This window comes from Thalassophryne amazonica, chromosome 3 (assembly GCF_902500255.1).
Source record: "Thalassophryne amazonica chromosome 3, fThaAma1.1, whole genome shotgun sequence".
Taxonomy (NCBI): Eukaryota; Metazoa; Chordata; class Actinopteri; order Batrachoidiformes; family Batrachoididae; genus Thalassophryne; species Thalassophryne amazonica.
The window spans coordinates 112,268,520-112,340,608 of NC_047105.1; the positions used below are offsets into that span (position 1 = coordinate 112,268,520).

The 72,089-nt window shown below is 39.8% G+C and overlaps 1 protein-coding gene across 1 annotated transcript; it reads left to right on the forward strand.

Annotated features, from left to right (window-relative positions):
- Positions 1–1,507: 1,507 nt before the first annotated feature.
- Positions 1,508–36,684, forward strand: LOC117507445 (serine/threonine-protein kinase 35-like). Its single transcript, XM_034167316.1, is given in 6 exon segments — positions 1,508–1,719; positions 1,750–2,216; positions 3,736–3,749; positions 17,327–17,710; positions 17,713–18,046; positions 33,831–36,684. Coding segments are annotated over 5 exon segments (1,212 nt in total). The 5' UTR covers positions 1,508–1,674; the 3' UTR covers positions 18,015–18,046; positions 33,831–36,684.
- The last annotated feature ends 35,405 nt before the right edge of the window (positions 36,685–72,089 follow it).

Sequence of the window (72,089 nt, forward strand, 5' to 3'; positions counted from 1 at the left end):
TTAGTATGTAGACTAGTAGTAAAATTGAATATAGTTAGTAAGCTAAGCTATAAATCTGGTATTTTATTATAGAAACAGAAGCTATGGGTGTTTGAGTGTATTGGTGTCTATCTAAAGTAACTCTGCTACCATACTATAGGAAAATAAAAAGTATAATCATGCTATCAAATGGAAACCTAACAACTTAGGTACTATATGTTGATATCTTTTTAATATAACACATAAACTGATGAATCATTAAAAATCTACACCATGTAAAATAAAATTGTAAATAACAAAAATAAGCTAGTTATAGTAGAAGAGCTAAATTAGCCGTTAATAACCCAACTGAACCCAGCAAGCTAACACGATAAACAAAACAGTAATTAGTGTATAAAGTATAATAGCGTAGTTAAACCTACAATAACAGTATTAACAAATACATATAAAATTAATGTGGACAAAAGTATGGTATCGTGAGTATCATCTCATCAGCTTCATAACTCATAATTAATTTTATTGTGTAAAATATTTGTATACATGATTGTATATAAAGACACATCATAACATAACAATGAAAACAGCTATTAACAATTTTAAAATCTGGTGGCATTCATTATACTGTAGTACAAACCATAATTTGCTTTAAAAATATCTATAATTCATAATTAATTTTATTGTGTAAAATATTTGTATACATAATTGCATATAACTACACATCATAACAAAGCATAACATTCAATAAAAACAGCTATTAACAATTAAAATCTGGAGGCATTCATTATACTATAATACAGATCATAATTTGCTTTAAAAATATCTGTACTTGAGGATAAGACCACTTCAGGTGGCAAACTATTCCAGATCTTTACTGCTTGATTACTAAAGAATTCTTTCCTCACATTTAATCTAGATCTATTAACTTACAAACCCAATTCATGACCTCTAAGGCCAGTATACCTTCTCATTTCAAAAAATACTCGAGGATAAGACCACATCAGGTGGCAAACCTTTCCAAATCTTTACTGCTCGGTTCCTAAAGAACTTTTTTCTCACATTCAATCAAGATCTGTTAAATTCCAAGCACAATTCATGGCTTCTAAAGCCAGTATACCTCCTCATTTCGAAAAATACAGTGGGGTCAACATTCTTAAAGCCATGCAAAATTTTATATATTTCAATCAAATCACCTCGGGTTTGTCTGTCTTCAAGACTTGTGAGACCCAGTTGCAAGAGCCTATCCTCATAAGGCAATTTTTTTTTTGTATTCTGGAACCAACTTAGTGCCCCTTCTCTGTACTTTCTCTAAAATATTTTTGTCTTTCTGCAAATATGGTGACCATGCCTGCACACAATATTCAAGGTGAGGACGAACGAACGTTTTATACACACCTGTAGATTGTGGGCTTTATATAATTTTTGTTCCAGTTAATAATTGTTTAAGGGGTCGGGGGAGACTAAAGTCTTTAGTGTAATTTTGAAAATATCTCCCGGAAATGCTCTCATATGTTGTAGTTGCCTTGACGTTTGCTTACTCAGAGGCACCTCCCCCCTCAGTGTAAGCAGCATAGAGGAAGTTTGATCCAATCCATGCTTTCTGGTCAGGTAAATAATGGAGGTTCTACTGCTGTAAACTGACAACATGCGGACAGCCTTCTATTTAACGCTCGAGTCGTGACGTCTGTACGGGGACGTATGGAGACAGTCGGTGTGGACAACTGGAGAAGACGCACGAGGAGCGCGCGAGCCTGCAGAAGACAGCAAACCGGAGCGCGAGCCGAGGAGCGCCGCGTGCTGCGGAGTGTGAGCGTGGGAAACACGGAAGGAGACCATGACATGGAGGAGCAGGAGCTCAACGGCCTCTTCAAACGGGACGGTGCGGAGGAGCGGAGGGCCGCGGCGGCGCCCCGCTACAGCCTGCTGCGGGAGGTGGGCCGAGGCACGTACGGCGTGGTGTACGAAGCGGTGGCCCGGAGGTCCGGCGCTAAAGTGGCCGTGAAGAAGCTGCGCTGCGACGCGCCTGAGAACGTGGAGCTGGCCCTGCAGGAGTTCTGGGCGCTGACCAGCCTGGAGAAACGGCACCAGAACGTGGTTCAGCTGGAGGAGTGCGTGCTGCAGAGGAACGGAATGGCCCAGAAAATGAGCCACGGCAACAAGCTGTCCAAACAGTACCTTCGCCTGGTCGAGACCTCGCTCAAAGGTAAGCTAACGGCTCCTGAGCTAACCGCTTTCACTTTGTCACTGCGGGCCGCAGCTGCCTGACAAATAACCAGTTTGTTTTAGATATGTGAGAAAATACCTGTGAAAGTAGTATGTTTGTTGTAGTTGTACGACACAGTATTAAAGAAAACTGCTCCTTAAATCAAAGTGTGTCCGAGCACTAATTAGTATTTCAACATTTATGAAAACACTTCCTTTAAAGGCGAGGCAGACGTACGTGTGGATTAGAAAATGAACTTAAGCAGTCGGCGAAACTCAAATATCCAAAGGGAACAAGCACCTGGGTCGATTGATTGATTGATTGATTGAGTTTATTTAGTAAAATCAGTATAACACACAAAGGGTGAATATATCAATGATACACGGATGACACAGTAAAGCATAAACACTTATTTCCATTGTGGCCCTACTCAATTATGACACAACAAACTTTAAATCATAGATTACTCACATAATAAAATATGTTAAATGAAAAATTGATGCCTCAATTTTTCAATTTATTTTCACTTATATAGCGCCAAATCACAACAGAGTTGCCTCAAGGCGCTTCGCACAAGTAAGGTCTAACCTTACTAACCCTCAGAGCAGCAGTGGTAAGGGGAAAAACTCCCTCTGAGGAAGAAAGCTCAAGCAGGCCAGACTGAAAGGGGTGACCCTCTTCTTGGGCCATGCTACAGACACAAATTATAAACAAATATACAGGAAATGTTGCTGGTGCACAGGACAGGAGGGTCTCCAGCACAACTGCCACACCTGTCTCTGGATGGAGCTGCACCTTAAACGGAGAGAAAAAACATAATCAGGCATCAGAAATACAAGAAATACAGTATAATTTGTCAGCATTAAGCAACAGGAAATACTAAGGTGATCATCGGCCACTAGCCCTAAGCTTCACTAAAAGACTCAGAATTTAGGTAAAGTTGAGGCCGTGGTACACTCCGTTTCCTAATAAAATGAATTAAGGGAATACAAAGCGTAGAACTATACTATGCCAGTATGCTAGCCATACGAAATGTCTTATGTCTGGACTTGAAAGTCTACATAGAATCTTACTGTTTTATTGACGCAGGGAGATCATTCCACAGAACAGGAAATCCATCTCAGAAGCCAATACCAACAACATTTCATCCTATTTCACAATTTTTGTGCATTTATAAGGAAATTGTATCCATGAGATATCACATTTATCAGGGAACATTGCTTTAAGCAGATTTAGCTGTTACTTATGTCAGGTGGTAGCACTTTTCTTGTGTCCTTAAAGGAGTATTATAGTGTGATATGGCCTTGCGTGGGTTCAGGTATTCTATTAAGGTATGCATTTCATGAAATTAATGTTTATTGTCTCCATTTCGTATTTTAGTGTAGCCGATGGAACATGTACAAGTTGCAAGTCAGACACTAGAATCACGCTAATTAATGTAAATAGCAATAAATATATTGGAACTAGTGATGGGATGATGGTACCTCAAGGAGTGTATTGACACACTACACAAACTGTGTCGGCACTGTGTTGACACTGTGTTGGTCGCTCAGTAGTGACCCCTGCAGTAGTTATAAAATCATTGCAGGTAGATAAGATGGAAAAGTTACCGTGCTGCAAACGCAACGTCAGCCTGTGAAATAGTTAATCGCCAGTCCTCTATTTAAAATATGATCTCATCATTGCATAATTTCATGTGCGCAATTTGTGTGTCGAGTTAAGGTGTTCATGAGAAGAGTTTAAAATTTGCTTAAAACCTTGTTTGTGTAAATGCTAAACTGAGTTGGTTTGTAAAATATAGCAAATTTGTCTGTAATAAAATTCAGAGTTAAAATTTGGAACTTGTGTATGGAAATTTGTTAACTTAAGTGTTAAAGCATACGAAATAAAAGACTGAAAATAGATTCATTTATGCATTTTTATTGAGGAACAAAGGTTACTGAAGTGTCTTTGCTCCAAGGCGATTTCTCCTCTTACACACCAGTTCCCCTGCCTTAGAAAAAACTCTTTCACAGGGTACAGATGAAGATGGTGAGCATAAAAAAATTTCAGTGCGAGTTGATAAAGGTGTCTATATGTTTTCTGGTTATTCTTCCAGTACTGTAAAGGAGTACAAACATATCTAATTGGAAAAATAACAGTAAACAATGCCGAAAGGAGAAAAAGATTTATCTTATTTGGCATCAAAAGATCAAAATTATTCCAGACTGGGGAAACATCTTTGAACGTGCCATGAAGTCAGTGGAGCAAGGTGAGGGCAAGCAAAAATCCACCAGCAAAACTCCATCCAACAAATCCGCAACATGTCGATACAGTTTGTTTCCTTATAAACACAATTTGGTGCGGCGCAGCCGAACGACACAGTTCCTGTATCGGTCACGTGATTTTCTCTTAAAGCGATACGCGCACCGATACGGGGTTTCACTCTTGTGTGCTCGGCACAGTGTTGACGCACCAGTGTTGTTCATCCCATCACTAATTGCAACCCCAATTCCAATGAAGTTGGGACGTTATGTGAAATGTCAAAACAGAATCCAGTGAGTTGCAAATCCTCTTCAACCTATATTCAATTGAATACACCACAAAGACAAGATATTTAATGTTCAAACTGATAGACTTTTTTTGTTTTTGTGCAAATATTTGCTCATTTTGAAATGGATGCCTGCAACACATTTCAAAAAAGTTGGGACAGTGGCAACAAAAGACTGGGAAAGTTGATAAATGCTCAAAGAACACCTGTTTAGAACATTCTACAGGTGAACAGGTTAATTGTAAACAGGTGAGTGTCATGATTGGGTATAAAAGGAGCATCCCCAAAAGGCTCAGCCGTTCACAAGCAAAGATGGTGCAAGGATCACCACTTTGTGAACAGCTGCGTGAAAAATAGTTCAGCAGTTTAAGAACAATGTTTCTCAATGTTCAGTTGCAAGGAATTTAGGGATTCCATCATCTACAGACCATAATACAATCAGAAGATTCAGAGAATCTGGAGAACTTTCTACATGTAAGCGGCAAGGTCGAAAACCAACATTGAATGCGGCACTGCATTAAAAAACGACATCATTATGTTATGCATAGGTGTCAAACTGATTCCAGAAAGGGCCAACAGGGTGCAGGTTTTCTTTGTAACCACCCACTGCACCAGGTGATCTCACTGATTAACTGATTCCATCTGCTCAAAGTGATGTTAATCAGTGAAATCACCTGGTGCAGTGGGTGGTTACAAAGAAAACCTGCACCCTCTTGGCCCTTTCTGGAATTAGTTTGACATCTATGGTGTAAAGGATCTTACTGTGGGCTCAGGAACACTTCAGAAAACCATTGTCAGTTAACACAGTTCGTCGCTACATCTACAAGTACAAGTTAAAACTCTACCATGCAAAGTGAAAGCCATACATCAACAACATCCAGAAACGCCACCGCCTTCTCTGGGCCCGAGCTCATTTGAAATGGACAGACGCAAAGTGGAAAAGTGTGCTGTGGTCTGATGACTCCACATTTCAAATTGTTTTCGGAAATCATGGATGTCGTGTCCTCCGGACAAACCAGGAAAAACACTATCCGTATTGTTACCAGCGCAAACTTCAAAAGCCAGCATCTGTGATGGTATGGGGGTGTGTTAGTGCCCATGGCATGGGCAACTTACACATCTGTGATGGCACCATCAATGCTGAAAGGTACATCCAGGTTTTGGAACAACACATGCTGCCATCACAGCAACATCTTTTTCAGAGATGTCTCTGTTTAATTCAGCAAGACAATGCCAAGCCACATTCTACACGTCACAACAGCGTGGCGTCGTAGTGAAAGAATGCGGGTACTCGACTGGCCTGCCTGCAGTCCAGATCTGTTGGCCATTGAAAATGTGTGGCGCATTATGAAGCGCAAAATACGAAAAGGGAGACCCCGGACTGTTGGACAACTGAAGCTGTACATCAAGCAAGAATGGGAAAGAATTCCACCAACAAAGCTTCAACAATTAGTGTCCTCAGTTCCCAAACGCTTATTGAGTGTTGTTAGAAGGAAAGCAGCCAGATCGCAATCAAGGGGCACCAGTGGGGTACACTAAGGGTAGAAATTTGATGTTCCTATATTAAATTATTTACAATCAGAAAAAAGAAATTATTAAAGGTGTTGTCTAATAAATGACAAAATATTTTTATTAACTTCACTTCCTGAAAAGCTAGAGTTGATTTCGAAATGCATGTTTTTTGTGCCAAAGTGTAGTGTACGGACACTACAATTTCATCATTTGTTAAATGATAAGGTGATGTTATTTAAATATGTGACGCATGTATCAACCCAGAACCAACCTGAAATGATCTTTAGTGTGTGTGTTTGTGTGTGTGTGTGTGGCGTTTCTTTATTAGGGAAAATATAACATGTTTTCTCATACATAATTGAATGTTACATACATTACAGCATGGAAGTGAACTTTGCATTATTTATTGTAACTCTAATACAACCGGTTTCTTATGTTTGTAGACCAGACTTGCAGCACAAAATATCTTGGTGTACGGACACTACATTTTGCAAACCTGAATTCCAAATCAGCCTTGCTGATTTACACTAAATATCAGTTGTTGCGTGTTGTTGCGTGTAAATATAATTTTAGTTGTTACTAAAGAAATTTGTACTTTTCAATGAAATAATATCGCTAAACTAGATCAATCTGAACCATTTAAATAGTGGTGTACAGACACTACACTGATTTTTGTGAAATACTAAGGGTCATATTTCTTGAGACATAAATCCAGAATTTATCGACAACGATCACAAAATCTAATTTGATCAATCAAAGTGTCATTGTGTATCAAATAACACAGTGTTATGGTCACTCAGAAATATGCATATTTACTTTAAAACAGAACATTTTCTGTCGATGTGAAAAAGATTGATTTCATAACGTCAACCATGAATACAACAATCGGCCATATCAGCGTTGCTTCTCAGTATTAAGTAAAATACAAATCGCACATTACCAATCCAACAACCAAATTTAACTTGCAGAAGTATTAAACATTGTTTGCCGAAGGTTTTCTGCATATAAGATACATTCTTCATAGTACTTTGATGAAATCAGCACCACAATAACATCAAAACAATGGATTCTAGTTGTTTAATAATACACCATAGTCTTAAAAAGAACATTGAAAATTTCACCAAACTGTGCATTGTGGTTCATTTCAGTACCAACAACTAATGAACACATGCAAATCATTCACTGGCAAGACATTAAATTGTAAATCACATATAACAAAGATTTGCTTAACCTGTACCCCTTGATTGTGATGTAACACAGTGGTAAACATACCACTGTCCCAGCTTTTTTGAAACATGTTGCAGGCATTCATTTCAAAATGAGCAAATATTTGCACAAAAACAATAGTTTGCAAATTATTGTATTCTGTTTTTATTTACATTTTTCACAATGTCCCACCTTCATTGGAATCGGGGTTGTGTGTGTGTGTGTGTATATATATGTATGTATATGTATGTATATGTATGTGTGTATATGTATATGTATGTATATACACACACACAGAGAGAGTTTACACTGGAATACAAATAAAATAAGTACAAATTGTACAGAGAACAATAAGATCTTAATAAATTGAAATAAATAGCTTGATATGTAAAGGACAACACATTTTGCACCAAGATTTGGACTACAAAAACAACAAATTTAGCTCTGAGATTTGGACTAGAAAACAATGGACTAGAAGATAAGCTAGTCTTTTGGACTAAAAATCACATTAAAAACAAAAGGATTAAGTTCCTCTTCCCTTAGCTGACTGAATAAAAATTTCTTTAACTGTCTTTTAAAACTTGCCTTCTTGCTAATCAGCTGCAACTAAGTAGGGATACCATTCCAGGCTGTGGCACCAGTATGTTTGAATGAAGAATGTCCAAAAAATGTTACAGGATAAATAAGGAGAGAATAAGGCCCTGAGTGAGTATTGTGGTAGGTGGAATTTACACAAAAAGATAAGTCAGAAGCCATACCATGAATTATGTTGTGCACAAAGTTAATTTTTAACTGTTTAACTCTGAGATGTACTGCAAGAATTTTGACCTGTTCAAACTCAGCATTGCCCTATACAGGGTTCTCAGCAGGATTTTTTTTTTTTTTTTTTCTCTCAACGTAATGAGATGGAAAAATCACCTTAAGGAGTTCGGGGACTGCTTAAGGTGCCCTGACAATTGCACAACTTTGATCCACGCACTTGCACGCACTCTGCCATACAGGAGAGTAAACTCATTGTAAACTGTTGGAAACTGTGTAACCTGTAAACCAAATGAGTACTGAACATTCAATCATTTTTTTTTAAGTCTAATCTATCACAACAGTGTGTTGACAGAAAGATTGTCTTCTGAGGGACTGTGTTCACAACTGTATCGCATCATTGTGATCAGTGATGTTTTTAAAAACAGGCCTAAAAACCTCATATCGTGATGAATGAGTGAACTGAATTTATTTTCCACAAGATAGGCACACACACAAAGAAAAAGTAATCCACAGGAAAAATGTCAACAAAGAAACAATGCTCAGAAAGGAGTAGGAAGAAGTAAACAACTACTCCCATCTCGCTATTCATATACGTATTAAAATAAATGATGACAAAAATTATCTAACGATCAGTTATGAAGGCAGTCTCTGCTGACAGATGTAAAACTTCATGATGGGGTTAGCGGGGGAGCTAACGTAAATTAATCCAGGTGATCAGTGGTAATGTTTTTAAAGACAGTTGTAAAAACCTGAGTTCTTTCTGGCACAGTGATCGCCTCCACACAACCCAAACAAAAGGAGGAGAAGCAAAGCCTTTCACAAAGGAGACAAACATCCTGAAAAGGTGACTCTTTTTGAGTTCTTCAAAAAAATCTTTCAATCATTTCAAAGTTGGGAGACGCCACTGTTGTTTGCCCCCTTGCCTTGTCAGAATGCATAGCACAGCAAAGATGGTGATATCTGCGACCAAGTCTATTGAGTTTCTATACATATTTATTCCATTTAAGGGTTGGGGTGGTGGTGGGGGGGGTTGTGACTGGAGCCAGAGCCCACCCCATTCCAACAGTCATTGGCCAGAGGCAGGGTACACTCTGCCATTCTAAAACTGCAGTCACTTTAGCTACAAGCGACAAAGGCAAGGTGATGACATGCTTGACGACACTTGAGTGGACATTTTGCAGTGACAAGAGAAACTATCATTATGCTGCCAGCTAGGTGGGACCAAAATGGATGTGAAGTCTATTTTAGGCAAATTTGTGCAAGTGTCAGGGTGGCTTTTGTCCCCTTGGCCTCTCCCTTGTTTCACTTTGGGGTCGCCACAGCAAATACAAGGTGGATCTACATTTTGATTGGCACTAAATTTTCACCAGATGCCCTTTCTGACATGTGGAAGAATGAGCAAGGGTCAGGTGGCCTTGAACCAGGAATTGTCTCCTTTGGAAACAAACATTTAAACAAACGTTTATCTGCTTGGCTTGTATTATACAAAACTAGTTATTTGGGGCCGGAGGGGGTGGGGGTGAAACAAACATTTAAGTAATTTCCAAGCAGGAGATTTTTCTTAACAACTTGAAGGTTTCAAGTAAAACAGGTTTCTTTTACACAAACAAAGCACAAATTTAAAAATAATTTGAATGAAGTGCAAAACTAATACAAACATTACTGTTTTTTTACTGTTTCTGGGTTTAGGCAGAATAACTTTATTCTTAAATATTCCAAGTAGTAAGTCAATGATGATGATATCTAATAATATATTATTATTATGCAGGGTTTCTCCCCAGAAATTTTTAGGATAGCAGTGCTATTAATACAATAACATGCTTTTGGAGGGCGGTATGCATTTTCAGAGGCCTGACGTCCATGCCCAGTCACCCAAAATGACAGATTTTTGCCCTTGTTTAACTCGAGCGAATATCTGAAATATCTGCCTTGCTGATTTTGCATGACACATTTTTGTGTTTAATTTGGATAAAATGCTCCCAAAATTTTGATCTCTGCTGTATTGTTTGGGCATAACTTTTAAAGTTTGGTTTAATGACATGGTGGAAATGGCCAACAAAGTTTAGTTTGCCATACATGGACAAGTACTACTGGTCTATCAGCAGCAGTGGTCATTTGGTTTGATATCCACATTTGTTTACCAGCAGAACTCTAATTATACCACTTTTTACCAAAATATCTGTGCCATTTCCATGATGTCTAATTTTGATGGGCTGCTAGAACTATTATTTATTTAGTAGGTAACCACTAAATGGACTAATTTCCCTATCAAAGGCTGCTGTATAACAGTCTTAACTCCCAGGATCATTGCCCAGTGGCGAAATGACTTGAAACTGGCATTCAAAAATAAAGTGTCTTGTCTGTCAAAAATTTCCTCTCCGGACATAGAGTGCATTTCAAACTCAAGTATCAGTGTTATGTGAATAATAATTTTTTGTTTGATGTGGAAATGCTTATAGTCCATCTGTATTTGAGAATGCAGAAACACAATAGCAGTTGTATACTCTGAGTACACATTTACCATCAACTGTTTTTAGTAGATAGTATATATGGGTAGATTGCACTAATCTTAGTCTATATAACTTATACAACAATTATCTTAGTCAAAATAAAGTCCTCTCCGGAAAGGTTGTACTTATTTTCATTCTTGAAATAAATATGCAAACAGCTGACAGGTCTGAAACTTTGGGCATTTACAGTAGTGTTCAGAATAATAGTAGTGCTATGTGACTAAAAAGATTAATCCAGGTTTTGAGTATATTCTTATTGTTACATCGGAAACAAGGTACCAGTAGATTCTCACAAATCCAACAAGACCAAGCATTCATGATATGCACACTCCTAAGGCTATGAAATTGGGCTATTAGTAAAAAAAAATGTAGAAAAGGGGTGTTTGCAATAATAGTAGCATTTGCTATTGACGCTACAAACTTAAAAGTATTATGTTCAAACTGCTTCTTTAGCAATGCTGTGACTCACTAAACTAGTATTTAGTTGTATAACCCCAGTTTTTCATGATTTCTTCACATCTGCGAGGCATTAATTTTGTTGGTTTGGAACCAAGATTTTGCTGGTTTACTAGTGTGCTTGGGGTCATTGTCTTGTTGAAACACCCATTTCAAGGGCATGTCCTCTTCATCATAAGGCAACATGACCTCTTCAAGTATTTTAACATATCCACACTGATCCATGATACCTGGTATGCGATATATAGGCCCAACACATAGTAGGAGAAACGTGCCCATATCATGATGCTTGCACCACCATGCTTCACTGTGGACTGTGGCTTGAATTCAGAGTTTGGGGGTCGTCTCACAAACTGTCTGTGGCCCTTGGACCCAAAAGGAACAATTTTACTCTCATCAGTCCACAAAATATTCCTCCATTTCTCTATAGGCCAGTTGATGTGTTCCTTGGAAAATTGTAACCTCTTCTGCACGTATTTTATTTAGCAGAGCGACTTTGCGGGGGATTCTTGCAAATAAATTAGCTTCACACAGGCGTCTTCTAACTGTCACAGCACTTCCAGGTAACTCCAGACTGTCTTTGATCATCCTGGAGCTGATCAATGGGTGAGCCTTTGCCTTTCTGGTTATTCCTCTATCCATTTTGATGGCTGTTTTCCGTTTTCTTCCACACGTCTCTGGTTTTTGTCCATTTTAAAGCATTGGAGATCATTGTAGATGAACAGCCTATAATTTTTTGCACCTGCGTATAAGTTTCCCCTCTCCAATCAACTTTTTAATCAAACTATGTTGTTCTTCTGAACAATGTCTTGAACGTCCCATTTTCCTCAGTCTTTCAAAGAGAAAAGCATGTGCAACAGGTGCTGGCTTCATCCTTAAATAGGGGACACCTGATTCACACCTGTTTGTTCCACAAAATTGACAAACTCACTGACTGAATGCCAGACTACTATCAACAAAAATATAAACGCAACACTTTTGGTTTTGCTCCCATTTTGTATGAGATGAACTCAAAGATCTAAAACTTTTTCCACATATACAATATCACCATTTCTCTCAAATATATTCACAAACCAGTCTAAATCTGTGATAGTGAGCACTTCTCCTTTGCTGAGATAATCCATCCCACCTCACAGGTGTGCCATATCAAGATGCTGATTAGACACCATGATTAGTGCACAGGTGTGCCTTAGACTGCCCACAATAAAAGGCCACTCTGAAAGGTGCAGTTTTATCACACAGCACAATGCCACAGATGTCGCAAGATTTGAGGGAGCATGCAATTGGCATGCTGACAGCAGGAATGTCAACCAGAGCTGTTGCTTGTGTATTGAATGTTCATTTCTCTACCATAAGCCGTCTCCAAAGGCGTTTCATGAGAATTTGGCAGTACATCCAACCAGCCTCACACCGCAGCCCACATGTAACCACACCAGCCCAGGACCTCCACATCCAGCATGTTCACCTCCAAGATCGTCTGAGACCAGCCACTCGACAGCTGCTGGAACAATCGGTTTGCATAACCAAAGAATTTCTGCACAAACTGTCAGAAACCGTCTCAGGGAAGCTCATCTGCATGCTCGTCGTCCTCATCAGGGTCTCGACCTGACTCCAGTTCATCGTCGTAACCGACTTGAGTGGGCAAATGCTCACATTCACTGCCGTTTGGCACGTTGGAGAGGTGTTCTCTTCACGGATTATGCGAAGGAGATGTGTTGCACTGCATGAGGCAAATGGTGGTCACACCAGATACTGACTGGTATCCCCCCCCAATAAAACAAAACTGCACCTTTCAGAGTGGCCTTTTATTGTGGGCATTCTAAGGCACACCTGTGCACTAATCATGGTGTCTAATCAGCATCTTGGTATGGCACACCTGTGAGGTGGGATGGATTATCTCAGCAAAGGAGAAGTGCTCACTATCACAGATTTCGACTGGTTTGTGAACAATATTTGAGGGAAATGGTGATATTGTGTATGTGGAAAAAGTTTTAGATCTTTGAGTTCATCTCATACAAAATGGGAGCAAAACCAAAAGTGTTGCGTTTATATTTTTGTTGAGTATATTATTGTGAACACCCCCTTTTGTCCTTTTTTTTTTTTTTTTTTTTTACTAATAGCCCAATTTCATAGCCTTAAGAGTGTGCATATCATGAATGCTTGGTCTTGTTGGTTTTGTGAGAATCTACTGAATCTACTGGTACCTTGTTTCCCATGTAACAATAAGAAATATACTCAAAATTGGGATTAATCTTTTTAGTCACATAGCACTACTATTATTCTGAACACTACTGTAAGTACCCCAGTCAGTAGTTGGATATGGATGAATAACTTGTCCAAAATAACCACTTTGATTTTTCTTTGACAATGACACATATTTGATGTTGATGGATCGAATCATTTCTTACCGATTCTTAACAGGAACCAGTTTTTGGTACCCATCCCTATTGTAAATTCTCCATCCTTTTCATATTTGTGCCTTTTTTAATACAAGGATGCCATTAAAAAGAATCCTTTTTTACTCAGTTTGTCAATGTTCCCTGTTTGTGGTTAACCCTCTGGAGTCTGGGGTATATTTGGGCAATTTTGACTACATTTGGCAAGCAGAGAAGAGGAAAGAGGGAGAAAAGTCCGTGCACGTCTTGGAGGTGCACACGAACAGAGAACCGCTCCACGCCCATTACCATAACACATCTAAAACCTTCCGAAAATTATTAATCATTATTCACATTTTACTGAGTCGATCAACAAAATTTAAATGCTGGTGTAAAGTTTGAAGTCTACACTTTCAACAAACATTCAAACTGAAAGTGTAGGAAATTTGGTGGGAGGAACGCTTAATTCGGTCATGTGACTTTTGACACAGATGCGCGTCAAACTACTCCACAGGGTTAAATAACAGTCCGCACAGAAGTCTGGTTTTAGGAGATTTAATGGTGCCAAATTATTGCACAAATTGAGATTTACATGAAGAAAACCTCCAGAGCAAAAATATATTTGGAGATGGAGAATAAATTACTTACGTCGATAGGAGAAATTTTGAATAATTCTATTTTGTAAACCCTAAGTTTAATTGATCCAGACAGCAGCAATTTTTGTGACATATCAGGTGAGTATTGCTGTGCGATATGACAAAAAAAATCTTTTCATGATACAGTTTATTTCATATTGCAGTAATATTAGATATATCACTATATAGTGTGTGTATATATATATATATATATATATATATATATATATATATATATTATACTGTATGTTTTATGGGTTAATATATAATGATATACGAGGTCTGTTAGAAAAGTATCCGACCTTTTTATTTTTTGCAAAAACCTGATGGATTTGAATCACGTGTGCTTGTATGAGCCAACCTTGAACCTTCGTGCGCATGCGTGAATTTTTTCACGCCTGTCAATTGCGTCATTTGCTGGTAAGCAGTCTTTGTGTGGGATCGGTGTTGTCTCTTGTCGGATTTTCTTTGCAAGGAAAATGGCAGACGACTGGAGCAGCGCGACTGCATCAAATTTTGCCAGAAACTGGGCGACAGCCAGGTGGAAACCATTCGGATTATTAAGACTGCTTTCGGTGACGATCCTATGGGCATCACACAGATTAAGGAGCGGTACAACTGGTTTAAAGATGGCCGCACAACAGTGGAGAGCGAGCCACGCTCCGGGCGGCCATCAACATGCTGAAATGACCAGATCATTTCCAAAGTGAACGCTGTGGTGATGTGGGACTGTCATGTGACTATCAGAGAAATTGCGGAAGAGGTGGACTCAGCACTTTTTCTGCACATTCCACTGTGACATAAGATTTGGCCATGAAAACAGTTGCGTCAGCAGCGAAAAGCTGCCGACGGCGCAAAAGCACCTCCGTGTTGAAGTCCTCACAGGACATGCTGGGACTCCGAAAAATGATACCCACCTCTCCACAATTCCTCGGATAGTCACACGACTGAAAGCCACTCCACGTCCCAACAGCCAAGGGCTGTGAGCATGGACCGGGCCGCAGGGCCACCCGCCCTCGACCACCACCCAATCCTCTCGGCACCCGACCCCCATGGCCCCCTCTGCAGGTGGTGAACCCACAGGACGCTGGGCCCACGTCGCTCTTTCAGGCTGAGCCCGGCGGGGCCCCATGGGCTAAGGCCCGACCACCAGGCACTCGCGCTTGAGCCCCACCCCAGGCCTGGCTCCAGGGTGGGGCCCCGGCTCCGCCATACCGGGCGACGTCTCGGTCCTTGATTTTTATTTTTTTTTTACTGGTCATGGAGGTTCTGAACTGCCCTTAGTCCACCAAAGCTCTTGATTTACCAATCGATCTACGTTCCGATCCTCACCTATGGTCATGAGATTTGGCTCATGACCGAAAGAACGAGCTCGCGAGTACAAGTGGCCGAGATGAGTTTCTTCTGCAGGGTGGCTGGGCACTCCCTTAGAGAGAGGGTGAGGAGCTCGGTCACTCGGGAGGAGCTCGGAGTCGAGCCGCTGCTCCTCCACGTCGAAAGGAGTCAGTTGAGGTGGCTCGGGCATCTTTTCCGGATGCCCCCTGGATGCCTCGCTGGAGAGGTGTTCCGGGCACGTCCCATTGGGAGGAGGCTCCGGGGAAGACCCAGGACACACTGGAGGGACTGCATCTCTCGGCTGGCTTGGGAATGCCTTGGGGTTCCCCCGGAGGAGCTGGGGGAGTTGTGTGTGTGGATCGGGAGGTCTGGGCGGCTTTGCTCGAGCTGCTGCCCCCGCAACCCGACTCCGGATAAAGCAGAAGAAAATGGATGGATGGATGGATGAAAAGCCACTGAAAGCCGTCTGAATCTTCCAAATGGTGGAAGAGGTGGCATCATTTTTCGGAGTCCAGCATGTCCTGTGAGACTTCAACACGGAGGTGCTTTTGCTCTGTCGGCAACTTTGTGCCAAAGCCATCGGCATGAATTTCGCTGCAACTCTTTTCATGGCCAAATCTTCTGTCACAGTGGAATGTGCCGAAAAAGTGCTGATGTCCGCCTCTTCCGCAATTTCTCGGATAGTCACACGACGGTCCCACATCACCACAGCGTTCACTTTGGAAATGATCTGGTCATTCAGCATGTTGATAGGCCGACCGTGAGCGCGGCACGCTCTCCACTGTTGTGCGGCCGTCTTTAAACCGGTTGTACCGCTCCTTAATCTGTGTGATGCCCATACGATTGTCACTGAAAGCCGTCTGAATCTTCCGAATAGTTTGCGCCTGGTTGTCACCCAGTTTCTGCCAAAATTTGATGCAGTCGCACTGCTCCAGTCGTTCCGCCATTTTCCTTGCATAGAAAATCCGATGTGAGACAACACCCATCCTCACACAAAGGCTGCTTACCAGCAAATGACGCAATCAACAGGCGTGAAAAAATTCACGCATGCGCACGAAGGTTCAAGGTTAGCTCATGCAAGCACACATGATTCAAATCCATCAAGTTTTTGCAAAAAATAAAAAGGTCGGTAGTTTTCTAACAGACCTTGTACTCCCAACATAAGAGATACCTTCCCTCATATTTTTCTCCTTTTTATTTAGAACCTTTCAGCATAGTATTACACATAAGAATAAAAATACTCATTGGTTTTCAAAGCATCCTGCAATTACTGAAGGTTGCGTCCCAACACTAGTATAAAAGTTGGACAACATCTGACAGTGGATGGGCCAAAAACACATTATGCAATGCATCATGACTTTTATTTATTTCAATCACAAACTTTGACTGTTATTGGGGAGGTGATGGTCAAGTGATTAAAGTGGTAGACTTGTGACCAGATGATCCTTGGTCCATAACCCCAGCGGACCAGAAAATCACGTAATGACCCTTGGGCAAGGTCTTTAATCTCTAAGTTGCCCCCAGTGTATCGTGGGTACCTTGCCATGGCAGCAGCACCCCGATGTCCGCGTTGGTGTGAGTAGGTGAATGTGAGACATCACTGTAAAGTGTTTGATCATAAAAAGCACTATATAAATGCAGTCCATTTACCATTTGATAATTATGTAATTGTGCAGGCTGGTACAAAGATTATGATTGTGATGCATTTAATTGTGCAGCCCTGGCTGCACATATATTATCCACTTGAAATAATCTGTTTCTTAAAATTGCTGATTGTCTGGTGTGGATCTTTTGCAGGGGAGAGAGTTCTTAGTTCCTTGGACGAGCCTTGTTACCTCTGTTTGTCATGGAGTTCTGTGAAGGTGGTGACCTCAACCAGTTCATTCTGTCCCGGCGGCCTGACCCTCAAACAAACAGCAGTTTTATGCTCCAGTTGACCAGTGCTGTCGCCTTCTTGCATGAAAACAACATTGTCCACAGAGACCTCAAACCAGATAACATCCTCATCTCTGAGAAGTCGGGGACTCCTATCCTCAAGGTGGCAGACTTTGGCCTGAGTAAAGTTTGTGCCGGACTAAGCTATGCGTGTGATGGCAAGGAAGTGGAGGAAAAGTACAAAAATGTAAACGTTAACAAGTTCTGGTTGTCATCAGCGTGTGGCTCGGACTTCTATATGGCACCTGAAGTGTGGGAGGGTCATTACACAGCCAAGCTGATATATTTGCTTTAGGCATCATCATCTGGGCCATGCTTGAGAGAATTACATTCATTGATGCCGAGTCAAAGCGGGAGCTGCTGGGAACATATGTGAGACAGGGAGCGGACATTGTGCCTGTGGGCGAGGCACTTCTAGAGAATCCAAAAATGGTACTGAATATTCCACAGAAACGAAGATCAGGTATGTCCGATGGCGTGAAGAAACTGCTGCGGGACATGCTTTCTGTCAACCCTCAGGACCGACCAGATGCTTTTGAGCTGCAAGCTCGAATGGACCAGGTTATGTGTGTTGCATGACCTCCCCCCTCCCCCCCCACTACATTATCCAGGTATCTACATCTTTGTTCTACTGCATAGTTTCTTGGATGTTTTGAAAGTGCTTTCTATTCTTTGACTGAATACAGCATTGTTTTAAAGGCTGTTGAATATGGCGCCTGATGCAAATATCGTAGTCACTGGTATCTTGGCCTGTTTTTTCCAACTGTAGCACATCCATTTTAGGCCTAGTCCATTTTAAGATGCTTTCAGCTGAAACCAGCGCTTGAAACAATACGGTACATGACCATATCTAAAAAGCATTTTCGACCATACGAAGCAGTGTCGATTTTCTTCGCTGTTTTACACGCTCTTTAGTATAGAGTGAGTTAAAGTAATGTTTATCAGTGGGTCGACAAGCTGATAGACAAGGCAGATGTTAATACCTAAGATAACATAATATGGCACACATCTTGATATACCAATTAATTAGACATTGCCCAGCCCTAATAAACTATTTTAAGTGGTAAAAATAAAAAAAACCTGAAAAAAAAGTCATTTAAAGTTGAGGTTTTGTGGACTACAAAACAACAAGCAACAACAATTAAAACTAGCTTTATTATTAAAAATAAATTGAACCATTTACAAATTATAACATTCACTCAGCTCAGCTGAGTGATGCTGCAGCTAAAGAGGCTAAAAGGCTAAGCTAACATTAGCTGCGCACTAAACCTTCAGCAGTGCAGTAACGTCACGTTTATTTTTAAATTATTCTCATCTCAGACAAACTGCAGAACTAAGCTCCGTTGCTCAAACTGGGTGTTTGTATAAATCCAAAGTGAAGAATTTTGGATTGAGTGGGTCTGCTCCATCACCCCAGCTGTGGTGTCTCGCTCTTCCCAGGAATGTGGCTTAAATCCTGGCTGCTCTGTGTGGCTCTGCCGGCTGTCGCAGTCCGATTGATCCCACCATCTGATCAGTCCTCCCTCAACTCCGCGTCACTCCGAAAACTCGCTGAAAAAAAAGCTTCTCCCAGTAGGGTGATGGGTGACTCATTTTACTGTTTTTTTTTTTTTTTTTTTTTCCCCAGCTATTTTGTTGTTCTGGCAGACGTGAATCCAAGATGGCGATTGCTCTGCTTTTTCGTGCTTTGGAAAAGCCAGTGTCACATAGAAATTTCTGCCCCCCTCCCCCCGGCACTCCCTGTCTGCCTCTCTCGCTCGCTTTCTCTCTCCCTCCGTCTCTCTCTCTCTCTCTCTCTCGTTTCCTTCCTCACTGTTTTCGTGCTGTGCATACTTCGAACTTTTGGGAAACACAAAGCCTTTCAGCTGTAAAATAAATGTATCATCATTGATGCTCAAGCGCAGGATTTTAATGGAGACTTTTTCCCCCCCTTTCAGTGGACAGAATCTTTGTTTAGCTTCTCCTCGGCTGCACACTGAGGTGGAAATTTACAGCCTTGAGACAGTGAAGCAGTTAACTTTTTAGTCAGGATGAGCGAGTACACCACTATCTATATCTGTTCAACCATCTAAATGATCTGTATCTGTACTTGGGGTGGGTGGGGCCTAAACCGGAAGTGGGCGTGGTTTAACCTGAAATTGGTGGGGCTTAAATCGTTACATTATTTTAAGATTGAAATTGATATGGATTGATTATAAGTTGCTATGTTTATTGATTATTTGAAAACTATTTACAGAACATCCTCAAAATTTTGATTCAAATGCATGATTTTGATCACAAAAGTAAGAGAACTATTTACAGAACAAGTTTTTTATTAACATGAATTTTCTTAAGTGTATGAATGAATATTTACAGAGCAGCCTCAGAATTAAGATTCAATGTTTTTGATCACAATACTAAAGGAACTATTTACAGAACAGCCTCAAAATTTAGATTCAGATCAATGATTTTGATCACAAAAGTAAGAGAACTGTTTACAGAACAAGTTTTTTATAAACTCAGAACATGAATATTCTAAGGTTATGAATGAATAAAAGAACAGTCTCAGAATTGACATTCAATGTAGTAGGAAATTATGAACTATGAACTGCATGAACAAGAGTTGTCATACACAGAGCTTTCTTTTTTTAAATTTTATGATCAAACTGTGATTTATTTTATCTTTTTTTTTTTTTTCCATTTTTACTACGTAACATTCTTGGCAGTTTGATTAAGGTGTCTGTGCGTGTGTGTCTGTGTGCATGTGTGTGTGACTGAGTGAGAGGGAGGGAGAGGTTGTTCTAAGACTGTTTTTTTTTTTTTAATGATCTGTGTGAACTTGGTGATTCATGCAAACAGGAAAATATTATGTCAGCCTTGTTCACTGTATTCTTCTCAAAAGCACCGAGTTCAGTACAAGCAAAGTTTTCCACCAGACTTCATATCGCCAGCCAAACTAAGAGCAAACAAATGGTTAACAAAAAAAAACCCGACCGGCGTGGAGGCAGTGACCGACACAACACAAGCCGTTTTCAGCTCTGTCTTGTCAATGCACCGCGGTAAGTTACGAAACAAGTTCACCAAGTAACTTTAAATATCATACAAACCAAAATAGAGCTGCTTATTACAGCATATCGTCTACGCTGTAATGAGCAGCTCTCCGCCCACTTCACGAGGAGTTTTTTCTCAATATGCAGCAGTATGTTGAGGGAAGAAATTAAATAAGAAAGTAAACATGTTTAATTTTCTTCGGTGCACAGCATGGAGCCTTCACGCAAGTACACGCAGCGCCATGCTACTGTCCGCTATTGTGAGACCGCCCTCGCTTCAACATGGTACTGTCCGCCATTTCACATCTCCCTGTTGTTCTTCTGGAGCTATAAATACTGCAAGATCGTTGCTTCACTTTATCATATTGGAGTCATTATATGAGGACTGTTTCACTGTGTCGCATCGTTTCATAAAATGTCTCTCTCTGTGTGTGTGTGTGTGTGTGTGTGTGTGTGTGTGTGTGTGTGTGTGTGTGTGTGTGTGTGTGTGTGTGTGTGTGTGTGTGTGTGTGTGTGTGTGTGTGTGTGTGTGTGTGTGTGTGTGCGCGCGCGCGCGAGAGAGGGAGACCGCCCGCACTATCAATAAAAGCGCTCTCTCCCAGTTTAACGAGTCTCAGCATTTCATTCAGGGAAGCCTTTACCACAGCCAGACTCGGCAGCATGTGGACACAATGAAAGTGATCCACCAAGACAAAAAAAAAACAATAATAATAATGTTAAATGACTGTTTTTGAGCCGCACCACACCATGCAGTAGAGAACAGAGCGCACTTCCACAGAGGCAGAAAATAGCACTGAAACTGGTGCGGCATAGTACACGCAACTGTGTGCACACATTAAAATGCGAACACATGCAGCTGCAAGTATGAACGAACACTGTTAAAGGCTGAGTACGCGCGTATTTCAGGCATTTTTAAATGAAACAACGCTGCAATGAGCAGCTCTACGAATACGCCACTGTGACGGGCCAGAGTGTGAAGACATTCAGTTTGCCAATCAAGATTTTCCTTCAGCACGAGCACAGATATTGACGAGTTTTACTCGTATCTTGCTTGTGCTCATCAATGCTTTATCTGTACCAGATACTTGTCTGAAATAAGTATCCGGCTCAACCCTACTTTTTAGCACACATTTTCAGCAACAATTCAGTTAATTTTTCTGAAAATCCAGGGCCACGAACAGACAACTTGAACTCGAGAGACGAGCAGAAATTTGCCGCTAACCGCAGCTAGAACACTGCGAAAGAGAGCTCTCTTAAACAGCCTGGCTTCAAAAAACCTCCCCCTCTCCTCCTCCCGCTTGGCAGTAAACAAGCACAGAGCAAACAGCAGCAGTTGAGAGGATTCACAGTGGCTCTTCTCCGGTATCGGGGGAAAAAGTCGGGGGTTGGATCAGTATTTCCGATATGTGAATTACGTCTGTATTGGAACCCAATACGATCCAGGATCAGATAGGTCCCATCCTTAGTTTATAAATATAATACAGAGATAAACTGACTACTAATACTGTGATTCACTGCTTTTTATAAAGATGATGACTGTTTGGGATTTTATTTATTGTCAGTTTATTTTTTTGTGCATTTGTTTTGTGTTTGTGAATGCAGCTCTGTTAAAGGTTATAATATATAATATAGAGATAAACTGTGACTTCTAATACTGTGATTTACTTTTAGATAGATGATGACAGTGTGTGGGGTTTTATTTTTTGTGCGTTCGTTTTGTTTGTGATTGCCTTTGAATTTACACAGCAGCCCCGCCGGTGCTTAAACACAAAACTGGCTTATCAGTAGCCGACAGCATACTGAGTCAATACTAAGTTAGTAGTTTAGCGGTAACTTCCGCTAAATTTAGCGGTTTAGCGCCATAAAAGTTAACATTTCAGTTAGCAGTTTAATGGTGTTGTGAAGCTAACTTTTCACTTAGCTGTGCCCACCACTGCCTATTTATATATTAAGGTGTTTTCAGAGAGGTGCTGTCAAGTGCACGGCAGTGGAAAGAACCGCACAGCTAACTGTATGTGCACTGTACAGAAATGTGGAAAAGGGATTAATTCATTAGCTGTTTTTGTCTGCCCTGGTGACAGGTTGTTACTTTAGCCGATGCTGTGGGTTGTCATCATAACAGTAATCGGGGTGCACATTACTTCACTGGCTTTCACCACAGCCTTCCTTCATCCCATAAGCTTTCTGATGAAAAATCCCATTAATGGTGCAGCAAAGGGAGAAAAGTTTACACTATTAACAACAACAACAACATGTGATTAACAATTATGACCAGCTGTGGTTAGACAGGTGATGCTGTGACATAATCCTTTCAGAAACGTTATGTATTGCTTGTGCACATAGAGATGCAAAGCCAGTGTTTTCATATTTACCCACTCTGGAACTCATTTTCAAATGATAATTTTGAGTGGTTTTGTGTAGACGAAATGCCAATACGATGCAAAACGTATGCAGATGTGGCTAAATCCGTTTCTGTGTGGACGGGGCCTTAATTTGAACAATTCTAGTTAAGGTACAGAGAGGAAAACTTTTATTTTGAATGATTTTGAAGAAAGGGTTTTTTATTTTTTTTGAGGAGCAGGCTGTAGCATCAGCACAATAGGTGAAACCCTGCAATATGCCATTTGTTAAAAGTCTCGCAAACATTAAAGTGATAATTAACTCTCAGATCAAAAAGAGAGACCAACATGGTTGTTCTTTCTACCTCTGTCCTGTTTATGTTCTATGCATTACCCCATCTCCCAGCAGGAACACATGCATAGTGGAAGAACAAATACAAGTAGTTTGTCATGCTAGATTCAGTGCAAGTGTTTTCATAAATGCAGTATCTACACAAATTAACTTCTCAGATGCAAGACAAGAGGAGCAGCCTGTGAATGGGCATGCTGCCTCTTCAAAACACAAGCGTATGGCTTGATCACGTGCTCATGGTCTTTGACCCTTGGGCTGGGGGCTAGGGCTTGTTATGCAAGTTGTGTCCTTGTTCGCTCTTGCAGAGCATGCACATGCTTATGCAGACAAATTACAGAGCATCACAGGAAATACAAGCGTAGTCACGCAGGTTTAAACGGCACGGCACTTCTCCCTCATTGCATGCTCAAAATGAATGAAAGGGAATTTTCCCACAACTTTCTTTACTTTGCATTGCAACGTGTTCTGTTTGAGGTCTTTTAAATTTATTTATTGATACATACCAAATAGTTTGAGGGAAGATATATAAAATAAAATCCACCTACAAATTTTTAACTGTGACAACAATTCTATAAATAACTTGAGAGGAATGTGTCATTGTGATCACCTGTCGGCCACAATCTGTTTATTACTCGGTGCCAAAATATGACCGTTGGGTATTATGAAGACTTTTGCATCTGTCCATCTGTTTGTGCTCCGTTTAAGTCCAGTCCTATTACTGCCAGAGTCTGAAATTCACAGGGAATATTATGGGACACAAACCTTAGACAGATTCAAAGATGGTTAACCTGACCTATTTATGAGGTCAAAAGCTACATTCTGTTTCCTGTTTTATGCTCATAGGGCAAGGGTATTTTAGCATTAATCAATCAATCAATCAATCAATTTTATTTATATAGCGCCAAATCACAACAAACAGTTGCCCCAAGGCGCTTTATATTGTAAGGCAAGGCCATACAATTATTATGTAAAAACCCCAACAGTCAAAACGACCCCCCTGTGAGCAAGCACTTGGCGACAGTGGGAAGGAAGAACTCCCTTTAACAGGAAGACACCTCCAGCAGAACCAGGCTCAGGGAGGGGCAGTCTTCTGCTAGGACTGGTTGGGGCTGAGGGAGAGAACCAGGAAAAAGACATGCTGTGGAGGGGAGCAGAGATCAATCCCTAATGATTAAATGCAGAGTGGTGCATACAGAGCAAAAAGAGAAAGAAACGCTCAGTGCATCATGGGAACCCCCCAGCAGTCTAAGTCTATAGCAGCATAACTAAGGGTGGTTCAGGGTCACCTGATCCAGCCCTAACTATAAGCTTTAGCAAAAAGGAAAGTTTTAAGCCTAATCTTAAAAGTAGAGAGGGTGTCTGTCTCCCTGATCTGAATTGGGAGCTGGTTCCACAGGAAAGGAGCCTGAAAGCTGAAGGCTCTGCCTCCCATTCTACTCTTACAAACCCTAGGAACTACAAGTAAGCCTGCAGTCTGAGAGCAAGCGCTCTATTGGGGTGATATGGTACTATGAGGTCCCTAAGATAAGATGGGACCTGATTATTCAAAACCTTATAAGTAAAAAGAAGAATTTTAAATTCTATTCTAGAATTAACAGGAAGCCAATGAAGAGAGGCCAATATGGGTGAGATATGCTCTCTCCTTCTAGTCCCTGTTAGAACTCTAGCTGCAGCATTTTGAATTAACTGAAGGCTTTTCAGGGAACATTTAGGACAACCTGATAATAATGAATTACAATAGTCCAGCCTAGAGGAAATAAATACATGAATTAGTTTTTCAGCATCACTCTGAGACAAGACCTTTCTAATTTTAGAGATATTGCGTAAATGGAAAAAGCAGTCCTACATATTTGTTTAATATGCGCATTGAATGACATATCCTGATCAAAAATGACTCCAAGATTCTCACAGTATTACTAGAGGTCAGGATAATGCCATCCAGAGTAAGGATCTGGTTAGACACCATGTTTCTAAGATTTGTGGGGCCAAGTACAATAACTTCAGTTTTATCTGAGTTAAAAGCAGGAAATTAGAGGTCCATCCATCTCTTTATGTCTGTAAGACAATCCTGCAGTTTAGCTAATTGGTGTGTGTCCTCTGGCTTCATGGATAGATAAGCTGGGTATCATCTGCGTAAACAATGAAAATTTAAGCAATGCCGTCTAATAATACTGCCTAAGGGAAGCATGTATAAAGTGAATAAAACTGGTCCTAGCACAGAACCTTGTGGAACTCCATAATTAACCTTAGTCTGTGAAGAAGATTCTCCATTTACATGAACAAATTGTAATCTATTAGATAAATATGATTCAAACCACCGCAGCGCAGTGCCTTTAATACCTATGGCATGCTCTAATCTCTGTAATAAAATTTTATGGTCAACAGTATCAAAAGCAGCACTGAGGTCTAACAGAACAAGCACAGAGATGAGTCCACTGTCTGAGGCCATAAGAAGATCATTTGTAACCTTCAACTAATGCTGTTTCTGTACTATGATGAATTCTAAAACCTGACTGAAACTCTTCAAATAGACCATTCCTCTGCAGATGATCAGTTAGCTGTTTACAAACTACCCTTTCAAGAATTTTTGAGAGAAAAGGAAGGTGGAGATTGGCCTATAATTAGCTAAGATAGTTGGGTCAAGTGATGGCTTTTTAAGTAATGGTTTAATTACTGCCACCTTAAAAGCCTGTGGTACATAGCCAACAAATAAAGATAGATTGATCATATTTAAGATCGAAGCATTAAATAATGGTAGGGCTTCCTTGAGCAGCCTGTAGGAATGGGGTCTAATAGACATGTTGATGGTTTGGATGAAGTAACTAATGAAATAACTCAGACAGAACAATCGGGGAGAGTTAGTCTAACCAAATACCGGCATCACTGAAAGCAGCCAAAGATAGCGATACGTCTTTGGGATGGTTATGAGTAATTTTTTCTCTAATAGTTAAAATCTTATTAGCAAAGAAAGTCATGAAGTCATTACTAGTTAAAGTTAAAGGAATACTCGGCTCAATACAGCTCTGACTCTTTGTCAGCCTGGCTACAGTGCTGAAAAGAAACCTGGGGTTGTTCTTATTTTCTTCAATTAGTGATGAGTAGTAAGATGTCCTAGCTTTACGGAGGGCTTTTTTTATAGAGCAACAGACTCTTTTTCCAGGCTAAGTGAAGATCTTCTAAATTAGTGAGACGCCATTTCCTCTCCAACTTACGGGTTATCTGCTTTAAGCTGCGAGATTGTGAGTTATACCACAGAGTCAGGCACTTCTGATTTAAAGCTTTCTTTTTCAGAGGAGCTACAGCATCCAAAGTTGTCTTCAATGAGGATGTAAAACTATTGACGAGATACTCTATCTCACTTACAGAGTTTAGGTAGCTACTCTGCACTGTATTGGTATATGGCATTAGAGAACATAAAGAAGGAATCATATCCTTAAACCTAGTTACAGTGCTTTCTGAAGACTTCTAGTGTAATGAAACTTATTCCCCACTGCTGAGTAGTCCATCAGAGTAAATGTAAATGTTATTAAGAAATGATCAGACAGAAGGGAGTTTTCAGGGAATACTGTTAAGTCTTCAATTTCCATACCATAAGTCAAAACAAGATCTAAGATATGATTAAAGTGGTGGGTGGACTCATTTACATTTTGAGCAAAGCCAGTTGAGTCTAATAATAGATTAAATGCAGTGTTGAGGCTGTCATTCTCAGCATCTGTGTGGTTGTTAAAATCGCCCACTATAATTATCTTATCTGAGCTAAGCACTAAGTCAGAAAAAGGTCTGAAAATTCACAGAGAAACTCACAGTAACGACCAGGTGGACGATAGATAATAACAAATAAAACTGTTTTTTTTCGGACTTCCAATTTGGATGGACAAGACTAAGAGTCAAGCTTTCAAATGAATTAAAGCTCTGTCTGGGTTTTTGATTAATAATAAGCTGGAATGGAAGATTGCTGCTAATCCTCCGCCTCGGCCCGCGCTACGAGCATTCTGGCAGTTAGTGTGACTCGGGGGTGTTGACTCATTTAAACTAACATAATCATCCTGCTGTAACCAGGTTTCTGTAAGGCAGAATAAATCAATATGTTGATCATTATTATATCATTTACTAACAGGGACTTAGAAGAGAGAGACCTAATGTTTAATAGACCACATTTAACTGTTTTAGTCTGAGGTGCAGTTGAAGGTGCTATATTATTTTTTCTTTTGAATTTTTATGCTTAAATAGATTTTTGCTGGTTATTGGTGGTCTGGGAGCAGGCACCGTCTCTACGGGGATGGGGTAATGAGGGGATGGCAGGGGGAGAGAAGCTGCAGAGAGGTGTGTAAGACTACAACTCTGCTTCCTGGTCCCAACCCTGGATAGTCACGGTTTGGAGGCTTTAAGAAAATTGGCCAGATTTCTAGAAATGAGAGCTGCTCCATCCAAAGTGGGATGGATGCCGTCTCTCCTAACAAGACCAGGTTTTCCCCAGAAGCTTTGCCAATTATCTATGAAGCCCACCTCATTTTTTGGACACCACTCAGACAGCCAGCAATTCAAGGAGAACATGTGGCTAAACATGTTACTCCTGGTCCGATTGGGGAGGGGCCCAGAGAAAACTACAGAGTCCGACATTGTTTTTGCAAAGTTACACACCGATTCAATGTTAATTTTAGTGACCTCCGATTGGCGTAACCGGGTGTCATTACTGCCGACGTGAATTACAATCTTACCAAATTTACGCTTAGCCTTAGCCAGCAGTTTCAAATTTCCTTCAATGTCGCCTGCTCTGGCCCCTGGAAGACAATTGACTATGGTTGCTGGTGTCGCTAACTTCACATTTCTCAAAACAGAGTCGCCAATAACCAGAGTTTGTTCCTCGGCGGGTGTGTCGTCGAGTGGGGGTAAAACAGTTAGAAATGTGAACGGGTTGGCGGTGTACACGGGGCTTCTGTTTTACGCTATATTTCTACTTTGTGGCCATCATGGATTTGTGTGTAGCCACGGTCAAGACCTCAAGACAAAGTTAAACCTCAAGGCATTATAAGAAGTACATTGTTCATCTGTAGTGTCATTCTTATGGGCTTTGGTTTGTACTTATAAAAATTGTGTACGTTTCTAGGAAATGGATACGATACGATCTTTTTCTTTGTCAGTTTCAAAAATTGTTCCATGAACATGGCACGTTCAAGAAATATCTCTGTACCACAGACTATTGTGTACAGTAGTGTTCAGAATAATAGTGATATGTGACAAAAGAGATTAATCCAGGTTTTGAGTATATTTCTTATTGTTACATGGGAAACAAGGTACCAGTAGATTCAGTAGATTCTCACAAATCCAACAGACCAAGCATTCATGATATGCACACTCTTAAGGCTATGAAATTGGGCTGTTAGTAAAAAAAAAAAAAAAAAAGTAGAAAAGGGGGTGTTCACAATAATAGTAGCATCTGCTGTTGACGCTACAAACTTAAAACTATTACGTTCGAACTGCTTTTTTTAGCAATCCTGTGAATCACTAAACTAGTATTTAGTTGTATAACCACAGTTTTTCATTATTTCTTCACATCTGCGAGGCATTAATTTTGTTGGTTTGGAACCAAGATTTTGCTGGTTTACTAGTGTGCTTGGGGTCATTGTCTTGTTGAAACACCCATTTCAAGGGCATGTCCTCTTCAGCATAAGGCAACATGACCTCTTCAAGTATTTGACATATCCAAACTGATCCATGATACCTGGTATGCAGTATATAGGCCCAACACCATAGTAGGAGAAACATGCCCATATCATGATGCTTGCACCACCATGCTTCACTGTCTTCACTGTGAACTGTGGCTTGAATTCAGAGTTTGGGGGGTCGTCTCACAGACTGTCTGCGGCCCTTGGACCCAAAAAGAACAATTTTACTCTCATTAGTCCACAAAATATTGCTGCATTTCTCTTTAGGCCAGTTGATGTGTTCTTTGGCAAATTGTAACCTCTTCTGCACGTCTTTTATTTATCAGACTTTGCGGAAGATTCTTGCAAATAAATTAGCTTCACACAGGCATCTTCTAACTGTCACAGCACTTAAAGGTAACTCCAGACTGTCTTTGATCATCCTGGAGCTGATCAATGGATGAGCCTTTGCCATTCTGGTTATTCTTCTATCCATTTTGATGGTTGTTTTCTTCCACGTGTCTCTTTTTTTTTTTTTTTGTCCATTTTAAAGCATTGGAGATCATTGTAGATGAACAGCCTATAATTTTTTGCACCTGCGTATAAGTTTCCCCCCTCTCCAGTCAACTTTTTAATCAAACTACGCTGTTCTTCTGAACAATGTCTTGAACATCCCATTTTCCTCAGGCTTTCAAAGAGAAAAGCATGTTCAACAGGTGCTGGCTTCATCCTTACATAGGGGACACCTGATTCACACCTGTTTGTTCCACAAAATTAACAAAACTCACTGACTGAATGCCACACTAATATTATTGTGAACACCCCCTTTTCTACTTTTTTTACTAATAGCCCAATTTCATAGCCTTAAGAGTGTACATATCATGAATGCTTGGTCTTGTTGGATTTGTGAGAATCTACTGAATCTACTGGTCCCTTGTTTCCCATGTAACAATAAGAAATATCCTCAAAACCTGCATTCATCTTTTTAGTCACATAGCACTACTATTATTATGAACACTACTGTATATGCCAGGCCTGTATGTGGCACTGTAATGCTCCCACAAAAAAACAGAAGACATGGAGCATGCACATAACTGGTGTAAGGAGCTAACCAATGTAGCAGCAGAAGCTAGAACTTTAGAAAGTGACACACTGAGTAAATAAAGCCTTTTAAGAGAAAGAAGTCTGTGCTGATCATCTCAAATGGACTTGCTGCATATTTAAAGCGAAGCAATGTGTTCGTGTATGTTCAAATAAACACGTTGCTGTCCACTGGCTGCTCCCCACCTCGCAAAATGAAAGGACCCACATCTTAAGTGAATCAAGTTTTAGCAATTCAAAAAATGCCTTTATTTGGATTTAATCAAAATTTTCATCTATGTGTCAACAGGTTACACAGCGGATTTATTAATGTGGCTTTTGTGGAAAAATTGCATGCCACAGCCCAGTTTTTCACAGGCTGCGTTCACATGCACACACGTGAACTTCACTGAGGATTTGACAGATTGAAATTCTTAACAATGTGAAAAAAATAATTACCCAGGAAAACAGAGGCAAAACCCTGAATTTGAATATCTGCAAAAAAAAAAAAAAAAATCCTTGATTGGACACAATTATGATTGCTTTGATTGGATCAGGACAGCCATGCTTTCTTTTTGAATGTGACTGAATATTTAATATTTCACAAAACAGCTTGTGACAGTAGTTGCATGTTATATGTTATGCTGCATTCACACCGGCACGAGCGACTGCAGCCACAGGTTGCCATGTAATTCCTATGTGATGGACGCGAGTGAAGCGATTTTGAGCGTTTTGCGCGTTTGTAGCACGATATTGCGTCGTGTCACGTCGTGTTGCCCTCCTCCAAGTTGAAAAATCTGAACTTTTTCGTCTCTTCGCACTGCGATGACCAATAAGGGACTGAATATGTAGTGACGTGGAGATGTCTGGAGTTTGACTGAAGATGTGAACATGTCCTGTCTCTGGTAGCAGCCTGTGAGCAGGACTTATGTCTCTCTTGTCCTTTATTTCACAATTATGAGAGTTTTTGGAGCGAGCAGCAGCACCACAGCAGGGGGAGCAGAGTTTCTTTTTCTTTTTATTTTACGTGCACGCACAAGGGAATCGTCCATGGAGATTATTTTACTTATTAACTACACAGATGTATAATAAAGCAAATGGTGACTGGTTTCTAAAGACAATTATGACAGAGTTTTTTGGGAAAGAGCGAGGAGCAGCCTCACAGCAAGCAGCGGAGTTTTTTTTTTTTTTTCTTTTACGTGCGCACGTGAGCGAATCGTCTGTGGAGAATATTTTATTAATTAACTACACAGATGTATAATAAAACAAATGGTGATTGGTTTCTAAACACAATTATGACAGTTGTTTGGGGGAAGAGCGAGCTGCAGCAAGCAGCGGAGTTTTTTTATATTTTTTTTTATTGTTTACATGTGCGCGCGTGAACGGGACAGTTGGTCCTCAAACTGGGTCCCGCAGAGGCGGAAGGACCGCTGAAAGCGGCCGTCATCCAGACGCAGCTCCTGCAGCAAATAATGATACTCTCTGTATTGGGAGCTTTTCACAACAACTCCCTACGTGTGATCAAGGTCCGTCATGATGACTTGATGCTGAGAGGAATAGAAGCTCCTCCTATTTGATGACGCACCGGGACGAATTTTCGCAGCTAAAGTCCACCAAAGCAGATCGACACACCAGGCGAAGGAGGCGCATCTGTCGCCACGCGACCCCCCGCGAATTTGTAGCGTCTGATTGTGCCCAGTGTGAACGCGGGCATTAGAGTCCTGTTGTCAGTAACGGGGACTGATGTGTAGCATTGCTGCAGGAAAGGCTGACTTCAGACAGTCTGTCTCTCAGCCAGATTCCTGTGCTGTGTAAAAGCAACAAGTCAGCAGTGGCCATTAAATATGCTGCCTCTACTATCTGCAGGATAAAGCTGTAAATCCCTGGACAAATCACTGTAAGTCAGTTATATAACAGCTCATTGGGAAAATCTAACTGCAGGATCGAGTGCATCTGTCACTGCAAACTGGATGATGGACAAGGTTGGTTTTAAAATTTTAAATAGTTTGCAGTTTGCCTTAGATATTGGCAGTTTGAATTAAAGGGGTAGTTTTTGTGATGGAAGTCCTCACAGGTGGTTCACGTCAGCTGCTGCCGATCACAGTACTTTACAGAGGGACAACGTTGTTTAATCTGTGTTTATGTGAGGACTTCCCAGGCTATTTGGCAGTTTGCATCCCAGCAGCCAGCTGCCCTCTTGGGTCCGAGCCTTCAGTAAACCCTTTCCGATGGCCAGTCTCACTAACGTAGCTTTAGATACAACATGCACAGTAAAGGCCAGTTTGGGCTGCAGAATGCTCCACGTTGGCGTCATCTTGACTAATGTGCACAAGCAGTTGCATGGCTGCACACATTTTCAGTTCCACATTGCCACCAGGGGCAGCGAGAGTTTGTACCATAACCTGTAGTCCTGAAGGTGAAACAGTTGTCAGTGGGAGGGGTCTGTCAACATGTTGATGGCAAAACACTTGTGGTGACATTGTAAGTGATCGTGTTATATTACAACTCAGAGTGGTTATTTTTGTAATAACGATGCGGCAGGAATATCTGCCGATTTCCCTACACAGCACCAACAACAAGCTGTTGACAGCCGGGAGGCCTGGATATCATCCCATCAAAAAGCCTCTGTGCTGTTTAATTACCTAATTCTTTTCACTGTTTCAGCATTGCTGTAGTGTACAAGCGGCAACCGTAGCCCGCTGTAAATGAGAACGATGCAGAAATGCAGTACCTTGATTGGCCACTTGAGGCAGGCTCCAAAACCAAGCACTTTCCTGTAGGACTCCAGTGTTAAAATGTCCAACTTTAGAGCTGAAATAAACATGTTTACAGCCTGGTACAAAAAACTGTTTGGTGTCTTTCAGTATTTTCTGTTTAAGTACTTTCACATAGATGTGTGTGTATTTTTTGGGGGGTGCTCAATGCAGCTGGGCATGGAGACTGTGTTTGGAGTATTTTATGACAAACACCTGGAAGAATGCAACTTGTGCAGTGAAATGGATCGGATGTATCTGTTTCAGTATTCACACTGAGTGAAACTCTCATTGGATTTAATGTGTTCAAACTCCGTTAGCACTTTAGTAGTTATTGGTAGCTTCACCCATTAGATTCACTTAATGTGTGATTATTGAGAAAATACACGGCTCATAACTCTTAATGGCCACAGCAGAGTAAACCGTTAGGAGAACCACTGTCCGCGCAGTCCCCCAAAATATGATTTTTGGGGATGGTGTAGATGATTAAAATGCAAATTGGCAGGTACTTTTTTATATGCCATCAAATAAATCAGTTCACAGGAAAATGTGCTTTGTCTCTACAGTACAAGGGGACTTAAACAGGAACAAAATAACAGAAAATTCAGTGTTCGCCTTCAAGAAACCGGTAACATTCATATAGAGAAATAAGACTACTCTGGCAGGCTGATAACCCTGTGCTGCACCTAGTGGCAAACAATAGGCAAGCAGACACAACAGTTTGTGCATGGCAGTCAAGAAGGCATCATGTACAACAGTACTTAAATAAAAACTAGAGGAAGGGCCCAGTTTGAGTTTAAATACTGGTGTACCGCCATGTATTAACAATCAGTGTTGCCAACGGTTACTTTATTATTTACTTTATACAGTTACTTTATTAGCAGCTGCGGACACTTGTTAAAGTAACTTAGTAATCTAACTTGGTTATTTTCAAGACGGAGTACTCAGGAAAGTAACTATTAGTTACTTTGCTGCTTAGTTACAATTTGTCGCAGCTGCTAAATAAAGTAACTGCGTAAAGCTGCACGAAATAACTGTACAAAGTAACTAATAGTCATTTTTCAAAGTAAACTGGCAACACTGTTAACAATATACCAGGATGTGTTTTTTTGTTTGTTTATTTCCTCAGTTTGTAGCGTGTTGCTGCTGAGTTTGAGGTTCACAGTGACCGATGTGTTTCTCTGGTCTCTCTTGTAGGCCTGACCTGGAGCTGCTACATTAGCGGGCCTCCCCACTCCTCTCCTGAAGGCTGTGAGACAAAGTAAAAGCAAAAAGAAGCATTTACTCCTTTGTCACTGGGACATTTTCTGATCTTGTTTACAATGTAGTTCTCTGCCATTGTTGCTGGAGAATGTTCATCCTACCCTTAAATTGAACACTGCTTGGCTCATGTAGGTCTGAAGAAAGTCCCACTACTATTAATACTGGAATAACCTTGCTGATAGTTCATGATTCCTGTAGTTTAAAATGGGACTGACCCTCCCTGGGAATGGCTCGGCCTGTGTAGAACGTGTTAACATGCCAGGTCAGGGACATAGTGGTGTGTGTGTCCGCTGGCCGTGTTGCTCAGATTTAATTAAAACACTGTGATGTTTGAAAACACGCTGCTACTGGAGAAAATTTGCTTCCATTGTCGCAGCATTGGTGAAGTCTGGTTGTATGTCCAAGTGTTTTGACACAGATTTAATTTTTTTTTTATGTTCTAGACATCAGTTCTCCAGCAACCACCAGTGTCACATGTCTCCCTTGAAATTTGTAGTAATGAGGGCCAACATCATCATCGCTCTCTTCTGGTTTGGGATATGAATGTTTGAATGTCTCTTCTGGCTTACACCAAGACGTGGTCTCTGAAATAGTGGGAAAGACAAAAAGATCACCTAAAACCTTCCTAGTGCAAGACCACTCTTATTGTGAAATAATAGGGTTTGGGGGGGGGGGGGGGGGGGGTTGCACATTTGACACGTTTTATTAAATTTGCAAAACTGTCTAGCTTCTGCAGGCTTTTGGTACTGAGCTATGCAATGAGCTACCTGGGTCTCACTAAAAATTAAGTGGTTGTGTTGTTTTGAGGTTTGTGTTGGACTTACTGAATGAAGGGTGTTTGTAGTTGTCTTGTTTTTAATATTTGTCTTTGGACCATAACTAGACATTCTTCAAATTACGTTTTTTTTTTTTTTGTTTTTTTTTTTTTTTAACTGACTTTAAATGTGACAATTATTGGACACTTCCATCTGAATTCTTTGTACTATGTTTTGAAGTGTTGTTTGTGTTTCTCCAGTGTGGTAGTGAAATTGTTTGGTGTAAATGTTTGTCGATAATAACTATTCAGAATTAACGGCAACCCTTCTAAAACAGTTATTGATGGAAAAAAGTGTTTGACTTAGTTTGAAGTTCAACTTGGTTGCATTATAAGAACCGTGCCCCGATTGCTGTTTTTGTTTTACTTTTCTGTGGACCATTTGAGTAATATCATCTGTATAAAATGCTATGAGAGATTTGGATTATCTGTGGCTTATAGCCCCAGATAATGCCGAAGAGTTAATTATATTCCAGTTACTTACAACTTTTTTCCCTTCTCTTTCAAGTGTTTGTAATGTCAGTCGAAAGCCTTTGAATTGGGACTCGTGCCTGTGGTAGAAAACTGAATGTGAAACATACTATGGAGTTTTGAAGTATTGTGAAACTCTGGGTATCTTACGCTGCGACCCAAAGGTTTTATGTGTGTATGTTACAGCAGCACTCATGGAGACTCATTCCTCCACAAAGGGCTAACAGTCTTCTACTCTGGATCTCAAGCTGAAATCCAGAGCAAATTTTATTGAACAATCAGTATTGCGCCACATGTGCTGTAGAGTTGCAATTAATATACATATGTTAATGTAATTTAGGTGGATTTCTCACAATGTTAAAATGGTAATTATCTCTTATATCTACATCCAGATCACCACACAAATTTAACAGGTTTTTCCCTTTTAATGATCAATATTTCCAACATGTCTATGAAATATCGGAGCTAAGCAGAGGAAAGGTTTATCACCTGGTTAACTGACGGGACACTCGCTTATTCTGATATATCCCTGTTGCTATAATTTTACTACCTCGTAGCGCTGCATTTATCCCCTTCCTTAACTGAGCCAATGTTGTCTTCATCAAAGATGGACTTTACTCTGACATTCCACAGAGATGAACTCCACAGAGGTTTTTGTTTGTGATCACAGCATTTGTGGTACATGCATTTGCCCATTTTGTTATGTGGGGTTAAAGTATTGAATGTTTAAAGCAACAGAGGGATTTGAATGAGGTTTCTTAAATTATTGGTGTCTGTTTACATGTGTGTACAATTTTAAATGTCTGTAATTTGGCTCGACACAAGTCATGATGGACCTAGGTTAATGTTTGAGTTGTACCGTTTCCTACTTTTGTGACAATTTGTGCGGGGTAGAAATCAAAACAAAAGACGAGGTAATGACAGACCAACTTGAGATAATGGACTGGCTTTGTTAACCCCTTCCACATACACTGTTGTGAAATCCCAAAAGGTATTCTTCTGAGCAATGTATTAGTTTCCCTTTGAATTCAAAGAATGTATTTTACTATTTAAAGAGATTGAAGCAGTATCCCAATGTTTTTGTTGTCTGGTCCATTGTTGCCTCTAGTTGGTTTCCTTTGGTGTTGGGAATACTGGCATTCCATCTGTTAGTTGTGGTTTAAAACAAACTTATTAGTGTGTGCGCCAGCACCATGTTTGGTTAATTTAATTAAAGGATCACTTTATTTGATGTTTTAACACTTCTATGCAACTTTGTCTCGCTGGATAGACACGTGCAATTAAATGATGCAGTCATTTTAACTCTCAGCTTGTCATCATAATAGGAGCTAGTCCATAATTAGGCCTCTGTGGGTTGTAGGTATGGGTTTTTTTCTTTCTTTTTTTTGTTTCGACAATTCTTGGTTGTTTGTTTTGAAAGATATTTGCTTGAATTCAAGTTTTCACATTGTTGCCCGACTTTGTACATATTGGAGATCTGTTTTCAATAATCTTTGAAATGATTCCAGTATGTTTTCTTCTGTCCATTCTGTCATTTGTGCAAGAGGGTAGGTGTGCAGCTCAGGTGGGAAGTAGTTTAATAAGGAAATCACAAACATCTTTCCATGACAGTTGGATGGGTGTGCCTATTGCCTGGAGGGTAGGAGTCATACATCAGTGAAGCAGAAGAACTGAGCAGCTGATAATTTAGGTTTTGCCTTAGCACTGGTGCATGTGAATACTATGGAAGCCCGTTTGCACCACTTGAAAAATTTTTTTTTGATTAATTGCAAGATACTGTCTCGCAATTCTGAGTTACTGTCTCGCAATTCTGAGATACTTTACGTTATGAAATGCATTGCCCCCTACATGGTCATTCCATTCGATCATTGAAAGCTATTTTCGGTGTGGTTTCACAAACAGTGAGATTCAGACGCTATTACATGCGGAGGATGACATTGAAATAAGCCTCCGAACTTTACAAAGAACTTTGGCAAGGAACCATCACTGGTGCAGGTGAAATAAAACGGATGTTGTCGAGGTGGCGGAGTTCATCCATCAGCAGCTACAGATGTCGGGTCAACAACACGGCTACAGATGGATGCACCAGAAGTGCTGGATGGCTGGCATAACCACGGACAGAGAAACTGTCCGTCTGTTGTTAAGACTCATGGATGGTGGTGGCGTAGATTTACGAGCAAGGCATCGCTTGAGACGTGTTGTGCTGGATTCAGCGCCCTGCTGTGAAAAGCACCCCTTTGCGGGAACGCGCATTGAACCTCGTTGCCTTTAAACTCACATTTAACAGCACAGATACACAGTTTGCGCAACAAAAACGTACACAAATCAATATGATCCTTATTCTATCTCACGTTGTCTCCAGATATGTGGGAGTGAACAGAAATGTTCATATTTACGAGCACTAATTGGCTGGTTTTGTTCAGTAGGAATGAAACGTCTGATAATATGTTTATTTTATGATGTTTCATCACATGATGGTGTTTGTTTTAGTGTTTATTTGTTTAAATGATTTTAATTTTATTCATTGACGTTATAAATGAATATGCAGCTTGAATCACTGTGGAACGTTTGAGGACCCTGTTGAAATTAGCATCCATTCCTATTGTCTGTATATGTATTAGTATGTCTGTATATAATATATTAATTTATTCAGAGTATCCTAATCATCATGAGAATTATTATAAAAATGTACACAAAACAATGGTTATCATTCCATGTAATAGGAAGTCAGAATTGCGAGATAGTAACTCAGAATTGCGAGATAGTAACTCAGAATTGCGAGATAAGAAGTCAATTGCGAGATAAGTCAGAATTGTGAGATACTATCTCGCAATTAATCAAAAAAAACTTTTTTCAAGTGGCGCAAACGGGCTTCCATAGAATACAGCTTACTTAAACTAAATAAAGGAAAATCTTCATTCAGTTTAACTTTTCAACTTTTGTCACAGTCAGCTAAATAGTCCAACTTATACAATCTAATGCTTTAATTTTTGTGGCACTGTAAAGAAGAAGCTTTAATATCTTGAAGCATATTACTTTTCATGGTTATAAAAGAGGGCAACATTTATTTGTAATTTTGAGTCAGAAGTTACCACATTCTTTAACTTTTAGAAGTACACTCAGTTTTGATCACAGGTTAATTAAAAAAAATCCCTCCTGCCCTTTGAATTGAGTAGATGACAGATCTTACACTGTCAAGACAAAAAGGTCATTTTTAACAAATGGGTATTGCGCTTTAAATCTGATGTGATAGTGTTGTATTTGCAGCTCTTTGTGACTTACCACCTGTGTAATCAATGCAGGTTTTTATTTAAACTAGTTATTCAGAAATAAATCCACATTGATAGGATTGAAGGCATCATGGAACTGCTGCTGCAGTGGCGGCTCCAGAGCCTACTTCTTGTAGTTGGGTACATATATGATTAATTGGTGATTGAGGGGCAGACAGAATAAAAGTGAAAATGTACATTTAAAAATATTTTAGCACAATAAGCAATATTTATAGTTTAGTAATTGCCAACTCTAGGGAGAAGTTGGGCCGGGTTAAAAGGTTAAAAAGTCGGTCTGGGTTGGAGTTGGGGGTAGGATTAACATTGGGTCAACTTCTCCTGTATCCAAAGTAAATATATCTTGTGTTGGTTGTGTAAACTCTTGATCCCAGTGCAGTGCACAAACTATATCTCATGGGTGCTGTAGAAACAGGAAACTATAGGACTGGTGGTGGTGAGAAACAGGATTGTGACAAGGTATTTTTCTGGACTAAAAATATTCAGTGATCCCAAAAGACAAGTCAAGCCTGAGCACACGCTGGTGCCATGCGTCACCACACCTACCACACCATAGAACCATCCCAGGTGGCAACCACCCACCGGTCCATGTATCTGCTGCAGCCAGGTGAATTGTAGGCATTTTCTTGACTGGGGGACAATGTAACCCTTTGATTGGTTTCAACTGCGGGTTTTCATTATTGTTTGCGCCATTGTGTGGTACAGTAGTGTTCAGAATAATAGTAGTGCTATGTGACTAAAAAGATTAATTCAGGTTTTGAGTATAGTTCTTATTGTTACATGACAAACAAGGTACCAGCAGATTCTCACAAGACCTAGCATTCATGATATGCACACTCTTACGGCTATTGAAATGGGCTATTGGTAAAACAAAAAAAAAAAAGTAGAAAAGGGGGGGTTTCACAATAATAGTAGCAATCTGCTGTTGACACTACAAACTCAAAACTATTATGTTCAAAACTGCTTCTTTAGCAGTCCTGTGAATCACTAACTAGTATTTAGTTGTATAACCACAGTTTTTCATGATTTCTTCACATCTGCGAGCATTCATTTTGTTGGTTTGGAACCAAGATTTGCTCATTTACTAGGGGCTTGAGGTCATTGTCTTGTTAAAACACCCATTTCAGGGCATGTCCTCTTCAGCATAAGGCAACATGACTCTCTTCAAGTATTTTGACATAGCCAAACTGATCCATGATACCTGGTATGCGATATATAGGCCCAACACCATAGTAGGAGAAAACATGCCCATATCATGATACTTGCACCAGCATGCTTCAGTGTCTTCACTGTGAACTGTGGTCTTGAATTCAGAGTTGGGGGTCGTCTTCACAAACTGTCTGCGGCCCTTGGACCCAAAAAGAACAATTTTACTCTCAATCAGTCCACAAATATTCCTCCATTTCTACTTAGGCCAGTTGATGTGTTCTTTGGCAAATTGTAACCTCTTCTGCACGTCTTTTATTTAACAGAGGGACTTTGCGGGGGATTCTTGCAAATAAATTAGCTTCACACAGGCGTCTTCTAACTGTCACAGCACTTACAGGTAACTCCAGACTGTCTTTGATCATCCTGGAGCTGTTCAATGGATGAGCCTTTGCCATTCTGGTTATTCTTCTATCCATTTTGATGGTTGTTTTCCGTTTTCTTCCACGCGTCTGTTTTTTTTTTTTTTGTTTTTTTTTTGTCCATTTTAAAGCATTTGAGATCATTGTAGATTTTTTGCACCTGCATATAAGTTTTCCCTCTCCAATCAACTTTTTAATCAAACTACACTGTTCTTCTGAACAATGTCTTGAACGTCCCATTTTCCTCAGGCTTTCAATGAGAAAAGCATGTTCAACAGGTGCTGGCTTCATCCTTAAATAGGGGACACCTGATTCACACCTGTTTGTTCCACAAAATTGACAAACTCACTGACTGAATGCCACACTACTATTATTGTGAACACCCATTTTCTACCTTTTTTTTTTTTCACTAATAGCCCAATTTCATAGCCTTAAGAGTGTGCATATCATAAATGCTTGGTCTTGTTGAATTTGTGAGAATCTACTGGTACCTTGTTTCCCATGTAACAATAGAAATATACTCAAAACCTGGATTAATCTTTTTAGTCACATAGCACTACTATTATTCTGAACACTACTGTATTTGCATAATGTTGACTTTATTGGGTTACTTTTCACATGCGGTTGTGCATCATTATTTTGTTCCTTACAAAAGTTTGTGTCAAACTGTCAACCAACATGTGCTCGCTGGAGAATGTTCACACGTTACTCTGGCAGCTGTCTGTTTTGCTTCATAAATTATCTGCTATGCATCCAGGTGAGCAGATCCCAAATTCCACAATGTCCCCACCCTCAGTGGAGCATGCATCAAAACCAGCCCTGAGATCACCAAGTGGATCTAATGTTATTGTGATTCACATAATAAGTAGGTACAGGTCATCAACCTTTATTGCTGTCAAAGGAGTGTAATAGCGTGCAGTACTGGTGTGATAGACACGCTACGCAGACAGGCATGAATCTTTAGGGATAAACATCTTTAGAGTGAGAATACGAATTTGACTTGTATCCAGCATTAATCTGGATGACTCCACTATGGGCGTAGGGCACATTTAGTCGAATGTCTTTTATTATGAAGACATATGGGTTTCAAATCCCACTGAAATCCTGTTCACATTCCTGTCCAAGGGAGATAGAAAGTACAACCCCAATTCCAGTGAAGTTGGAACGTTGTGTGAAAGGTAAATAAAAACAATACAATGATTTGCAAATCCTCTTCAACCTATATTCAACTGAATACGCCACAAAGACAAGATATTCAGTGTTCAAACTGATAAACTTTGTTTTTGTGCAAACGCAGTGGCTTGCAAAAGTATTCAGCCTCTTGGTATTTCACGCATTTTAATTTGTTTATGGCATTTCAAATACAAAAGTAAATCAGGCTTCTCAATATAAAAAAATTCTAAAATTATCTTCCTTACACTCAAACTGAAATTTCTACAAAAAGAAATTTCTACTAAACTTCTACAACTTGATATAAATTAATTAAAAATATAAAGCCAAGATGATAGGTTGCATAAGTAATCAGCCCCTTTGGTATAATACCTGTAAATGATCAGTTTTGTTGCCAGTTTTCTTCAGACAAGTCAGGGGATGGATACATGAACATTTCCAAGTTACTGAATATGTCTTGAACTTTATTTACATCAGTTATGAAGAAATACAAACAGTATGGCACTCTATGGTAAATCTGTATGGAGTAGACAGTTCTCAAAAACTGAGTGACTGTGCAAGAAGGAGACAAGTGAGGAAAGTCACCAAGACATCCAGACAACCCAGAAGAAGTTATAGGCTTCTCTGCCTGTGATTGGAGAAATTGTGCATAGTGCATATTTTGCATTTTGTATCACCGGTTATACAGCTTCATGATGAAGTGGTGTAGAGGAGGGTTTTATTAAAAAGAAAACCTGAAACTTCAGCTACAATTTACCAGAAGGTACACCTGAGATGTAAGCCTAGATTTGATGTTTTGGTGAAAGAAACCCCTCCTCTAAACTAGTATGTGGTTTCACATATGGCTACAAATACTCTATGTATTTTTTGTTTTGGGGGAGCAGAAGACCAGGCAGTATCTATTATAACCACATGTTACACAGTGCAACTCCAACTTATTGACTGTGGCCTGTGGAATGTTCGTCCACTCCTCGTAATGGACATTCATGAAAACGGGGCCAAAAACAAAAATGTTCAATTCATTAATACAGCACCAAATCAAAACATAAGTCATCTCAAACCACTTGACAAGACAAGCATGCACATAAGCAACACTATGAAAGGAAAAGAACTCCCTCAAGCATTTTTTGATTATAAGAAGAAACCTCAAGCAGGCCAGACTTGGAGGGGTGCTCATCTGCTTTGGTCATACTACCAATGACAAAAATCAAAACACAACAGAGAAATGCCCGACATGCCAAACAGAGATAATGGATCCAAGCATTCAGGCACTTGTCAGTTCCAGTGGTCATCATGACAAACCTGTCAAACAAAAAAGCGCCAAAGGTCCTGGGCGCAAGAAAAATGCCAATCATCAACAACTGACATTTCTCAAAGTCCCCCCAGCCACCACACTGTGGCCTCCAACCAACTCCATGCCCCCATCATAGTCCAATAAAGACGAGTCCTGTCTAATTAATTTCTGCACCACACTCAGGAGATTGATGGTGAAAAACCTGTCTTCTTCTCTGTTGAAGCCATTAGTGATGTCATACAGCAGATTCTTGCCTTGATAACTTTGTTGAGTTATACACCAGCAGTGAAAAGTTTGGATACTCCTATTCAGTCCAAAACTTTGACTGGTACTGTATGTTGTATTTTGTGCTTAGGAATTAATGATATGTATGTAACAGGCACTTGAAATTCACTCTAAAATGCGCATTTGCACATTTATTACAAAATAGTTTCTTCATAAGCAAATATTCATGCCCTCCTAACCCCTGCAGGAAATAACATTTAAAGCCACCACTGCAAAGATATTCCATGTTCCATATGCTGCAGGGACTTTCATGACTGCAGCTTTGTTTTTGTATTTTGGAAATGATTTTTAGACTCCAGCATTCACAGCTCAGGCATTTGTTCTGGAAAACTGAGCAGCACAGTGATGTCTTATGTTCTTGTGCACATAGAGAACAACAGAGGAACAAAGACACTGGAAAAACAACCTGACTGCTCATTTCTGTAAAACCAGTCAGAACAGAATGTGTTCAGTTATAATCACCTCAGGGCAAATCATCACAGCTGACTGGCACACAAACACAACTCCCTCATTAAACCTGTCCAAAGTGTTTACTCCATGAAAGAGGTGGAGCATGAAGGGACAGATTACTGTCACGTTTAACGCACACGTGAATTTGTGTAACTGTTCTGAACTGTTGTTGATGGATTTCAGTGTAATTTTGCATAATGGTAGCGCACCATAAGTACATGTGCACAAAGTAAAATAACTGTGGTCAAGCATCATCAAGGGGACATAATTGTACTTCAGGGTTCTTGGTCAGAAAAATGACAGACTCATGTCTCACAGACCTAATGAGATAATTACCTAGTAATTACTAGTGTCCCCTAGGGGTGCCTGGAAAAAAATCAATTCATGTCCGGATCGCGATTCTTATTTATTAAGATTCTGAATCGATCCAAAATGTCCAAGAATCGATTTTTAAAAAGCAATTTTTTAAACATTTTCTTGCTACTCGCTGCGTGTACGGTTTATCAGGCAATGGCCTTCATACTACAGCGTCTCCGCGAGAAGAGGGTCCGGCGTGCTTCAAACATTCGTGAGCTGCAGCTTAGCATGGCAGACGAAGAGCTAATTCAGCCAGCACCATCTTTGCTGAAGGCAAATGTTTGGGCACATTTTGGATTTTATTATTTGCTGCGTAAGAAGTAGCTTGACATGATGTATGCAGTGTGCAAAATCTGCAAAATGAAAGTCAAATACTTCGGAAACACTTCAAATCTGCAAGCCCACATGCGACGCCATCACCCAGAGCTAAAAGAAGTGGAGCAGCGGTATCTGCCGACTACTGACCAGTGCACACTCCATCACTTCACTAAACCACCAGCCAACTCTGAACGAGCAAAGCAGATAAGTAAATTTACATCTTTAGAATCACTTGATTAACCTTGTAAAGTAATATAACTATTTCTCAGAGCTCTTTGAATCAAAAATCGATTCTGAATCGAATCATCACCCCAAAAATCGGAATCAAATTGAATTGTGAGTTGTTGCAAGATTCACATCCCTAGTGTCCCCTAACATAATGATTTTGATGACATAATTGCATTTGCATGCTCTTAAATTCTCAATCTTTTTTTTTTTTATTAGACATATTTATAATGCACTGAGTAACCACAGTGCATTTCTTGCACTATAGGATGATCTTGGGCATGCCTGAAATGAATGTTTGAGTATTTCATGCTAAAACATCTATTTCTTGCATAACCGATACTGAATAATTAAAATATTGCTTGGTCCCCCTGGAACATTCATTCATTTTCTGTGGCTGCTTACTCCAATCAAGGATCACAGAGGGCTGGGACCTATCCAGTCATAGGGTGTGAGATAGGGTACATCCGGGACAGGACACCAGTCGATTGCAGTGCCACATGAACAGACAAACACATTCACACTCACACCTACGGTCAGTTTAGAGTCACCAATTCACCTAACCTGCATGTCTTTGGAGTTTGCATGTTCTCCCCGTGTTTGTGCGGGTTCTCTCCGGGTGCTCCAGCTTCCTCCCACATCCAAAGACATGCAGGTTAGGTGAACTAGAAATTTTAAATTGCCCATAGGTGTGCAGATGCGTGTGCATTTGTTTGTCTATATGTGGCCCTGCAATAGACTGGCGTGCTGTCCAAGGTGTACCCCACCTCATGGGCTATGGTTGTTGAACAGTGGTAGGCACCACTAACTGAAAAGTTAGCTTTGATAACCATTAAACCGCTAACTAAAAAGTTAACTTTTATAACGCTAAACTGATAACCCAATAAAAAATTAGTGGAAGTTACCGCTAACTGCTAACTTTTAGTATTGACTCGGTCACAGCGACATTGGATTACACTGTCGGCTACTGATAAACCAGTTTCAAGTTTAAGCGCTGCATGGGCTGCTGGGTAAATTCAAATGCGATCACAAACACAAAACAAATGCACAAAAAAAAAAAATGAATTTATGTCTGTAAGATGCAATAGACATGGCGATGCTCTGCTGGTGACACGGAGGAGGGTTTCTGCTACAAAATGCTTGTTTGGTATGGAGGCTGTTGATGTTTGTTCTTTTCTTTCTCTCTACCGCTTGTCAATGGTGGACTAAATGTGCGCTTTGTGCTTTTGACTGTGTGTGGAGGCTGAGAGGGAGCATGGTTCTGTTAGCACTAGCATGGCTACTGCTACTTAGCCAAATAGCCCACTGCTCTGTGGATGGGGCTGTTAGCACTGAGGGGCTAGTGTATAGCCGGACGGAGTTGTTGGGTTTACAAGACCACGGAGCTCGTCCATCGCTGGGCCTGCTGGACGAGGTTCCGAGGGAGTTGGTACGACAATACCGACCGGATTGTCGGCGAAGCAGGAGACGTAGGAAGCGGGGGAAGAGAGGCGGCCTGAGGCAACGCATCCGTGCAGCCACCAAGCTACCGTTGCCGCCCATCCTGCTCTGCAATGCGCGCTCACTTAAAAATAAACTGGATGAGTTGCGCTTACAAACTGGAGCTTGTTACGAGTTCCGTGAGTCTGGATTAATGGCTTTTACAGAAACATGGTTTAGCGATGATATACCGGACAGCTTCATTCAAGTGGATGGATTTACACACATCCGCCTGGACAGGAACAAAAACTCTGGTAAAACACGGGGTGGTGGAGTTTGTTTATATGTTAAAGACAGGTGGTGTACAAACTTTGCTGTCAGAGACAGGGTATGTAACTCCGATCTTGAGCTCCTGTGTGTAACCTTACGACCTTATTACCTTCCTCGAGAATTCACAAATATATTTGTGTGTGTAGTTTATATTCCACCAAGTGGAAATGCCGCCAGGGCAGCTCATCAGATTTCAGATTGTGTCCATTCTCATCTTCAAAATAAACCGGATGCTGCCATGATTGTTCTTGGTGATTTAAATCACTGCAGTTTAAATAAATCCCTGCCTGGCTTCTACCAATATGTTCAGTGTAGCACCAGGAGCAGTAAGACTCTGGATAAGTGCTATGGGAACATAAGAGATGCCTACACAGCCAGAGTCAGACCCCCTCTTGGCAATTCGGACCATAATGTAGTCCAGCTTCTCCCCACCTATCGATCAGCATTTAAATCTAGTAAACCTGAGGTCCACTCTGTTAAATTGTGGTCTGCTGACAAGATAGAGGAGCTGAAAGGATGTTTCTTGTGTACAGATTGGGACATTTTTTTTCCAAAACGCGGATATCAATAATGCCACAGAGGCAATTACTGGTTACATCTCTTTCTGTGTGGACTCAATCATTCCCCAAAAGATTATTAAGAAATATCGTATGTCACACGGGAAATACGGGAATGTATTAATAGGAAGAAAGCAGCTTTTAAATCAAGGGACTTTGCTGGGGTTAGGGTCGCACAAAAAGACCTGAACCAGAAGATGAGAGATGCTCGACGGCAGCATAAGGAGCGCACAGAACGGGACCTTTCCAGAGCGAACAATAAGAGACTGTGGGATTCTATTCGGGGCATGACAAACATGGACACAAAAAGGAAACCTGTAATTGACAATAATGAATTTGCAAAAAGCCAATGAGCTAAATGATTTTTATATGCGTTTTGAGAGTGATAATCAGGAAGAGTGCAGGGAAATTTTAAAGAGATTAGGTGTAATTTGCATGAGGACAGAATTTTAATTGACTCACAATCAGTTACTCAAGTTTTTAAATCAATGTACACTAATAAAGCTACAGGGCCAGACAATATGTCTGCTTTTCTTTTAAAAACATTTGCAGAGGAGCTCACTCCAGCTTGGCATCAACTCTTCCAGCTCTCTATTGATACTTATTCAGTACCTGAGCTTTGGAAGAGATCAGTTATTATTCCAGTTTCCAAGAAATCATGCCCCCAAGTGAATAATGATTTTCGGCCAGTGGCCCTAACCTCTAATGTAATGAAAGCATTGGAGAAACTGTTAATTCAGGAGCTTACTGTAGAGGTGGAGCCACACTTGGATCAGTATCAGTTTGCGTATAAAAGGAAGCAGAGTACGAGTGATGCCATTTTAACTATAATGAACTTGGTTTTAAAGCATCGTGAGAGTTCCTCTGCATATGCCAAATTAGTTTTTATTGATTTTAGTTCTGCTTTTAACTGTATCCGGTCACATATCCTTCTTCAAAAAATGATTCAGTTGAATGTGAACCCTTTTTTAATTAAGTGGTATCATTCTTTTTTGACAAACAGGTCACAGCAGGTGAAGGTCAATTCTGTCTGCTCTGATATTGCATTAAGTAGCACTGGTGCCCCTCAGGGCTGTGTTAGTTCACCTTTTTTATTTACACTGTATACCAATGACTGTATCAGCTATCAGCCAAACCAGTATGTTGTTAAATTTTCAGATGATACTGTAATACTCAGTCTGCTGAACACTAGTACTAATTCGAGTTGTCACAATCTGGAGTGGACAGGTTTGTGAACTGGTGTGATGTCCATCAATTGCAGATTAATGTTAATAAAACAGTGGAGATGTTGGTGGACCCTCGGGCTGTTGAAGACCGTAGTGTGGTCACCATACATGGACGTAACATTGAACAGGTGGATTCATATAAATATCTGGGGGTTTATATCGATAATAACTTAAGCTGGCACATGCAAGTGTCAAGTGTTTGTGCCCGAATCCACCAGCATTTGCACTTTTCCGTCGACTCCGACTGTTTGGTGTATGTAGGAATATTATGCTGATTTTCTACAGAGCAACGATTGAGTCCGTGTTACGGTATGGTATTACTAGCTGGTTTTGTAATTTAACGGTTAAATCAAAAACTCAAATATTAAATCTGATTAAGATAGCTGGCAAAATCATGGGTATGGTGTTACCTGTAACTCCCCAAGAGTTGTTTGAACAGGCAGTTCTCAGATGTGCTGACAATATTTTAACAGATGAGTCTCATGTTCTGCACTCTGAATATACTTTACTTAACTCAGGAAGAAGGTACAGGGTTCCTCTTTGTAAATATAATCGATATAAATATTCATTTATTCCATTATCAGTGAAGCTCATAAATCTGCAGATAGTCCAGGGAAGATAGCTTAAGGGTATGAATTGCGGAATTTGCACAAGGATGTTAATAATGTTGTGTATTTATATTTTATCCTTTGACTTACTGTGTTGTTTTTAATGTATGGGTGCTATGTATTGGATGTGTTGTTGTGTAGCAGACTCTGTCCAAGGCAAATTTCTCCTTAGGGAGACAAATAAAGACACTTTGACTTTGAATAAAAAATAAAACCCCAAACACTCTCATCAATTTTATCAAAAGCAGTAAATCGGAGTATTATAAGTCACAGTTTATCTCTATATTATATATTTATAAAACCGTTAACAGAGCTACGACTCACCCGTATTGCATTCACAAACACTAAACAAATGCACAAAAAATTAATAAATAAAAATACTTACTTTTGAGCTGCTTACATACCGTTTTTGTCCACAGTGTAACTTCTTGTCTTCTTACTAGCGCTTGTGTGCTTTGACCTGTGAACCGGAAGTGTTAGCTAGCTCTCTGCATTCATAAAAAGGAACTAACATGTATGATTTTAGGGTTTACAAACATTTTTGACTATTAAATGTATTCACTTTACCAGCAAAAAATTTTTAGCAGACTGAAAGTTAGCAGAAGTAAATTTAGCGGAAGCTAATTGGTCTGCTGATGGTTTTCAAAGTTAGCTGAAAAGCTAATCTGCTAATGAAAACGTTATCTTTGCTAATTAGCGGTTAGCGGATTAGCAGAACTGTGCCCAGTACTCCTGCTGAGATAGGCTCCAGCCCCCCCATGACCCTTAATTCGAGTAAGCGGTTGAAGATGAGTGAGTGAATGAGTGAGTATAAATCATTTCTTCCAAGTCATTAACTTGTGCAGGCACTGATAAAGCTGAAACAAGTAAATATACTAGAGTGCGTCAGAAATGCACAACAGATTAATAGCCATTTTTATCCATAATCATTACATAACCTTGGGGACCAACTTAGCTAGCTAAAAGTCACTCCGCTCTGTCTCTGTGTCCACGTAGTTTCATGCTTCGGCTTACAACAGCATATCAATCCAGGTTGCTTTTAGTATTCAGAAACAAACAAACAAAAATCCCACTTCAAATTCATCTAATAAGCTTGAAAAGCACAAATTATAATACATACCCTCAGTGCTTAATTTGTAAAGTTGGAGGTCCCGGAGCGCAGAGGATGGGTGCCTCCGGTGCAGGAAAAAAAAAGAAGGGCGGGGGGGGCTTGCGAACAATGCTGTGCGTCACACTTAAAATAAACTGCACACCCACACAAACACGCACACACACCTTCACAAATGACACTAACACCCCTGCCTTTTCCTCAAAAATTACTACATTTATGTTTGCTGTCTGTCTCTGTACTTTTCTGCCACTTTTGCGCTCTTTTTCATACTTTTCCCTCGTTTCAAAAGTCACCGAACGCACTTTACCGTAATATATGCAACATATAGCATACTGTTGGAGAGCACGGGTTCTTGACTTGCTGTCAGTGTTGACATTTTTCAGATTGAGGGCTTACATGAGAATTTACGGTAATGAGAATCAGCGGCGCACTAGTGTGAAACTTCCGGGGGGCGACAGCAAGATGGCGGAGCAGGTGGTTGTGATGTGAAAAGCTCTGAGTAGCAGACCCTGAAAAGAACTGATTCAAGACTAAACTGACTTCTTACAACACTTGGAAAACCTCTGTGACTGCAGTGAAATAAACAATACATCCTCCTGGTGAGCATAGTATTAGAAAAAAGCATGGCTAACGTAAAAGCTAATGGCAAAGTTGTCAAAGCCCTGCTAACTCATGACTACTGTGAAGAAGAAATTATGGAAACCAATGTAAAGGGAACTAAACATGCTTTGACATCGCCAGGTAAAGTTCCTGTTTCTCTTAAAAAGTCCAAAGGAGAAGAACCCGGCGTCAGTACTGACACGAGCATCATACTGGCTGCAGTAGAAAGTCTGAAGGCATCGTTTGATGAGATCAGAAGCGAGCTAAAGCAAAACACACTCATCATCGCCGACCTCGTTAAGACTGTTGATTTTAATAGTAGTGAAATCAACGATCTGAAGGGGAAAAACAAAGAGATGGCCGAGGAGATTAAACATCTTAAAACTGCTAACAACGATCTAACAGCAAAACTCTCCCGCATTGGAATAAAGGCTGAAGAGGGAGGCATACAGACGACGGTGGAACCTGCGCCTTAATGGGTTGAAAGAAGACAAGAACAAAGACACACGAAAAAAGGTGGTTGACATCATCAGATCTTGCCACACTGGTGTGAGAAGATGGATCTGATTTTGGACAGCGTCCATCGCCTTGGTTCCACTGTTAATGGCCGTCCCAGACAAATTATTATGCAGTTCTCACTGAGAACCCACAGGGAGGAGCTCTGGCACACAACAAAAGGTCACCCCATCTGCAGAGAGTTTGGAATAAAGTTCGCGGAGGATCTCACGAAGGAGGAAAGAGAAGCACGACTCGCAGTATGGCCAAAAGTGGAGCAAGCACGAAGAGCTGGGCAAAAGGCAGTCTACAGTGGAGGTCATGCATACATCAATGGACAGAAAGTGATTCCTTAAGCTAGCTTTATCTTTTGTGTCTTAAATCCTTAAATTTGAATCAAATGTTCATATTGCACTCAGTGTTCTGCTTTCTCTGCTTTTTTTTTCTCTACAGTAAGGTAACACTCAGTTATATATTTTTTTTCCTTCCCACTGTTGCCAAGTGCTTGCTCACAGGGGGTCGTTTTGACCGTTGGGGTTTTTCCATAATTATTGTATGGCCTTGCCTTACAATATAAGGCGCCTTGGGGCAACTGTTTGTTGTGATTTGGCACTATATAAATAAAATTGATTTGATTTCATATATATATATATATATATATATATATATATATATATATATATATATATATATATATATATTTGCATATTGTTCATAATTATATGTTCTGTTTGAAAAACAGTTTACCCTTAATTTCTATCAATACAAGAGGTTTAAGAGACATAACAAAAAGAAAGAGTATTTTTCTATTTTGTAAAGGGAAAAATGCTAATTTAATTTTGTTACAAGAAACTCATTCAAATCCGGAAGACAGTAGGTTTTGGTCCAAACAGTGGGGGAGATGGGGCATATTTTGGTCATGGCACCTTAAGGTCAGCAGGGGTAGCTGTTTTGCTTAAACATTTTCAAGGAAAGTTGTTTCGCAACACAAGGATGAGCATGGTTACTGGTTAACCCTTGTTCTTGACATAGATCATGTTAAGATCATTTTGATTAATATATATGGATATGATACAATAAGTCAAACCGTTCACTGCTAACAGAAATAGCCCTGCAGCTAGACAGTCTCAAACTAATATACTCTACCAACAATGTTATAATTGGTGGTGACATTAACTTGGTGCAGGATGAATTCCTGGATAAATGGCCTTCCAGATACACATCGAGTCACCCAAATACACTTTTTAATACCTTCTGCAGTGAACAAAATCTGGTGGATGCATGGCGGCATCTTAACCCAGAGGCAATTAGATTTACATGGTTCAGTTCTAAATATAAATCTAGAATTGACCACTGGCTTGTTGCGCATGACTTATTAAATTATGAAATCAGCTCTGACATTTCTGTTGCCCCACCGACTGATCATAGCCTAATTCTTTTACAGCTAAAACCTCAAAACAAAAAACAGGGAACAAGCAAATATTGGAAATTTAATTTTAATCTTCTAAATAATGACATCTACTGTGAAAATATAAGAACAATTTTTTCAGACATTTTGAATTTAGAAGAACTAGATACACCAGTCAGAAAATGGGAATTTTTCAAATACAAAGTTAGACAATTCTCCATTTCCTTTGGAAAAAAAATAACTAAAGAAATTCAAATGAAGGAACTTGATCTTGTGCAACAATTAAATTTTTACTGTAACAAGCCTAACCCAACTGATGAAGATAAGGAAATAATACAAAGTCTTCAGCCAACATTTGATGACATGTACATCCAAAAAGCAAGAGGAGCCTTTGTTAGATCAAGAGCTAAATGGATAGAGGAAGGCGAAAAAAATACTGCATACTTTTGTAACTTGGAGAAAAGAAGACAGCAACAAAACACTATAGATTCTATTCTAATAAATAATGCTGAAATTACAGATGAAAAATTAATTTCAAATGAATTGCTCAAATTTTACACCAACCTACATTCCTCCAAATTCTCAGAAGAAAAATCCTATGCTTTTCTGAACAGTATAAAACACACATTCCTAAAATTCATGACAAATTTAAGGGAAATTGTGATGATAATATAACAATGGCAGAGCTAGATATAGCTTCGAAGCACTTATCTTTGAACAAGGCCCCTGGCCCAGACGGCCTTACAGGTAATTTTTACTGTTATTTTTGGGAAGACATAAAGGAATTACTTTTTGATGTTTTTACAGATATCTTTAAATCTTATCGCCTTCCTCCTACAATGCGCCAAGGTGTAATTATTTCTATCCCAAAAGCAGACAAAGACCATAGAGTTATTGAAAACAGAAGACCAATCACTCTAAGAAACACAGATTATAAACTACTGACATATATTTTTAAAAATCGCCTTCAGTCCGGAATTTCATATATTGTTGCAGATTCACAATCTGGTTTCTACAGGGAAGGTCAATCCATAACAATATTAGACTGGTAATGGATATTATCAAATACAGGGATTTAGTAAATGACGATGGTTTCATATTTTTTTTCGAATTTTACAAAGCTTTTGATACAGTTGAACATCAGTTTATTTTCTCGGTTTTGGAACATTTTGGTTTTGGTGCAAAATGTATCAATTTGATTAGAGGGTTGTATCAGAATATTAGTAGCTGTGTTTTACTACCCAAAGGAACCACCCCCAGATTTGATGTCTCTGTTGGTATCCCCCAGAGATGTCCAATTTCACCATGTCTATTAATTTTGGTGAGTGAAATGCTGGCTATATACTTAAAAAATAGTGCTGATCTAACAAAGATGAATCTCTTTGGTACAGAAATAATCATAAGTCAATTAGCTGATGATACAACGCTCTTCCTAAATGATGCCAAACAAATTCCAATTGCTCTCGAAAAAATAAAACTCTTCTCTGATGCCTCAGGGCTCAACTTAAATTTAAAGAAATGTGAGCTTTTAGCAATTCATGACACACCATTAAAAGAGATATGTAATATTCCTGTCAAATCAGAACTAAAATACTGGGTACATTCATATCAAAGGACCTCAAACTCTAAACTCAATGAGAATATTAAATATAAGCTTGATGTATGTACATCTAAATTAAATTTATGGCTTCAACAAGATCTTTCTATACTAGGCAGGATTTACTTGACAAAAATGGAAAGTCTCTCAAGGCTTATTTATCCAACCTGTAGCATTGCTGTCTCAAACAGCTTAATAAAAAACAATTAATTCCTTAAATCTGAACTTCATTTGGAGAAATAAGCCACACTATGTTAAAAAAAAATCAAATTGTCAAAGACGTCAAAGACGGGGTCTTGAAAGTAATAGATTTTGACTGCCTTAATGGTACCTCTAAAAATTAATTGGTTAAAATCTTGGCTGAGCAAATCTGATTTGTTCTGGTATTGTATCCCCAAACTCATATTTAACAAGGTGGGTGGATTCAAAATATTACTTTTATCGGACTATGATATTAACAAATTGCCCATCAAATTATCGGAGTTCCACAAACAAGTGTTATTATATTGGAAATTGCTGTTTGTGCATAATTACTCACCACACTGTACTGTTATATGGAACAATCGTTATATACTTCATAGAAATAAGTCCTGTTTTATGAAGAATGGATGAATAGGAATATATGGTCTGTTGTACACTTGATGAATTACAGATGGTGAGCTGATAAATTATGAACAGTTCTGCTTGAATATAATTTCTTTCCTCCTATTCATGAATTTACAAGACTTGTTAATGCTCTACCTAAAGAATTTATTTTTTCAAACCAAAATATAATGGTATACCAACCTATTAATCGACAATTGGGCTCCATTTTGATCCAGGGGATCTCTCTCACTGATAAGAAATGCACTAATCAGTTCATTAGACAATGTTTCACTGAGAGCATATTCCCTGGCACAATAAACAAGAACGACATTCTTATAAATATGACAAAAAAAATTTTAAAAATGCCTATTCAACCAAACGTCAAAGAGACTCACTTTAAAATTATGAATGCTATTTACCCTTCTAAAGATTTATTAAGCAGACAATTTAATATAGATGACAATAAATGTACTTTTTGTGAAATGAATATAGAAACAACAGACCATATATTCTTTGAATGCATCAAAACGCAAATGTTTTGGAAACACTTGCAGGTCTGGATACAAAATGAAATTACAACCCCAAGCCCCATTTCAAGAGACAATGTAACCTTTGGAACCCTTCTCAAAATAAGGACATTGAACTGTGTTACAACTTAGTCCTCTGTCTAGCCAAATTCTTTATACACAACAAAGACTACTCAAATCACCCCCCCATTCAAAGTTTTTTAATAGAATTTGAAATGTATCTAAAATCCCTAAATGTGTTAAATCAAATAGATATGAAACAATTTATGATATGTTGAGCAAACTTTCTACAAATGCATAACCCCTTGTATAACAAGTGGAATCCTATTTTTTTTTCCTTTTCTCCTTTGTTGTATTGCACTTTATATATTTTATTTGAGACGTTTACTACTGCCTCACTTGTGTGTTATACATTGTTGTAAATAAATATAAAAATAAAATAAAATAGTGTGAAACTTCTGTGTTTTTCTTCTGCGTTATGACATCACAGGCTATGTTTACTGTAATACACCATATATCATTGGAAAGCCCTTGGTGTTAGCTTTACAATGCCCTTTGAATCATTCGGATTGGACAAACTATGGCGGAGTTATGGTAAAAAAAAATACGCATATGGAAAATATGGCGTGGGCACCATCGCCGTAGATAAAGGGATAAATAGCTGGTGGAGCCAACGTCATAGGTTCCGGAGCGCGCTCCGGCTTGCTCCCCCTCAAATTAAGCCCTGAAGCCCTCAATCTGAAAAATTTCAACACTGACAGCAAACCAAGAACCCGTGCTCTCCAACAGTATGCTATATGTATATATGTAAAGTGTGTTCGGTGACTTTTGAAACGAGAGAAAAGTATGAAAAAGAGCGCAAAAGTGGCAGAAAAGTACAGACAGCAAACATAAATGTAGTAATTTTTGAGGAAAAGGCAGGGTGTTAGTGTCATTTGTGAAGGTGTGTGTGCGTGTTTGTGTGGGTGTGCAGTTTATTTTAAATGTGACGCACAGCATTGTTCGCAACAACCATTACAATACATTTATATATATATATATTATATTTTTACACAATTATCCTTTATTGACTGAGTTTCATTCATGAAGTCAGTGGTGTGGGTTCACATCTCTATGTGTGGGTGTGACTGTGAGCGGCTCAGCATGGGTCATTATAATCTCATTATTTTAAGGTGCAAATTTTAAAAAAAAATCCCAGTCTTGTTGAACAATTTTAATCACTAATGACAAGTATCTTAACTAGGCATTGGTCTAGCAGTGGAAAAAATCAACTAGACATAAGTGAAGAGTTAATGGTCCGTGTCATCGGGCGACAGGTACGGCAGGAAACATACAGCTGTTTATCATCCAAATATCACGGACAAAGTGACAAGAAGAACCAAAACCACTTACTTATGGAAGGAAATATTGTCTCCCTTGTTCCTCCGTTTGTGGCTTTGCCAACATGCGCACCTTTCCGGCATATTCCACCTGTTTCGTGAACTTCTATGCATACAAATCACTAAATTGCTCAGAATTAAAATGGCCATCATGCCTCCTTGTCGGCACACGGCTCAGCGCTACTGCGCTGTCTAGTTCTTATATACAGTTCCATGAGGGTCACCCCTTAAAGTCTGGTCTACCTGAGGTTTCGTCCTCAAATCATCAGAGGGAGTTTGTCCTTACCACTGTCACCTGTGTGTTTGCTCTGGGGGTTGGCAAGGTTAGACCTTACTTGTGTGAAGTGCCTTGAGGCAACTTTGTTGTGATTTGGCACAAAGGAAAATTGAAGTTGAAAATAAACACCACAACCGTTTTTGATGGACCCTCCCAAAACACGCTTGTTCACAATTTCAATGTATTCACCGTCAAAATCCACAAAAAAACACTAATTTCGAGCTGCAAAAAAATTCCAATTTTCTCATTCATTTCAATGAATGGGTCTGAGGAGGCGGTCAACATTTCTCACAGGCTAACAATTCTGAGCATTTACCAGTGATGGATGAAATCTATCTAATTTCCACATTGATGACTTAATTTCTCAGGGCGTACGGCACCAAAAATAAAGGGAACTACATAAATACTTTCATAATGAATGATTTTCAAGTTGCCACTTGAGCAGCACCTATGTGCATGTGTGATGACGTCACAACTCTTTCTAGTTAGGTAGATGCAGTTTCGTTCAACAACAAGAACTATCAAGAAACTTTCTCATGTGTGGTCGCTGTTTGTAGTTGTGTGTGTGCGCACAGCAGACAGCATGCGAACGTGCGTAAACAGTTAAAGTAGTTGATCAAACGTTCTTGCCGCTATTGTTTCTGAATGACAACGTTGCTTTTCGACCCACACATGGATGAGTCACATTCAGCTTGTCAGATCTTTACTTATTGATTCGTTCAATGTTCATGCAAGACGTCGGACTTGGGAGGTTGGACAGAGTTTGCCGACAGTCAAGCGGAATGCTGACGGTACAGGAACTATGCAAACGATGAGGAACCGTCAACACAGAAAGCGAAATGGAATACGGACAAATTGAAGTTGTCGTCGGGATTCATCCACATTTTTCAACTGTTTGAAAATTCTGATGAAGTGCCAGCTACAGGAACGAAGTTGGACGACGGTTAAATGATGTCTCCAAAATTCAATCTAAGTCCAGATTTCTTGTTTCATTTGGGCATCGGTGTCCTTAGTGCCGTGTGACTGGGGCTTTACATCGACATGTACATCACTGCAGCACTCCTTCTCATTCCTTGTGGGTTAACAACAATGACAAAATTACTTACCGATGTGACGTGGAATTCACCTCCAGTGGCCATTTCACTCCCTGGAAATCTGACAGCTGAGCAGGTGTTTCTAATGACGCTAAACACGCGAGCGAGAGGCTCACTAACCGGAAGTCTCGGTTTCAAGATGGCGACACAAGTTGAAAATTAACTATTCTTTATTTAGAATCGTCAGCTCATTTGAAATTTCATTTACCAGGGATGTGCACTTTAATAGTTATCACCTAGTTTCTGCTTATAACTGACTTTAGAATGATTTAAGGGGTTATACTTTGTCATCTGATGGTTAATAATCACATTATTCCCTTGATCGCTTTGGGTGAAGAGAGCCAGACTCAGACGTGCTGCTGTGGTCCCAAATGATACATGCCAGTGAACCTATGATGTTGGCTCCCCCTTCACTGCGCATGTGTCATTAGCCGCAGTTCACTGATTATCACCTTGTTTCTGCTTCGAACTGCACTCCAGTCATCATCTGTCTCAACGACAGATATCTGAAGCTTTTGTACAACAATCATTTCCACAAAAATTCAGTGTTATTTCATCAAAAAATATGGAGGAAGCGATCAGAGTGCCGCAGCTACACGAACTGTTAGCTGATGCGTTCACTGCGCGTCAGTCATTTCAATGCGTCACAGAGTATCGCCTAATTTCTGCTTAACCCTCTGGGGTCCGAGGGCATTTTTTGGACAGTTCACTCGCCTGGCATAAATATTTTATTATTGCTGTTAACAGCTCTCCCTGCATCTCACAATCAAGTTTATGTCTCTTTTTTTTTCAGGACAACCTGTGCTTTCAGAATATATATGTTTTTGTTGTGTTTTATAAGTGTAATAAGGTTTACAATAAAAAATAGGCAAGGAAAAAATAAAGTGAAAATAATTTTCCACACACATTTATTCAAAACACACAGCAAACTATAATAAACAACTGTTTTGACACTTTATAAATGTAATTTGAGGTCTTGTGTGAAAGACCTGTACACAAAAAGGTTCAAACAAACACAAATGCACATTTTGAAACAATATATACAAAATGGTCTATGCGTTTTGTTGTCCATTGATATTGTAAACAGTGCTTTACGCAGAGAAAACAACAGAGTTATCCAGTAACATTTACATGCAAACTAGCGGAGCAATCCTGATAGTTACACACTCTTTGTTTGAGCATGTGAGATTGTTATCAGAGGCTCTCCGTCTGCTCTGTGTGCATTCACTGATTGGTGTGCGTAATGTCGCAGGGCGCATTTGGAGCCCAATAGTATGTACTCATTGGAGCACCCAGGGGGCTATTCAAACAGGCCAACTAGTAACACATCACTCCTCAAAACGATCTTTGGCTTTTCACGTGAGGTGAATCTCCCCTATGATTGGATTTTGTAAAATCATGTGACGGTGAACCAATTCAGAATGGACACTCACATTGCGCACGTCATCGCACAGCTTCTATGAGGAGTACAAAGATGGCCGACGGTGGATCGAAGTCTGCGGAGTTAACTTTTCAGCAAAAAAGTAAGTTTCTATCTCATGTCATTACCTCCGCCAAGGAGGTTATGTTTTGGTCGCATTTGTTTGTTTTTCTGTCTGTTTGTCAGCAGGATAACAAAAACGTTTGAACGGATTTTGATTAAATTTTGTGGAGTGGTTGGAAATGACAAGAGGAACAAGTGAATAAATTTTAGTGGTGATCCGGATCACGATCCAGATCCAGGATTTTTTTAAAGGATTCTTCACCATTGCGGGATAGGGGGAATTTTGACATTCTAGTTTCTAACTCCACAAAAACAAGGCAGAAAGGCTTGAAAAAAATTAGGGTGTAACATAGTCAAATGTTCTATCAAACAACAAAGTTTGGTGATGATCGGATCCGGATTTCGGATCTGGTAATCCAGAATATGCAAAATATAGGGAAAATAGAAAATGTGTCAGTGTGAGGCGACAAATGAAGTTAGAGATGCACAACTAACACCAAATTGTAGCTGAATCTGTACTGATTCAGTAAGGTGTCATCAGATTTGATGTAGCTTCAAATGTTATGGAGCTAGATCCAGAAGAAAACCGCCATTACCGAAAAATCGTTTTATACAATAACTTTTGAACTAATAACATAAAACATAAAAGTGATTCCAAGTTCTAGTGGTATGTTTTCATGGTCAACGATGTCAAATATACAGGAAAGAAAAGTTTAGGTATCATAGTTTTGGTTGTAACACTGAATTGTTGAATAGATCACTGTGCCAAGGAGGGAATCTCTTTAGGGTCAGTGACCCTATGGCCTTGGCGGAGGTTTGCACTCTCTGAGTGCTTCTAGATAAAAAATTATTTATAATGTAGTAAAGCTTGGTCTTAGCCGTCATATACGACGGCGTCAGCGCCAGAGGGTTTAAAACGGTGTCGTTTCTGCTTAAAATTGACTTTGGAATGATTTGAGGTTTGACCTTTATCATCTGATGGTTAATAATCCCATTAATCCATTTGATCGCTTTGGGGGAAGAGACTCTGTATCAGACAAGCTGCTGAGCTCCGAAATGACGCATGCGCAATGGAGGCAGGGCGGACTAGTTTTTAGAGGTAGACCGTTCGGTTTGCGACGCCGGCTTAATGGAGGGCTGATAACCATCAATGGAGGGCCGATGATAAACCATAGCTCTCTCCAAAATCATGTTATTGTATGAATGTTGATCAGGGAACTCATCCAGTGTAGTTTGTGGGAAGTAAATATGTCCAAAACCCTCCCACCCTTTCTGGAATCAGTTTCATCTCACTGATTTGAAATAAAGAGCTCAGCCTGGAAGATAAGACCAGAGGAGAGCACCACCGAGATCAGTGTCCTGTCATGTCCCTGTTTGCCACCAGGGGGCATAATGCAATCAACCAGGACAATTGAGTTTTTTTCTCAAATTCAGAATTATTTCAGTTTCCGTTTTTTTTTTTTTTTTAAAAACACCATTTTAAATCTGTGGCTTCACACTTTTCCACAAACTGTCTTTAAAGTCTGACTGAAATCAGCAGTAACTGAAGAAGAAATCAGAACGATAACTCTGAATGGGGGTCCAATATTATACAAATAATGAATGTTTAAAGACCTTGCCCTAGTTGTGTAGTGAGACCCTTGTATGGCAGCAGCCTCACATCGGGGTGAATGTGAGGCATTATTGTGAAGCGCTTTGAGCATTTGATGTAGATAGAAAAGCGCTATATAAATGCAGTCCATTTACCTTTTATGTTTATATTATGAGCGAAGCGTCACGCAGCGTCGCAGAACTCACTCATGGTACAGGGCGTCCTAAACAGGAAGTGCCAGTTTTCAAATCCACAGTAAAACAGGAAATGTTCAAATTTCAAACACTTCCTGGATTGACAAATGAGATCCCGTGGAATCTCGCGGGAACTCAGTGACAAGCTCACACTCAAACAGGAAGTGCCAATTTATAAGTCACAGTGAAACAGGAAATGTTCAAATGTCAAACCCTTCCTGGCATGGGTGGAGCTAGAGCGGAGGATGGGGTTTCACTGGACTTTCCTGAAATCTGATTGGACACAGATGACTGACATGTCACGGCACCACACGTCTGGCTGAAAAACCTGCAGTTTCAAATCAGTGAGTCACACTGACTGCTAGGTTCCTCCTGTCCAGTAGTTTGTGCTGTGTGGATCTAATCCACCTTAGTAGAAGATAAAAAATGTTTGCTCCAGATTTGAACTGAACACATCATTTGAACTATGGACTTCTAATCACACCAGTCTTATACTGGTGAGTAAACAAACTGATTAACTGATTCCATCTGCTCAAAGTGATATTAATCAGTGAAATCACCTGGTGGAGTCGGTGGCTGCAAAGAAAACCTGCACCCTCTTGGCCTTTTCTGGAACAAGTTGCCCACCCGATTTAGACCCCTGTTAACCCCTACCTGGCTGCCTATTGAAAATTCAAGAGGCCAATCGGTTTTTTAAGAGTTCATGTCTATGGGTTATTTGTGCCAAATTTGATGTTTGTATCACCATTTGCAGGATTCCACTCTAAATATTCTCTTATCTGCTGCACTATATATGAGATGTAAGATGCTGCTCCTCAGTGTTTCTCCATTTCTCTCAAAAGTACTGGAACACTTGGTATTTCACACATTTAATTTGTTTATTCCATTTCAAATACATTTTTTTTTTCTAAAATGATCTTCCTTAAACTGAAAGCAAATCTCTACAACTTGACATAAATTAATTAAAAATATAAAATCCAGCTTCCTGATGAAGTGATGTAGAGGAGGATTTTCTTAAAAAGAAGACCTGAAAGTTCAGGTACAGTTTGACAGAAAGTACATTTGAGATGAAAGCCTAGATTTGATGTTTTGGTGAAAGAAACTTTTGTATTTCTTCATAATTGATGTAAATAAAGTCCAAGACATATTCAGTGACTTGGAAATGTTCATGTTTCCATCCCCTGACTTGTCTGAAGAAAACTCACTAAAACTGATTATTATTTACAGGTTTATCAAGTTTTAGAGATTTGCTTTCAGTTTGAGTTTGAGGAAGACAATTTTAGAAACTTTAATTCTTTGTTTTTTGTATTTCTTATATTTAAAATGGCATAAACAAATTAAAATATGTGACATTCCAAGTGTTCCAATACTTTTGGAGGGCACAGTATCCTAACCTTATGATGAGTGCAAAATGAGTGTGGTATTATTAGTGTTTTAAGAGTGTTTAATTTTCACTGTTGCTGCACTTTGTGTCAAATCATAGTCATATCATTTATTATATTGATATGAAAATTCAGTAAGGTATATCTTCTATTATACATTCCAAATCTAAGGTGGCACTCTACTAGTGTTTACTAAGGTACACCTAAATACCTTAAAAAAATAAAGAGTAGAGCCACTTAGGTACCTGGTCTTGAGAACCAGGGAGGTTGAAAAGCTTTTTTATCTCATGTGAACTCTTCCTACCCACCTAAGCGGTTCAAGAATAAGGACAGCATGTATATAAGTGACATTTACATGACAATATTGAAATATGATAATTTGGCCATATTGTACAACCCTACTGTCAACTTGCTGAAAACTTTGAATATTAATTTACATCTACATTAGAAAAAAATGCTTAAAGTGGCAGGGGGTTAAGAGGGCTGTAATTGGGGGGTCAGCTGAAAAGCTAAAACAAAAAAATGCGTAAAAAGGTGGGGAGTATGGGGCAGAGCCCCCCCAGAAGCTGAACAGCAAATTAAGGAAAATGCTTAAAAAGGCGGGGGGTCTGGGGGTCCCCGCACCGCCAGAAGGTGACCAGCTTTAGTCATGCTCCCAAGAACAATTTTACTGAAAAAAATCTGAAGGACCTAAAGGACATGGTTAGATGGTGAGGAGCTTTTCCAGGCATGTGAGAGGCAAATAAAGAAAAATGCTTAAAAAGGCGGGAGAGTCTGCCCCCCCCCCCAAGAAGCTGAAAGGTTTTTGCCATGCTAATGCTCCCCTGAAGCATTTACTCAAAATAAAGTCTGAAGGACCTAAATGACATGGTGAGATGCTGACGAGCTTCGCTCATTCATGTCTGCGACATATGCACATTAAGTGCAATGGCAAGAATATTTCATGAGGTGAAAGATGTGCCTCATTGAATGGAACATTTCATCTTTCCCCGAATGAAATAATCTTTCATTGCATGCATGAAAACACATTCATTATTTGTTTTATGTAACGCATAAAATAGATCCTTGTTATTTGATATTTTATTCATTTCTAAACAAGAGAAAAGGGACTTACATTATGGTGTTCATCACTAGTCCTTTGAGGACAAGAGGTTCCAAACAGTAAAACACGAATTTTAAATAGCAGTCCAATCCAAAATTGTTATCAGTCAACTTGCAACAATCCTGAAGATGGAGTCTGTAGCTGATGTCGTGCACTGATTGCTTTGTATACAGACTGCTGCTGTCTGCTTTCCTCAGTCCAGTGAAAAATCGCAACAGAAATTTGTTGAGTTCATCCGATTGCATTTGTATTTCAGCTAGAGACATCCCACTGAATACTGCAAATGGCTCCAGATGGCTTACGGCGTACTGGATTTTCTTTTTCTGTGTTAGAAGAATGAGCACGGTCAATAAGCTCATTCAAATCATCGTCTTTCACCAAAACAAACCCGACCATGTTTGTTTTAAGCTAAGCGCCGTCACTGCTAGTGTGAGTGCCTGGTGGTTGTGGCGTGCAATGGTACAAAATGTATAGAACCAAAATTGCACAGTAAAGAGAACCAAAATTGTGCACTAAAAGGAACAAAATGGCAAATGGTACGAAGGATCCATATCACGTGACATACAAACCACCAATCAAATGACAAGGATCTATTTAGGCATTCTGTAATTAATGATGCTTATTGACTTCAGGAAACACAAAGACACGGCACATGAGGTGGAACAGGTGGGGAGTTTCAGGTACCTTGGTGTTCACCTCTCAAAGGACCTGACGTGGGGAGTCGCACCAAGGAGCTGGTAAAGAAGGCCCAGCAGAGACTCTTCGTCCTGTGGTGTCGCGGGCTTGCCCCGTTAGTCCCTGTCCGTACATTTTTCTGTGCGTTATGTCCTCGTCATCTGTCATGTGTGTGGGTGTGTCCCTGCTGTCAGCTGTGTGGATGTGTGAGCATGTCTACCTCCCTGCTTCTTGTGCCCTCTGTGGGTGTATGTGGAGCCTGGAGCGTGCGTGCACATGATCCTGGCATGCGTCTGTGGTTCACTGTCATTTGTGTGTGTGTCCTGTGTCTATGTTATGTGTGTGTATGTGTGTGTGTGAGCGTGTGGTTCCCTCTTGCATATGCAGGTCTTGTCCCCCCTCCCCCGGTTAAGTGTGTACTTGTCGAGTTCAGATTCTTGTCGTCTGTCTGTCTCTCTCTGTTTGTTAATCAGTTCTCTGTGTTGATTTCGGGCTTTCATTCTGTTCTAGTTTGAAGTCGTTATTCATTGTTTCCATTTGGTTACAGTTTGTCAGTAATCTTGACGAGTTAATTATCTGTTATGTTCCACGTGTGACGTTGCATTTCGTGCACTTTAGGTTTTGGTTTTATATGTCGTGTTCTGGTTTTATTGCCATGTGTTGTCTGTTTTATCTGTTATCTCGTGATCAGGTTTTATTTCCACTCACCTCGTGTTATTCAGTTTTATTTTGTGTGTCTGTGTGTTCTTTTGTCTTCCTGCACATTTGTCATTTGCCGGTCCATCATTTTAGTAACACGTCCTGTCTGTCTCCACCTCGTTCTCCTGTCAGTAAGTATTTTGCACCGTGTAGTGTTTTTGACAATTCATGATAGGTTATTTCCATGTTCGATTTTCTCACCTCTTCTTTTGTTGTTTGATTGTCACATTGGATCCTGCTGTTACAATTGTTATATCAATGTCATTGATTGACTGTCTGTGCCGCTCTCCAACTTTGTTTTGTCAAAGATAAAACAACATACATTTTGTGTGATCATAGTATTTCTCTTTTGACGGCAACTGCTGTGAAATTGCTTACATGTTGCTCAAAAAAGAAAATGTTAAATATTTCAAGAGAAACTGTCCAGTCACCCCTGTGCCAGCCAGAAAAAAAACCTCTCCCACCCAGGATATTTGTTAACCTCGAGATCTTGTGAGAATGGGAACAAATATCGCACAGGTAGATGCACGATTAGTTGTGAGAAGGATAGGTCTATGCCTTGCTCTTCAAAGTTCAAGCTAGTTTGATGGATGATGAAACTCAACAACTCTGATGTGTGTTCAAGATTCAAAAGCGCTGAGATTAGCCAAAATGGTTGCCAGTCATTGCGCATGCATGAGATCTGAACCGCTGCACGTGCACAGTACCATGTCTTGGCCCAGATATGGTAGGAAGAGATTTGGCCCGACACCCTATTGTTGCATGTCACCACATCCATCACACCACAGAAACACTTCACTGGATTAATGCACAAGCTCCAACAGGAGCTAGCATGTGCGATTTTAGGGATTACAAATGTTTTTGCTCATTAAACTTTTTCCACAAATGTTACTTGACTTAAAGTTAGCAGAACCAAATTTAGTGGAAGCTAACTGGTCTGCTAATGGCTTTCAAAGTTAGCTGAAAAGATATTCTGCTAACAAAAAAGTTACCATTGCCAAGTAGCTGTTAGCAGTTTAGCTAAACTGTCCCGACCACTGTAAACATGCATCCTGTTGTTACGCTCTGACGTAACGCATCACGTGATAAATCTGTTTCCAGTGTGCGCAAACCTCCGTCCCTCCCTTCTCCACCTCCACCTCCGTTAACCGCATTTGTCTAATTCTAAGGTAAGAACACTTAATAAAACTTTTTCTTTTACTTTATATATTTTATTATGCATAGGTAAAATATACATGTCTGTTTGTTAATAAAAAAAAATGTATTTATTACAATAAACAGGACAAACGTGTAAACTTCACTTTCCCCCCGAACGACATGAACAGGAAGCGATCGCAGCTCACAGCAACTCCCATTAAAAATAACGGAGAAATGACCTGAGCTTTTGGCATTTTTACATAAAACAAACACAATAACATCTAAAAACCCAGTTAATATATCCAGGAGAGTTTTAGGCACAATATACAAAGAGTTTTATGCTGCGATGTTAATGTTGTTGTCTGTGTGCAGCGGTTAAAGTGCAGCCTGATCAGATCGTCTTAGTGCAGTTCTCAATGTTAATGACAGTGCGCCTTTTCTTGTTTGGACCCGGATGTTGAAAATCACGTGATGCGTTACATCACACTTAACAACCGGATTAAGTGACCGAAAACTAAACTTGATGAAATACTGCTTTGTCAAAACAAAGTTGCTCTTTCAATCGATCTGGTGCCTAAAGACTCACAAGATGGGGTTTGGCCTCATTATGTTATTTTAATTTGGTGATTTACAAGATGATATCTTTTATTGTTTTTGAATTACTGCCTTCATAAGGACTCACTCACTGACTTTTCACTGTTCATGCCTGTGACTGGCTGATGGACAATGAGGCTCCTGGTGTTTGTTTCATCTATAATATTGGAAAACTTTATTTTAGACAACAAGGTTTTGCACAGAATGCAGTTTGAGCTGAATTGTGTTATATCTCTAAAGGCACACCATAAATGTGAGCATTTGTTTTTGGTAACTGAAGAGATTAGTGAAATGTTCCTTTTATGTGTTGAAGGCCTGTACACTGTAATGATGCTCACAGTCCAGCAGAGGGAGGCAGAGCTATGCCGTGACAGGGTCCATGGTGGCGTCATACTTATATCACATCATAGACAATGTGCCTAACATGATAAATGCACATATACAGAAATGCGTAACTGTCCCTATATCAGGAAAATATGGGTCATTTTTAGAAAATATAAATAAGAAGAAATAATTATGTTTCCACAACCATTTATTCATCTGTTATACTACAAATAATAGGCTACTCACACTTATTTCTCACCCTTCTTTATTCATCATGAAATCATGCCATGTGGTCCTTGGTTGTCCACTTCGATAGATGGCGTTATGATAAAAATCAAGAACTCGACAACTGCTGTCCTGAAACTACTGCTATATTCTACTCATACAGTTGTGGTTGTAAGTTAACATTCACTCATTGTGAAATTTTGGGCTTTTAATGATGTCCTTCAACTCTTTTATTTCATTTTGCCAGGGTAGAATGATTGTGTAACATACATCATTAATCACTTTAAAAAAAGAATTGGGTGCACACCTTTGAATTTATTTTGGATTCTCTCTAATCCACACAGGGTCAAAAGTATACACACCAGCTCAAATATATACAGATTCAATTAAATATTTTAGTAAGTGGTGTTGAAGGTTCTACACTGTCTTTTAACATGACAATGCCAAGTCCTATTAACTCCTCCTTAGTGATCATGACTGACTACAACTGATAGATTCTCTTCAGCAGAATAAAAAGGATGTGTTTGAGAGCACTCATTGGACTGACCAATACTCAGAACAATGGAAAAGTCCAAAGAACTCAGTAAAGATCTAAGAACAAAAATTGCAGATTTGAACAAATCAGGAAAAGCTCTTGGAGCCATTTCTAAACAACTACAGATTCCAAGGTCATCAGTTCAAACAACTGTGCATAAGTACAACTTAGTCAGATGCATCACCACTTTGCCACCATCTGGAAGAAGACCCAAACTGTCACCCTAAGATGAGATGAAATTGATTAGGATCTTCAGGGACCATCAAGGCTCATGTCTGCCATGAACTGGAAACTGCTGGAACACTAGTTTCACTGTCAACAGTGAAGTGAGTTTTATATTTCCATAGACTGAGAGGTGCTGACCAAGAAAGAAGTCTCTGCACCAATATCAACACCTTCAAACTACACTGAAATTTGCAGCTGCCCACATGGACAAGTGAAATGCCTTCTTGAGAAACATTTAATGGTCACATGAGACCAAGATTGAGCTATTTGGCCACAATGATAAAATGTATGTTTGGAGGAGAAAAGGCGAGGCTTTTGAATCTAAGAACACTGTCAAGTATTCACTGGGGCTGTTTTGCTGTCTATGTAACTGGTGTATTGCACAAAGTGGATGGAATAATGAAGGAGTACCACCTCCAAATTCTTCAAATCAACAGCCAGATGTTGAGACTTGGCCACAGTTGGGTGTTACAGCAGGACAATGATCCCAAATACTCATCAAAACCAGTTGTGGGTTGGACAAAGCAGGCTAACATTAAGCTTCTGGGCTGGCCTTTCCAAAACTCTGACCTCAACCCTTTTGAAAATTTGCGTACTAGGCTTAAAAGCCCATACTATGCTTAAAAGGCCCAATTTAAATGAACTCTACCAGTTTTTCCAAGAAGCGACAACAAATATCCAGCCAGAATTATGGCTTGCCAAGGGACATCAAACCAATATTAGTGAGGGTGTATGTATATATTTGAGTCTGTGTATAATTTTGTCTCTGTTTGGATCAGAGAAGATTCAAAATTAATTCAAATGTGCACCAAATTCTTATTATTTTAAGTCATTAATGATGTATGCTGTACAATTATTCCACCCTGGGAAATAAAAAGAACAATTGCAAGACATCATTAAAGGCCCAAAATTACCCAAGACGTTCATGCCCATGATGAGTGCATGTAAACATATGACCACGACTGTACTGATGACAGGGGTTATGGGATATGTCAAAACACCAGATAATTACCATGAGATATTGAGCCTCTGAAAAACCTTTGTCATTCATTTGTGTTGTGCAGTGCCAACTTTAGCTAAGCTTGCTGTGTGGTGCATACTGTCAGTTATTTAAAAACTAAACATAAAATAAAACAGTCAGTTTTTGTGTCTTCCGTACAAAAGAGGCATAATTTGCTTCATATGTCCAATAATTTAAGGCAATTTGACAATGACAGCAGTATTTAACATTAGCGCTTGCTGTCAGAGTACAAGCACCGTCAAGATGGGAATACTTTTAACTTTGAAGTATTTTGAGATGAGCTGGTATAACATAACACAAAAGGATTAATCCACATCTTTACCAAAATCAATGACAAATAAAACTTAAGGTTTTCTGTTTTCAGTCAAACCACATGTTGAGTGAATCGTTAGGTTTTTTTGGTTTGTTTTTCCTGAATTTACTAGTAACGTATGGTGGTACAAAGCATCCACAGTAGGTGTGTGAATACGCGTAAATGTGAAACTTGAATGAATGTGGATTGCATGAGAACCCTAAAGACTCTGTTTCTCATCCTTGTGTTTGTACACTGCAGATAATCAGGTTATCCTGAATAAAACATTCATTTATTATAAGCAAATAAAACACGTTGCTGCTTCAGATCAGTGACTTATTCTTCACATGGAAACCTGTGGTGCAATACAATACAAATAATGAATGTTTATGAGGTCAATGGTACGAATATTTCATGAGAAGAAAGATGGAAAGTACCATCTTTCACCTCATGAAATATTCCTTCCATTGAAAGAACGGAAAAAATTTGTTATTTGTTTTATATAACAGCTAAAATAGATCCTTGTCATTTGATATTTTATTAATTTATAAACAACAGAAAAAGGACTGGTGCTTCGACGTCAACAGTCCAACTCGAACTTTAAATAGGAGTTCAAAATTGTCCTCAGTCAACTTGCAAAAAACAATTTTGACGATGTAGTCCGTGATGCCGTGCACTGACTTCATGTACAGAGTGCCGTGCCATCTGCTTTCCTCACTCCAGTGAAAAAATGTGTCATATTTGTCCAGCTTTTCATCTTAACTTCATCTTAACAGCTCTTCATGCCTCCAGACAGCTTACGGGGTGGTGGATTTGTTTTGTGTGTGTGTGTGTGTGTGTGTGTATATGTGTGTGTGTTAGAAGAATTAGCACCATCAATTAGCTCCTTCAAACTGTTGTCAGCCAGCAAAACAAACCCCGCCATATTTAGCTAAACGCCGCCCCCGGTAGTGTGAGCATGCGCAGTGGTAGGGACGTGCAATGGCACATTTCATATAGCACCAAAATTGCACAGTAAAAAGAACCATTGCACAGTAAATGAAACACAATGACAAATGGTACAAATAATCAATGTCACGTGACATACAACCCACCAATCAAATGACAAGGATCCACTCAGTTGTTATATAATACCACCTAATGATCTTAGAGACGTAATACAGATCAGGGCCATCATGACCACCATGATGACTGTGGGTATTTGCACCTAATACTTGCACATAGGAACTGTTTTAAAAATTAAATCCATAATATAAGACATTTATACCATAGTAATGTTTCACAGAATGCTTTTCCTTCATATTCGCCAAACATGCAGATAGCTGTCCAAGAACATGACTCCTCATGCTCCTTCCTTCTAAATCTCACTCTCTTCTTGCACTGACACACATATTTATGTTGGTTCATAACAATAAGCACAGTCTGGTGGCATTCTCTGAATCCATCACCTCCGACTGCACTCCAATACGTAAGTGGCATGTCCGAGGGGCTTCTGGTCAAGAAGGCAAAAGGTCATAGTCCTCCCTCACCTCAATTATTTCACCAGGAAAACCACAGACAGCTGCTGTAGGCGGCAGAATATTGTGCAACTAAACACACGATCACCCCAAATTTATTATTCCTACTTTATTGTGGTGGTTCTCAAGATCATGTGATATGAAAGTTACAGAACATCTGCTGGATGAAGATGTTGTGCGACTGCAACCAAATTCACCAAACATGGTCAGTGACCTTCCTGAAGCCTTAAAACAGCCCTGGGCTCGGCCTTCATCCATCATTTGTGTTTATCTATGACTCAACAGTGTGAGATTCTTCATGTCAAAGTTTCACTGCTGTTGTTTAAAAACAAGTGATAAATCTGTATTTTTCAGTTCTTATGTCATTGCCTTGTCATTCATTTTTATTTGTGTAATATACTCAACAAAAATATAAACGCAACACTTTTGGTTTTGCTCCCATTTTGTATGAGATGAACTCAAAGATCTAAAACTTTTTCCACATACACAATATCACCATTTCTCTCAAATATTGTTCACAAACCAGTCTAAATCTGTGATAGTGAGCACTTCTCCTTTGCTGAGATAATCCATCCCACCTCACAGGTGTGCCTTAGACTGTCCACAATAAAAGGCCACTCTGAAAGGTGCAGTTTTATCACACAGCACAATGCCACAGATGTCGCAAGATTTGAGGGAGCATGCAATTGGCATGCTGACAGCAGGCATGTCAACCAGAGCTGTTGCTCGTGTATTGAATGTTCATGTCTCTACCATAAGCCGTCTCCAAAGTCGTTTCAGAGAATTTGGCAGTACATCCAACCAGCCTCACAACCGTAGACCACATGTAACCACACCAGCCCAGGACCTCCACATCCAGCATGTTCACCTCCAAGATCGTCTGAGACCAGCCACTCAGACAGCTGCTGAAACAATCGGTTTGCATAACCAAAGAATTTCTGCACAAACTGTCAGAAACCGTCTCAGGTAAGCTCATCTGCATGCTCGTCGTCCTCATCGGGGTCTCGACCTGACTCCAGTTCGTCGTCGTAACCGACTTGAGTGGGCAAATGCTCACATTCGCTGGCGTTTGGCACATTGGAGAGGTGTTCTCTTCACGGATGATGCGAAGGAGATGTGTTGCACTGCATGAGGCAAATGGTGGTCACACCAGATACTGACTGGTATCCCCCCCCAATAAAACAAAATTGCACCTTTCAGAGTGGCCTTTTATTGTGGGCAGTCTAAGGCACACCTGTGCACTAATCATGGTGTCTAATCAGCATCTTGATATGGCACACCTGTGAGGTGGGATGGATTATCTCAGCAAAGGAGAAGTGCTCACTATCACAGATTTCGACTGGTTTGTGAACAATATTTGAGGGAAATGGTGATATTGTGTATGTGGAAAAAGTTTTAGATCTTTGAGTTCATCTCATACAAAATGGGAGCAAAACCAAAAGTGTTGCGTTTATATTTTTGTTGAGTATATATATATATTTTTTGCAAAAACCATATGGATTTGAATCACGTGTAATTGCATCAGCCAAGCTTGAACCTTCGTGCGCATGCTTGAGTTTTTTCACGCCTGTCGGTTGCGTCATTCGCCTGTGAGCAGTGGTCCACCCCTCTCATCGTATTTTTATTGCGAATAAATGTCTGAACGATTTGGAGCTTTGCTGCATCAAATTTTTCCAGAAACTGTGAGAGACCTCCAGGTGGACACCATTCGGAAAATTCATATGGCTTTCAGCGACGATTTTATG